This window comes from Gallinula chloropus (genome assembly GCF_964237585.1).
Source record: "Gallinula chloropus genome assembly, chromosome: 30".
In the NCBI taxonomy this organism is placed as follows: domain Eukaryota; kingdom Metazoa; phylum Chordata; class Aves; order Gruiformes; family Rallidae; genus Gallinula; species Gallinula chloropus.
In genome coordinates, this window is record NC_140115.1 from 838,576 (window position 1) to 909,510 (window position 70,935).

General features: G+C 51.4%; 3 protein-coding genes across 3 annotated transcripts; 1 reads left to right on the top strand and 2 right to left on the bottom strand.

The window, feature by feature from the left end:
- Positions 1-2,792: 2,792 nt before the first annotated feature.
- Positions 2,793-3,716, bottom strand: LOC311202423 (olfactory receptor 14C36-like; the record flags this gene model as incomplete). Its single annotated transcript, XM_084277012.1, has 1 exon — positions 2,793-3,716. The coding sequence occupies one exon, from the start codon at positions 3,714-3,716 to the stop codon at positions 2,793-2,795; it is 924 nt and encodes a 307-aa protein (XP_084133138.1).
- Positions 3,717-19,468: 15,752 nt separating this feature from the next.
- LOC311202424 (olfactory receptor 14J1-like) lies at positions 19,469-45,174 on the top strand (the record flags this gene model as incomplete). The annotated part of the gene is made up of 2 exons (XM_084277013.1): positions 19,469-20,203; positions 45,142-45,174. The coding sequence occupies 2 exons, from the start codon at positions 19,469-19,471 to the stop codon at positions 45,172-45,174; spliced, it is 768 nt and encodes a 255-aa protein (XP_084133139.1).
- A 175-nt stretch (positions 45,175-45,349) lies between these two features.
- LOC311202425 (scavenger receptor cysteine-rich type 1 protein M130-like) lies at positions 45,350-54,515 on the bottom strand (the record flags this gene model as incomplete). The annotated part of the gene is made up of 13 exons (XM_084277014.1): positions 45,350-45,427; positions 47,115-47,170; positions 47,381-47,464; positions 47,895-47,990; positions 49,780-50,090; positions 50,179-50,269; positions 50,709-51,023; positions 51,351-51,665; positions 51,749-52,075; positions 52,855-53,031; positions 53,260-53,316; positions 53,434-53,568; positions 54,404-54,515. 13 exons carry the CDS (start codon positions 54,513-54,515, stop codon positions 45,350-45,352), a joined length of 2,154 nt encoding a protein of 717 aa, XP_084133140.1.
- Between the last annotated feature and the right edge of the window lie 16,420 nt (positions 54,516-70,935).

A 70,935-nucleotide genomic window follows, 5' to 3' on the forward strand; every position in this document is an offset into this window, starting at 1 on the left:
GGACCTTGAACACACTCATGTCTCTTGGACCACCTCTGGCCCTTCAGCTGACAACAGGGGTTGGTGTCCGAGCAACTCTCTCCTGGCCTTCATACTCAGTAATTGCCATGGGCACTGGGACCAGCAGGTCCCAGGCAGCCATGCTCCTTAACCTTTGCAGGGGGTCAGAGACCCCTGCCTGTCCTTGCCTGGGGGTCCTGTCTCATGCAAAGACAATGAAAGGTGATTGTCCTGCCCAGCTCTGGTTTGATCAGGAGAAAGGACTCTGCTGGACACAAGGATTTCTCCCCAGCCAGGGGAGGGAAAGTCAATGAGAACTTCAGTTTCTTTCCAAGAAGGTTCCCTGGAGCTCTAGGGAGGAGTCCAGAGGGGATGGAGAATATGATGTCTTCACCTGCTCCTCTTCTGTGAGCTGGGCTCCTGGGATGAATAGAGGGAGCTCAGAAATATTGCAGTGCTGCAGAGAGACAGCTCTGCCCAGGAGAAAGACTGATTGCTTGGACACAACTAGCAACTAACACTGCTCCCTATTATCAGCAGTGTTCTCATCTTAACACCCACACATGACACCACACTGGCTGCTAGAAAGAAAGTCAAATGTATTGCTCCCAAAATTAGGCCGCCTTTGTAGACAACATGTGCAACACAATTCTGGGGTCACTCCTGTGCCCTTTCAGGCACTAGTGCACTCCTAGTTGACTCATTTCTGGAGCAGAACTAGAAAAAAGGCCTTCATGCTGTGCAAGCATTGCTCAGCAAGGAACAAACATGTTTATGCAGACTTTATGACTTACAAATCCAAACACCAGAACTATGGGGGCCACCAACATGAGAATTAATTCCAGCCGCAGAGAAAATACGGGCAGGAGGAGAAGATCTCTTCTGCTTGGAAATCTTCCTGATGTTCCTGGTCATCAAATCCCAGAATTTCTCAAGATCTCTCTGAAGGGAATCTCCATTTTACTAATGGTTCACATGTGCTTGCAGATGGGTCTCTAACTTACGGTGCTTTTAACAAAATGCCAGCAATAGGTGCTAAAGAACCTGGGACTCTACTGCTGGACATCCAGCATGTTCGAGAGTGGATGATGGTAGAGCCTGAAAATGACATTTTTAGGACTGTTCCTGTGGCTAGGAATGCCCTGAGCCCCAAGGTTAATGGGGCTGTTAGTGGGATACCTGGGGAGGTTTCAGGCCAGAAACCTTTTTCCACCCTTGCACCTTTTGCCATGGAGCTGGTGCTGGACATTGAGCAGTTTCAAAGGTGGACACTGTTAAAGCTGGAAAATTACATTGGGCAGAGTTACATCCACTCCCATGGCTAAAAAAGCCCTGACCCCCATGTTCCTGGAGCTGCTAGTGGGATACCAGGGGATATGTAAGGCCATGAACATCTTTCATGTATTGCTGTGCATTTAGCAGGTTCAAAGGTGGACTCTGGTATAGCCAGAAATTACATCAAGCAAAGTTATGACCCTTCTTTTGTCTCTGAACACTCTGAGCCCTAAGGTACTGGGGCTGCCAGTGATCTACCTAGGCAGGTTTCATGCCAGGAGAATCTTTCATCCCTCACACTTTTGTTAGGGATCTCTTGCTGTTCGTTTAGCAGTTTGAAGGTGTATGCTGGTAGAGCCCCAAAATGACATCAGACTGTTCCCTTTCTAAAGAAAACCTTGAGTCCCGGGGCTACGGGGGCTGCTAGTGGGATACCCAGGCAGGTTGAAGGTCAGAAACATCTTTCACACCTCAAACTTTGTCTTTGGGAATTATAGCTGGACTTTTTATGTTTTCAACGGTGGACACTGTTAGAGCTGGAAAAAGACAACAGGCAAATTTCATACCATTGCATTGTCTATGAAAACCCTGTGCCCCATGGTTACTGGGGCTGCTAGTGGGCTACAAGGAGAGTTTTCAGATTTTTATGCCCTTGCATGTTATGTTTGAGGCTACTGCCTTACATTTAGTGTGTCATGTTGGATGCTGGGAGAGCCTGTAAATGTCCACAGGCACAGTTAGGAAAGGTAAGCCCTGAGCCCTAAACCTGCTTGGGCTGCTAGTGAGCTACCTAGATAGGTTTCAGGCCAGGAACATCTTCCAGCACTCAAATCTGCTTTGCAGCCCTACTATACATTTAGCACTTCCTAAGGTGGACACTGGTTGAGCCTGAAAATGATAACAGGAGCTTTTAGGATCATTCCACTGTGTAGGAACCACAGAATCACAGAGCCACAGCATGATCAACGCTGGACTCTTTCAAGGAGTTTCCTGTCATTCGTGAACTGAGAAGCCCAGAACTAGACACAACATTCCAGGTGCGTTCTCACCTGGGCAAGGAGGAGAAAGGCTTCTCTTGACCTACTGAACACACCCCTTCTAATACACCCCAGGGTGCCATTGGCCTTCATAGCCAGGAGGGCACATTGCTGGCTCATGCTCATCCTGCAGCATATGAAGGGGGTCAGCTTTCAGAGGAGATTCTCTCCAAACCAACTTTTGTTCAGATAGATAGAAAGGTCACTTAACAACACACTGAACTTCCAAGAGAACTGTTTAGTAGACATCTGAAAGATGGGAAGTTTTCCAAGTCTCGGAAGACACTGGAGAGCTGAGCAGCATCGAAATGACCAAAGCGCAAGCAGAGGTGGAAATCTGCTGAGAAAGGTGAAGTGCCTACATGTATCTAGGCTACTGAGAAGACTAAACAACCAGCAAAATTCGTATTTTGGATTTTCGTATTACAGATTAGTCCTAATGTGAGTTCCATGGCCAGTGATATGCCAAAGATGAGCTGCTTAGAAACATCCAGTCATCAGTTTCCACATGGCATCCTTCAGCTCCTGGTTCCTCATGCTGTAGATGAGGGGGTTCACTGCTGGTGGAAACACTGAGTAAAGAAATGATGCTAACAGGTCCAGAAATAGGGAGGAGATGGAGGGGGGCTTCAGGTAGGCAAAGGCGGCAGTGCTAAGGAACAAGGAGACCACAGTGAGGTGAGGGAGGCAGGTGGAAAAGGCTTTGTGCTGTCCCTGCTCCGAGGGGATCCTCAGCACAGCCCTGAAGATCTGCACATAGGACACCACGATGAACACAAAACACCCAAAACCAAAACAGGCACCAACCACAATGAGTCCAGTTTCCCTGAGGTAGGCATCTGAGCAGGCGAGCTTGAGGATCTGGGGGATTTCACAGAAGAACTGGTCAAGGGCATTGCCCTTGCAGAGGGGAAGTGAAAATGTATTGGCTGTGTGCAGCACAGAATAGAGAAACCCACTGCCCCAGGCAGCTGCTGCCATGTGGACACAAGCTCTGCTGCCCAGGAGGGTCCCGTAGTGCAGGGGGTGGCAGATGGCAACGTAGCGGTCATAGGCCATGACAGTGAGAAGAAAGAGCTCTGTTGAGATCAAACATACAAAGAAAGAGAGTTGAGCCACACATCCTGTGTAGGAAATGGCCCTGGTGTCCCACAAGGAATTGGCCATGGCATTGGGAACAGTGGTGGAGATGTAGCCAAGGTCAACAATAGAGAGGTTGAGGAGGAAGAAGTACATGGGGGTGTGGAGGTGGTGGTCACAGGCTATGGTGATGATGATGAGACAATTTCCAAGAAAAGCAGCCAGGTAGATGCCCAGGAAGAGGCAGAAGTGCAGCACCTGCAGCTCTCGTGTGTCTGCAAAGGCCAGGAGGAGGAACTGGCTGATGGAGCTGCTGTTGGACATCTGCTGGGATCAAGTGTGGAGACCTGTCCAAGGAGGAAAAGCCGCAGTGTGAAAAATTAGGGAACACTTCTCGGATGAAAACATCTTCCAACTCTTAGGGAACACCCTCAGATTGACTCTCTGTATTCAGGAGGACTTTTGGCAGGGCCCTTTTGGGAGGTCTGCAATGTGCTGGCTTGAGCGTGCCACTGCTGAGAGGAGGGTTGGCTGTGGGCTCTGGAGAACTCAGTCCTGCCTCGCAGCAGTAAGGATACAGAAGTATGGCCTGAACTCAGACTAAATCCCCTGTGGATAGGAAGGAGCTGAGGAGGGTTTCTCCTGCCAGAACTCCCTGACATTGCTGCTGCAGTGCCAGTGAAACCTTCCCCTGAGTGCAGAGTGGGGAGAGCTGCTCTGTCCATCAGCCCTGCTCTCAGCTGCCCTGTGCTGGACGCTCTGTGATCACACCCTGGTGTTCCCTGCAGAAGAAACTGGACCCCACAGAGAGCTGAGGAATCCAGTCTCACAGGGCAGAGCTCCAAAACCCTCCTGCAGTCTCATCCCACCTAAGGAGAATCTCAGATCCCCTCTCCCAGCCAGGGACACACAGGGCTCAGTGCAGCTGCCCACACACAGGTGATGAGTGGCATTGCCACAGCCTCTGTGCTGAGATGTCTCCTGCATGGGGCTCCTCTCTGGGGCACAAAAGTCCCTGGGAGAGCGATGCCATTGTGGGAGGCAGCCTGCATCCCAGCAAGAGCTGCCTGGAAATCCTCAGTCCTAAAGATGGGGGTCCTGAAGTGAGGGTCAGCTCAGTGCCAGCCCCACCAATGGACGTGCTCAAAGCCCCAGGTAATGGTGGGACAAAGGCAGCAAGGACAGGAGGGGATACAGCAGGAAATGCTGCAGCAAAAGCTTTAGGGTCAGGAACAGACAGACAGGCACTCAGGGGTTTCTCCTCACTGCTGGTTTGGCTGCCAAGAAAAGACTCAGCTTGAAACCCAGTAACTCTGGCTGCAGAGTCTGTGCTGCGTGGCAGAAACCAGGGGGTGGGTGTCGGAAAGTGTCAGGGAGGTCCCAAATCCCCACTGCCAGGGCATTTCTGGGAGAAGCTCCTCCCTGCCTGACAGTGTCTCTGCTGCCTGGAGCTGTCCCTGCAGATCCTTCTCTTTGCCCATCTCACCTCCTGCTCTGTGCTCACAGACCTCATCCAACCTGCCCTGCGCTCAGCTCTGCTCTGGAGACCCCTCCTGGCATCAGGGCACTGCCCCAGGGAACCTCTGTGTGTGCAGGGCTCAGCCCAGGCTCCAACATCTTCATGAGAATCAAGTTTTCACTGTATATTCTCAAGGGGAGAAATAAGTTCTCATCTACCACACTCAGCACAGCCCACAGGAGAGGAAAAGTCAAAGCAAAGACTCTGCCTTTGGAGAAATATTCTCTTTGGCATTTCTCAAGGATCAGCTCTGGCTGGGAGCAAAGCTGACCCAGGCAGCACTTTCTTACAGCAGAGGGACCTTACGTTGCCCTTCCCTGGGTCACTGCTTCAACCCAGAGGTGCTGTCTATATCCCTGTGGAAAGCCCAGCAGGCAGGCTGAGTGCTGACCCTGGCAGCAGCAGAGTCCCTGCCCCAGCACACAGACCCTGGGTCACAAGGACCCTGCTCACAAGGACAGCCCTGGGCACCCCTCTGCAACCATGCCCAGGAGAAGACAGCTGTCCTGCCCTGTCCCTCTGATGGGGCAGAAGGGCATCCCTTCCAGGCAGCGCCTTCTTGTCCTATAGAGAACCTGTCCTCCTGACAGACCCCACACACTGTCCCATGTCCCAGCTTTAGGAGATCCCTCCAGGAACAGAACCTGCATTGCCCTGCACCCACAGACATACCATGGACATACTCACAGGTAGAGTGCTGAGGATATTTCTCCTACAATGAGCTCTCAGCATCTGGCAGCACTCTCACTCTCTCAGGTCTCCCCTTGATGCCTACAGGCAGTGTCCCCAGCCCTGTGTGCTTGGCAGAGGAGCTACTCTGTGGCAGAGCTGTCCCTCATCATTGCTGTAATGTTTCATCAGCTCCCACTGTCCCAGGAGTCCAGCCCAGCTACAGCAGAGGAGCAGGTGAAGGTGTCATGTACCCCTCGGCTCCTCTGAGGTATTCCTGAAGCTCCAGGGAACCAACTTGGAAAGACACTGAAGTCCTCCCTGCCATCTGCTCTCCAGTCTGGGGAGAAATCCTTCTGTCCAGCAAAGTCCTTTCTCCTCATCGAACACGAGCTGGGCAGAAGAATCACTTTTTCTTGTCTCCACATGAGGCAGGAACTCCAGACAGAGACAGGAAGGGAACTCTTTCCACTTGGAGAGTGTAAAAAGTATGACAAGTGACTAGAGGCACCTCATCCTTGCTTTGCAGCCCTGGGGCTGAAAGGGGATGCAGCATTTTTGAGCACATGGCTGCCTCAAACCAATGGAACCTGGGATTCCTCTTGCCATAGTTCCAGTGGGCACAAAAGAGGCACCTGCTTCCTGGGAGCTGCTGGTCCCAGCTCTCATGGGAATTAATGGGGGGGAAGGCCAAGAAGGAGGTGTTCAAACACCAATACCCAGTGAAACCTGAGGGGCCAGAGGTGCTCCAAGAGATGTGCAGGGAGATCCAAGGTCAAGGAATCACAGAACGTTAGGAGTTGGAAGGGACCTCAAAAGGTCATCTAGTCCAACCCCCCTGCCAGAGCAGGATCACCTGGACTAAACCACACAGGAACACATCCAGGTGGGTGTGAATGTCTCCAGAGGAGGAGACTCCACAACCTCTCTGGGCAGTCTGTCCCAGGGCTCTGGCACCCTCACAGTGAAAGAGTTTCTCCTGACATTCACATGGAACTTCCTCTGCTCCTGCTTTTACCCATTGACCTGAATAAGGCCACCCCTCAGTCTCCTCTTCTCCAAGGTAACGAGGCCCAGCTCCCTCAGCTCAGAGGAACTGGCCAGCATTGCCCCTCTGCAGAAAGAGGACCAGCTCAGAGGACATTGGGACAGGCTCCTGGAATGGCTGCATGTGAAACGTGGCCAGGCAGGATCCAAGGATTCCCACAGGGAGGCACATGCCAGGGGGTGGCCTGTCACTGGGAAGCTTGCCCCACCTGGCTCTGGGCCTGTGAACAATGCTGCCTGCGGTGAGAGCGGCACCCCATGGAAGAGACCCCCCTCCAGCTGAGAGAGAAAAAGACCCTTTGGGAGGCCTGGCAAATCAACTCTATTGGAGCCCTTGGGAAGGCGGAGGGGAAACAAGAGTATTAGTGGGAGTGGAAATCATTCCTGGCCTAGTCCCAGCCCAGGCATTTCCAGGAGCAGCAGGAGAACATCCAGGGCGGGCCCTGACCAATTGGTTTCGCTTTCTGCCAACCCCCAGTCTGCTCAGTCAGACCAGGGCAGTCATTTCACTGCTGCCAAGGGGCAGGACTGGGCCAAGGAAGGAGGAGTCAGGTGGGGATTTCACCCCCCGTGTTACCCCCAAGCTAATGGGATAGTGGGGGGAACTAATGGGCTTTTGAAAGGGTTTGTAAAAGCTCACAAGCCACACTGGGCAGAACGACTCTGGGATACAGTTCCCCAAGTCAATGATTGCTGGGGAATAATTGGATGTCCCGACTCAATGCCTTTTGTCCCAAACCCCAAACTTAATCCCCAAACCCCACACTCCCAGCACCCCAGAAAAGCCATTTTCTCTGCTGGTCTGCCAGTCTTGGTAGAAATGCCGACCATTGGGACCGTTCCCCTCGTACTGGTTGAGCCCCTCAACAAATACGCTTGGAAAGCAAGAGATGCCCATGGGAAGGAACACAAAGTCAATACAAGGTGGATTATTCCATCCTTCTAATAACAATCTACGACCAGTTCCTTAATACAAACTGAGTCTGGGTTTTCTCTCTTTTCTTTTCCAGATGGAATCTCTGACACCTGCTTGAAGGAATAGATGAAGCTGTTAATTGTCTGTATAGTTTAGTTAATAACTGCTTTGTTAATATTTATAGGACGTTTAGCAGACTATCACAAACACTGTTTTGGTCAACCATTCTCACCACCTTTAATATCTGGGGAAACTTTGTGCCCCCCTCTTCAGCCTGGGGTGGCAAAATGGATTTATAACTTTAGGCCAGCAGGTTCCCAATGCTTTTAAGATGACAAATGGTTGGGGATATGGGAGCCCTTCAGGATTTGAAGACTGGCCATGGGCGTTGAAACAATATCCCCAAAATGGCTCCTGAGTGATCTAAGTGACATAACCATTGGCAAAGATTCATTCTATTGGAATGAGGAAACAAATCCATGGAAAACCCCAGTTCCAGAAAAGGGGGAATATTGTCTGAATCGGAATGACAACAATGGAGGTTTTGTGGGTCGTAGTGTGTGTGATTGGACCTTCAGGTGTGGAAATCCTTGTATCTTCCCTGGGTGTCGACCCATTAATTGTACAACTTATAATCGCTCTTTTCCTGTCAAAGGTGACATGCTATGGTGCATGTTGAGCAACACCACTGATGAGCAAAACTCATCCCTCCATGGCTAAATTGGGCATGGGTCAATGAAATTGGTCATAAGACATGATTTTATAGCTTTAGGTCTAATAGGAATCTTATGGGAATTGGGATATTGAGGGAATCCAACCCTTTGGCTTGTGGCAGAACCTGGTTGGTGTAACCAACCAGGAAGTTGCCATTCAGTGTAACTATAGCAATCGGGTAGGAGCAAAAAGATGCAACCTTTGGATTAATAGCATAAAATCAAATAATTGAATTAATCATCCTTTGGCTTTAAAAAACAGCATTTATTTTGAATCTCCATGTAGTTCTGATTTAAGACTCAAAGGGAACGGAACATTTGGCTTTAAAAGGTCATTACTGGATTGGTGGCCACCATGCTTCTTGAAAATGACCAAATATTTGGAGCAGAACATGTTCTGTAGGTTATATACACCCCTTCTTTTTGTTGTTGTTCTGTCCAGACCAAAGTGGGAACAGTTTGGGAATTAAGGTCTATGACAACCTCAGTCGGTATCGAGGGTCCCTTGATGTTTCTATAGCAGGTCATTGCAAAGTGTCTGGGTCACACACGACCAAGAGATGCTGCATTAGGAAAGGATGACAAACCAGGAGGAAAAACCCAACAACTCACAAAGCTACTAAATACACACGGGTCCTCACGGGAGTTACATGGCCAGCTCTGTGCAGAAAAGGATGAGCAGTATATTGCTGCTTAGAAATATCCAGTCCTCAGTTTCCACATGGCATCCTTGAGCTCCTGGTTCCTCATGCTGTAGATGAAAGGGGTTGACAGCTGGTGGAAACTCTGGGTAAAGAAATGCCATTACCAGGTGCAGAAGGCAGGCAAACACATCATTTTGAGGATAGTGCTGTGATGCAAGAAGTCACTGGGAGGAAGAGTGGATGAGCTGGTGGCTTTGTGTTTGTGGGAACGGCTGGTGAGGTGTGTGAGACAGCAGTACAGGCAGGGCCATCGTGGGGTGGGAATGAGATTGGAAAGCGTGTTGCGTCCCTGCAGCCTAAAGGACACATGCAGAGGTGTGAGGCAGTGTGGGATGGGCTGTGGTGCAGATGGCCAAGGGTGCCATTCAGGCTACAAGTGCCTGATAGGTCTTTGCCCCCTTGGCTGTGGCTGATGTCCCTGCCACAGAGGCCTCAGGAAAGACACATTGTCCTCATGGCCATGGAGCATGGCTGACTCCTTGCACCCACCCCAGGGGAGGCCACCATGTGTCCTTCCCCTGTCCTTCTTTCGGTGTCACACTCCCCACATCCCAAGGAAGAGCCCTGAGACACAGGTGAGGGTCAGGATCTCCCTGCCCAGGGGCTGGGGGTCAGTGCTTGGCATTTCTGCTTCATCAGACCAAGCCAGGGTGTCCTCAGCATCAGAGCTGCCTGTGCTGTGCCTGTGTTTGTCCTCATGGCCTCCAGTTCTCTTCTCTAACGAGCCCCTGGGGAGGCTTTATCAGGAATGGCTCCCAGTGCGGCCTGTTAATGCTTCAAGGTACTTTGGGCATTACTCCTGACTTGAACTTCTTGAGAAGTTTCTTCAGTGTCCTCTTGGTATCTGAGTTCTGTTGACTCACCAGAGACACCATGGGGCTCATTAACATCCAGAAAGCCCTTACAAGCATGGCTCTTCATGTAATTTTCTTTCAAAAATTAAGACTTGTATAAGTAATTGGAGAGGTTTTAATTGGGTGATGAAACAATCACAGTAATTTCACAATGGAGGATTTTTTCATAGAAAATAAATTGTTTCAGTCATTTTTCAGTCCATGGAAGATGTTTTAGCAGCATTCTACAAGGGATGTTTGTCCAGAGATCTCGTAGAGGGTTCTGGACAGTATGGGAAAGCAGTCCCTTGAGATCCAACCCTGTCTGGAGAACCTTGTTCATCCCTAAGACCAGCAGTTCCCTCCCTGGCCTCCTGGGACTCCCAACACTTTTCCTCACATCATCTATGTTCACAGACACAGGCAGATATCTCTGACAACAAACAGCAGTTCAACATGATCCAGTATAATAACCATGAAATCTCTCTCCTCAGCTGCCTGCTACGGCCAAGCAGCATGTGAAGGGGGTCAGCTCTCAGAGGAGATTCTCTCCCAGAACAGTTTCAATCAGATACATAGAAAGGTCACTAATCAACACACAGAACCTCTGACAGAACAGTTCATTAGACTTCTGGAAGATGAGATGTTTTCCAGCTCTCTGAAGCTCAAAGTTCATCAGCATCTGAATGACCAAAGAGCAAGTGGAGGTGGAAACCTTTGAGCAAAGTGAAGTGCACACATCAGGGTAGTCTGGAGAAGGTGTCCTTGGGCATGGCCGTATCACCAGGAGAGGTGGAGACACCTTAGTGATGAGGGTGATGAAGAGAAAAACTGGGGGTAATGCAGGTTCAGGGGAAGGTGAGTATGACACTTCCTGGCAATTCCCAAGTTGTGAAGTGATTCAAGGAGTCAAGTGATTCAGCTGATGAAGATGCTTGTAAAGTGTTTATAAAAAGAAAATTTAAAAAAAAAAAGGAAAACTTTTGGCTGTTTGCAGACAGACATGATGCAAAGAGAGCACAGCTCGTCATTCTGTTGTGTCAGGGTCACACAAGGCCTGGAGATACTGCATGAGGAATGGGATGACTGTGGCCCATGTTATTACAGCTTAGACAAACCAGAAGGAACAAGGCCCACGCCTTTTGAAATACCAACAGGGATGGTGACTCCACCCCTTCCCTGGGCAGCCTGTTCCAATACTTGACTAACCCTTCCAGTAAAGAAATTCTTCCTGATATGAGAAATAAATCTCCCCTGGAGCAACTTGAAACCATTTCCTCTCATCTCAACTCTGTTCACCACAACCCTTTGGGCCTGGCCTTCAGCCAGTTTCTAACCCAGCACAGAGTATACCCATCCAACCCATGAGCGGCAAGTTTCTCCAGCAGGATGTCTTGGGAGACAGTGATGAAGGATTTACTGGAGTCCAGGTAGATCACATCCACCACCTTCCCCTCCTCCACTAAGCAGGTCACCTTGTCATAGAAGGAGATCAGCTTCCTCAAGTACATTCTAAACCCACACTGACTGGGCCTGATCACCTGAGTGTCCTGCATGTGCTGCATGATGGTACTCAGGATGATTAGTTCCATCCCCTTCCCCAGCACTGAGGTCAGGCTGACAGGCCTGTAGTTCCCTGGGTCCTCCTTCAGTCCCTCCTTGTAGATGGGTGTCACATGTGCCAGTTTCCAGTCAGGCAGAACCACCCTGGTCAGCCAGGACTGCTGGTAAATAAGGGAAAGTGGCTTGGGGAGCACTTCTGCCAGCTCCCTCAGTGCCCTCGGGTGTGTCCCATCCAGATCCATTGACCTTTGCAGACCTAAGCGGGGTCTTACTTCCTGGCCCCATCTTTCCACGCCGGGGTCTGGGGATCAGGAAACAACTGGTCTTATTACTAAAGACAGAGGCAAAAAAGGCACTAAGTTCCTCAGCCTTTTCTTCATCATCCATCACCGTTGTTCCAATAAAGGTGGGAGATTCTCTCTGTCCCATATAATAGTAATGTATTCTGTAAATACATTAATAACCAAAGGAGGGCCAGGGAGAATCTCCCACCTTTAATGTAGGTCGCAAACAAAACGTGCAAGGGTTGAAAAAGCTTCCTGGCCAGAATCCTCCCAAGGTAGCCCATTAGCAGCCCTAGTAACCATGGGGCTCAAGGCTTTCCTAGCCAAGGAAACTGTGCTGAGTGCCTGATGCCATTTTGTGTCTTTTCTACTGTCCTCCTTTGAAAATTCTAATCATATATCAATAGCTCCCAAATAAATCTGTGAAGGCTGAAAGATGTTCCTGGGCTGAAACCTCCCCAGGTAGCCCACACAGACCCCCAGGAACCTTGGGGGAAAGGACATTCTTAGCCAAGGGAATGGTCCTATAATAGCAGACCATTTTCTGGCTCTACCAGCATCCACATTCAAAACATTAACCATCCAGCAATAGCTCCCAAACAAAAGGTTTCAGAGCTGAAATAATTTGGGAGTCCTAAATGTCCCCTGGCAGGGGGAGCAGCCCCAGTAACTTCGGGGCTCAGAGCTTCCAAAGCTGAGGGAATGGTCTGCAGAGTGCCTGGCATCACTTTTGGGCTCTACAAGTACCCAACTTCAAAAATGCCAAACGTCCAGTTAGAGCCCCCAAACAAAAGGTGTGAGGGCTGAAAGATGTTTCTGGCCTGAAACCTCCCCAGGTAGTAGAATAGCAGTGCAACAAACCTTGAGGTTCAGGGCATTCCTTGCCAAGGCAACTGTCCTAAGAGTGCCTGACGTCATTTTTGATCTTTCAGTAACCAAGTTTGAAACTGCTAAACCTCCAGCAATAGGCGTCAAACAAAAGAAGTGAGGACTTGAAGATATTCCTGGCCTGAAACCTCTACAGGTATCCCATATGATGCTCCTGTATACCAATGGTCTAAGGGCATTTCTTCCAAGGAACTGGTCCAAACTGTACCAGAGATAATATTCCTGATTCAAAAGCATCCAAATTTGAAACTGTAATTTAGAATTAATTTATTATTAGTTAACTTATAATTTATAATTACTAGAAAATAAAATGTCCAGTAATAACTCTAAACCAAGCATGCAAAGGCTGAAAACATTCCTGTCTTGAAACCTACTCAGGTGGGACACTAGCAGCCCCATTAACGCTTGAGCTCAGGGCTTTCAGAGTCAAGGGTATCATCCTAACAGTGCCTGACATCATTTTCAGGCTCTACCTCTGTCCATCTTCAAAACCTCTAATCATCCAGCAACAGCTCCCAAACAACAGTGCGAGAGCTTAAAGATGTTACTGCCCTGAAACCTGCTCCAGGTGTCGACTAGCAGCCCCAGCAACCGTTAGGATCAGGGCGTTCCAAGCAGGGAGAATGGTCCTAACAGTTCCTGATGTTGTTTTCAGGCTCCACCAGCATCCAGATTTGAAACTTCTAAATGTCCAGCAATAGTTCCTAAAGAAAAGGGGTGAGGGCTGAAAGAGGTTCCTGGCTTGAAATCTCCCTTGTTAGACCTCTATCAGCCCCAGCAATCTTGGGGCTCAGCTTTCTCCTTACCAAGGTAATGTCCTAACAGTGCCTGACATCATTTTCAGGCTCTCCCAGCATCCAACTTTGAAACTTCTCAAAGTCCAGCAAGAGCTGCCAAACAAAAAGGGTTGATGGCCAAAGACGATCCTGACCTGAAATCTCCCCAGATAACCCACTGGCAGCATGAGTAGCTTCTAATCATCTCATCCCATTCCCAGCCAATGGAACAACCCTAATAGTGCCTGACGTCATTGCACGGCTCTGCAGTCCTCCACCTTTGAAACTGCTGAACTGCATGAATAGTTCCAAAACAAGAGGTGCGAGGGATGAAAAAAATTCCTGGCCTGCAACCTCCCCATGTAGAATACAAACAGGACCACTGACCTTGGGGCTCAGGGCTTTCATAGCCAAGGGAGAGGCCTTAAATGTGCCTGATGTAATTTTCAGGCTCTACCAGTTTCCACCTCAAAACTGTTAAATGTAGAGCAATAGGTGTCAAGCTCAATGTGCGTGGTCTGAAAAAGGTTTGTGGCATTAAACCTCCCCAGGTTGTGCCCTAGAAGAACCAGTAACCTTTGGGTGCAAGGCTTTCCTATCCAATGGGATGGTCCTAACACTGCCTGACATCATTTTCTGGCTCTTAGCAGCATCAAAAATGCTAAATACCCAGCATTCAAAAATGCTAAATACCCAGCAACAACACCAAAAGTGTTGAGGGATGAAGGATCTTACTGGCCTGAAACCTCCCCAGGTTGCACTCTCTGAGAACCAGTAACCATGGGCCTCAGGGCTTTCCTAGCCAAGGGAACAGTCGTAACAGTGCCTGATGTCATTTTCCAGCTCTACCAGCACCCAATGTCAAAACTGATAAACGCCCACCAACAGCTCCCAAACTAAATGTGTGAAGGCTGAAAAGCATTCCTGACCTCATACCTCCCATAGTGTCACACTAGCAGCCCAGTAACTATGGGACCCAGAGCATTTCTTTTAAGGGAACAGTCTTTACAGTGCCTGACATCACCTTCTGACTCTACCTGTGTTCTACTTCAACCCTGCTAAACATCCAGCAATAGCACCCAAAAAAAAGGTGTGAGAACTAAAAGATATTCCTGACCTAAAGACTCCCCAGGTAGTGCAGTACCAGCACCAGTAACCTTGAAGCTCAGGTTTTTCCATTCCAAGGGAACAGTCTTAACAATGTCTGACATCATCTACAGGTTATACCAGTGTCCAACTTGGAAACTGGTAAACACGCAGCAATAGCTCCCAAAGAAAAGGGGTGCCAGCCTAAAGAGGTTCCTGGATGAAACCTCCCTAGGTAACCCACTAGCAGCACCTTAAGACTCAGAACATTCCTAGCCAATGGAACAACCCAAATAGTGCCTGATGTCATTGCATGACTCTACAGTCCTCCACCTTGAAACTGATAAACTGCACTACTAGTTCCAAAACAAAATGTGCAAGGGAGGAAAGAAGTTCCTGGCCTGAAACCTCCCCATGTAGACTGAAAAAAGGATCATGAATTTTGGGGCTAAGATCTTCCAAGGCAGGCTGTACAAGCATCAAAATTCGACTATACTAAACATCCAGCAATAGCTCCCAAACAAAAGGGGCGAGGGTCAAAAGATATTCCTGGTCTTAAACCTCCTCAGGTATCTCACAAAACACCCCAAAACTAAACAGGTACTGAATACAAGAAGCCCAATCTCCCTGGGCTAGGCATCTGAGTATGTGAGGCTGAGGATCTAGGGGATTTCACAGAAAAACTGGTCACCAGCATTGCCCTTGCAGAGGGGGAGGGAAAATGTCTTGGTTGTGAGCAGCACAGCATGGGACTTGAAGTCAGAGATGAGATCACAGAATGATCCCTATGAGGAGAGGAGGGAGCCTAGAAGAACTGGTCTTCTCCTCCTGAGCTGGGCCAGGATCCTGGGACAGTAGGAGCTCATGGCAACCCAGCAGAGCTACAGAGAGACAGCTCTGCCCAGGAGCAGCTCCTCTGCCAAGCACACAGGGCTGGGGACACTAACTGTTGAAGGTTCAGCACATTCCAAGCCAAGGGAATGACCGTAATAGTGCCAGACAAGATTGCACAGCTCTGCAGTCCTCCACCTTTGAAACTGCTGAAATCCAGTAATAATTTAAAAACAAAAGGTGTAAGGGATGAAAGAAGTTCCTGGCCTGAAACCTCCCCATGTGGACTGCAAACAGGACCACTGATCTTGGGGCTCAGAGCTTTCACAGCCAAGGGAACAGTCCTTAAATGTGCCTCACTTCATTTGCAGCTCTATCAGCATCAAGATTCAAGAATGCTGAATACCCAGTGACAGCACCCAAACAAAAGTTGTGAGGGATGAAGGATCTTACTGAACTGAAACCTCCCCAGGTTGTGCACTAGAAGCCAGTAACCTTGGGGCTCAGGGCTTTCCTAGCTAAGGGAATGGTCATCACAGTGCCTGATGTCATTTTCAAACTCAACCAGCACCCACTTTCAAAACTGATAAACACCCAGCAATAGATCCCCCCCCAAAAAGGTGTGAGAGCTGGAATATGTTATTGGCCTGAAACCTCCCAGAGTAGCCCACTAGCAGACCAGGTTACAGCTGGGATCAGGGCATTCCTAGCCACAGGAATGGTCCTAAAATTGACTGACATCTTTTTCCAGCTCTACCAGCATCCACGTTTGACACTGCTAAATGTCCAGCAATAGCTCCCAAACAAAAGGAGCAAGGATCTTCCTGGCCTGAAACCTCCCCAGGTAACCCACTAGCAGCATGAGGAACCTTAAGGCTCAGCCCACACCTAGCCAAGGGAACAACCCTTATAGTGCTTGAACTCATTGCACAGCTCCACAGTCCTCCAACTTTGAAACCACCAAACTGCACCAATAGCTCAAATACAAAAGGTTCAAGGGCTGAAAGAAGTTCCTGGCCTGAAATGTCCCCATGTAGACTACCAACAGGACCACTAATTTTGGGGCTCAGGGCTTTCCCTACCAAGAAAGGTCCTGACATTGCCTGACTTCATTTTCATGCTCTACCAGCATCCGCCTTCAAATATGCTAAATATCCACCAATTGCACCTTTGAAAAAGGTATGAGGACTGAAAGATGTTCCTCACATGATCCCCCTCAGGGACTGGACAAGAAGCACCAGTAACCTTGGGGCTCAGGGTGTTCCTGGCCAAGGGAAGGGTCCTAACATTGCCTGAAGTCATTTTGGGCTCTACCAGTGTCCATCTAGGAAACTGCAAAATGTCCAACAAAAGCTCCCAAGCAAAACATGTGAGGGCCAAAAGATGTTCCTGACTGTAAATCTCCCCAGGTATCCCATAAAACACCCCAAAACTAAACAGGTGCTGGATATAAGAAGACCAGTCTCCCTGGGGTAGGCGTATGAGCATGTGAGGCTGAGGATCTGTGGGATTTCACAGAAGAACTGGTCAACAGCATTGCCCTTGCAGAGGGGGAGGGAAAATGTCTTGGTTGTGAGCAGCACAGCACTGAGAAACCCACTGCAGCTCCCCTGTGTCTGCCAAGGGCAGGAGGAGGAAGTGGGGAATGAAGCTGCCTGGGACATTCTCTGCCTCTTTGAATGAAGAACAAGGCAGTGAGAACTTGGGGCACTCTTCACTGAGCAAAACATTCTCATTGAGGACCCAAGGACTGTTTCTCCCTGTTCTGTTAGACACTGGAAAGGTCCTTTTTGGGAGGTGCATTTCCTGCTGGCTGAGGATACCATTGGCTGTCAGGGGCTCTGATGGGAGCTCTCCAGGGGTCAGTTTGTCCTTGCAGCAGCAGGTCTACCTTTTTTGATCTCTAGGATCTCATCTGGATGGTGGTTTCCACTTCCCCCAACTGCAGAGCAGAGCTTTGTAGATTTGTTTTTCCTGATTTTGTTCCTGGGAAACCCTGAGAAATGACCAAATGCTCAGCTAAACCCCTTCCTTTCACAGGGGGAAAGAGTCCCCTCCCTGTCCCAGGCCTGGGGGTCCTGTCTCATGGGGAGACAAGGAAAGTTAATTCTCCTGCCCAGCTCTGGTTTCATCAGGAGAAAAGACTCTGATGGACAGAAGGATTTCTCACCAGCTAAGGGAGGGAACATCAGAGATGAGATCACAGAAGGATCCCCATGAGGCCTGAAGCCCCAGGAGGGAGCCTAGAAGAACTGGTCTTCTACTGCTTACCTGGGACAAGGTCCTGGAACAAAAGGAAGATCATGGCAACCCAGCAGCGCTGCAGAGAGACAGCTCTGCCCAGGAGCAGCTCCTCTGCCAAGCACACAGGGCTGGGAACACTGCCTGTAGGCACCGAGGGGAGACCTGTGAGGCTGAGAGAGCTGATGGATGCTGAGAGCTCACTGGAGGAGAAATCTCCACAGCACTCTCCCTGGTATGTCTGTGGGTGCAGGGCAATGCAGGTTCTGTTCCTGGAGGGATCTCCTAAAGCTGGGACATGGGGCAGTGTGTGGGGTCTGTCAGGAGGACAGGTTCTCTCTAGGACCAGAAAGTGCTGCCTGGAAGGGATGCCCTTCTGCCCCATCAGAGGGACAGGGCAGGACAGCTGTCTTCTCCTGGGCATGGTTGAGGGGTGCCCAGGGCTGTCCTTGTGAGCAGGGTCCTTGTGACCCGGGGTCTGTGTGCTGGGGCAGGGACTCTGCTGCTGCCAGGGTCAGCACTCAGCCTGCCTGCTGGGCTTTCCACAGGGATATAGACAGCACCTCTGGGTTGAAGCAGTGACCCAGGGAAGGGCAACGTAAGGTCCTTCTGCTGTAAGAAAGTGCTGCCTGGGTCAGCTTTGCTCCCAGCCAGAGCTGATCCTTGAGAAATGCCAAAGAGAATATTTCTCCAGAGGCAGAGTCTTTGCTTTGACTCTTCCTCTCCTGTGGGCTGTGCTGAGTGTGGTAGATGAGAACTTATTTCTCCCCTTGAGAATATGCAGTGAAAACTTGATTCTCATGAAGATGTTGGAGCCTGGGCTGAGCCCTGCACACACAGAGGTTCCCTGGGGCAGTGCCCTGATGGCAGGAGGGGTCTGCAGAGCAGAGCTGAGCACAGGGCAGGTTGGATGAGGTCTGTGAGCACAGAGCAGGAAGTGACATGGGCAAAGAGAAGGATCTGCAGGCACAGCTCCAGGCAGCAGAGACATTGTCAGGGAGGGAGAAGGATCTGCTTCCAGAAATGCCCTGGCTGTGGAGTTTGGGACCTCCTTCACATCCTACACAGTGCTGACACATTCCCTTAGTGACCCCTGGTTTCTGCCACGCAGCACAGACTTTACACTCACAATTCCAGGTTTTCAGGCTGAGTCTTCTCCTTGGCAGCCCAATCCCCAGTGAGGAGAAACCCCTGAGTGCCTGTCTGTCTGTCCCTGTCCCTCCAGCCTTGGCTGGAGTGTTTCTCACTGTTTCATCTCCTATCCTTGCTGCCTTTGTCCAACCTTTTCCTGGGGCTCTAGGCACGTCCATTTGTGGGGCTGGCACTGAGCTGACCCTTAACTTCAGGACCGACATCTGTAGGACTGAGGTTTTCCAGGCAGCTCCTGCTGGGCTGCAGTTGCCTCCCACAATGGCACCGCTCTCCCAGGGACTCTTGTGCCCCAGAGAGGAGCCCCATGCAGGAGACATCTTGGCACAGAGGCCATGGCAATGCCACTCATCACCTATGTGTGGGCAGCTGCACTGAGCCCTATGTGTCCCTGGCTGGGAGCGGGGAGCTGAGATCCTCCTTGGGTAGGATGAGACTGCAGGAGGGCTTTGGAGCTCTGCCCTGTGAGACTGGATTCCTCGGCTCTCAGTCAGGAGAAAATCAAAGCTCCAAAGCTCTGCTCTGCCCTTGGGTGAACTTGGAGTGACAGTGCTGAAAAGCTCATTCCTATCAAAAAGGGCTTTATTCTGAGATCAGGCCATCCTTCTATTTACTGACTGCTGCCAGGCAGCACTGAATTCTCATGAGCCCACAGCCAACCCTCCTCCCAGCAGTGGCACACTCAAGCCAGCACAAAGCAGACCTCCCAAAAGGGACCTGACAAAAATCCCCTGAATACAGAGTCAATCTGAGGGTGTTCCCTAAGAGTTGGAAGATGTTTTCATCCGAGAAGTGTTCCCTAACTTCTCACTGTGCCTTTTCCTCCTTGGACAGGTCTCTACACTTGACAGCAGCAGATGTCCAACAGCAGCTCCATCAGCCAGTTCCTCCTCCTGCCCTTTGCAGACACACGGGAGCTGCAGGTGCTGCACTTCTGCCTCTTCCTGGGCATCTACCTGGCTGCTCTCCTGGGCAATGGCCTCATCATCATCACCATAGCCTGTGACCACCACCTCCACACCCCCATGTACTTCTTCCTCCTCAACCTCTCTATTGTTGACCTTGGCTGCATCTCCACCACTGTTCCAAAATCCATGGCCAATTCCTTGTGGGACACCAGGGCCATTTCCTACACAGAATGTCTGGCTCAAATATTTTTCTTTGTATGTTTGATCTCAACAGAGTTCTGTCTTCTCACTGTCATGGCCTATGACCGCTACGTTGCCATCTGCCACCCCCTGCACTACGGGACCCTCCTGGGCAGCAGAGCTTGTGTCCACATGGCAGCAGCTGCCTGGGCCAGTGGGTTTCTCTATTCTGTGCTGCACACAGCCAATACATTTTCACTTCCCCTCTGCAAGGGCAATGCCCTTGACCAGTTCTTCTGTGAAATCCCCCAGATCCTCAAGCTCTCCTGCTCAGATGCCTACCTCAGGGAAACTGGAGTCCTTGTGGTCAGTGCCTCTTTTGCTACTGGGTGTTTTGTGTTCATTGTGGTGTCCTATGTGCAGATCTTCAGGGCTGTGCTGAGGATCCCCTCGCAGCAGGGACGGCACAAAGCCTTTTCCACCTGCATCCCTCACCTGGCTGTGGTCTCCTTGTTCCTCAGCACTGCCTTCTTTGCCTACCTGAAGACCCCCTCCATCTCCTCCCTATTTCTGGACCTGGTATTGTCATTTCTTTACTCTGTTTTTCCACCAGCAGTGAACCCCCTCATCTACAGCATGAGGAACCAGGAGCTCAAGGATGCTGTGTGGAAACTGAGGACTGGATGTTTCTAAGCAGCTCATCTTTGGCATATCACTGGCCATGGAACTCACATTAGGACCAGTCTGTATTTAGCACGAATTTTGCTGGTTGTTTAGTCTTCTCAGTAGCCTAGGTACATGTATGCACTTCACCTTTCTCAGCAGATTTCCACCTCTGCTTGCTCTTTGGTCATTTCGATGCTGCTCAGCTCTCCAGTGTCTTCCGAGACTTGGAAAACTTCCCATCTGTCAGATGTCTAATAAATGATTCTCTCAGAATTTTAATGTGTTGTCAAGTGACCTTTCTATCTATCTGAACAAAAGTTGGTTTGGAGAGAATCTCCTCTGAAAGCTGACCCCCTTCATATGCTGCAGGATGAGCATGAGCCAGCAATGTGCCCTCCTGGCTATGAAGGCCAATGGCACCCTGGGGTGTATTAGAAGGGGTGTGTTCAGTAGGTCAAGAGAAGCCTTTCTCCTCCTTGCCCAGGTGAGAACGCACCTGGAATGTTGTGTCTAGTTCTGGGCTTCTCAGTTCAAGAATGACAGGGAACTCCTTGAAAGAGTCCAGCATTGGTCATGCTGTGGCTCTGTGATTCTGTGGTTCCTACACAGTGGAATGATCCTAAAAGCTCCTGTTTTCATTTTCAGGCTCAACTAGTGTCCACCTTAGGAAGTGCTAAATGTGTAGTAGGGCTGCAAAGCAGATTTGAGTGCTGGAAGATGTTCCTGGCCTGAAACCTATCTAGGTAGCTCACTAGCAGCCCAAGTAGGCTTAAGGCTCAGGGCTTACCTTTCCTAACTGTGCCTGTGGACATTTACAGGCTCTCCCAGCATCCAACATGACACACTAAATGTAAAGCAGTAGCCTCAAACATAACATGCAAGGGCATAAAAATCTTATTGGCCTGAAAACTCTCCTTGTAGCCCACTAGCAGCCCCAGTAACCATGGGGCACAGGGTTTTCATAGACAATGCAATGGTATGAAATTTGCCTGTTGTCTTTTTCCAGCTCTAACGGTGTCCACCGTTGAAAACATAAAAAGTCCAGCTATAATTCCCAAAGACAAAGTTTGAGGTGTGAAAGATGTTTCCGACCTTCAACCTGCCTGGGTATCCCACTAGCAGCCCCCGTAGCCCCGGGACTCAAGGTTTTCTTTAGAAAGGGAACAGTCTGATGTCATTTTGGGGCTCTACCAGCATACACCTTCAAACTGCTAAACGAACAGCAAGAGATCCCTAACAAAAGTGTGAGGGATGAAAGATTCTCCTGGCATGAAACCTGCCTAGGTAGATCACTGGCAGCCCCAGTACCTTAGGGCTCAGAGTGTTCAGAGACAAAAGAAGGGTCATAACATTGCTTGATGTTATTTCTGGCTATACCAGAGTCCACCTTTGAACCTGCAAAATGCACAGCAATACATCCCAAACTAAAGGTGTGAGGGATGAAAGATGTTCATGGCCTTACATATCCCCTGGTATCCCACTAGCAGCCCCAGGAACATGGGGGTCAGGGCTTTTGTAGCCATGGGAGTGGATGTAACTCTGCCCAACATAATTTTCCAGCTTCAACAGTGTCCACCTTTGAAACTGCTCAATGTCCAGCACCAGCTCCATGGCAAAAGGTGCAAGGGCTTAAAAACCTTGGGGCTCAGGTCATTCCTAGCCACAGGACCAGTCCTAAAAATGTCATTTTCAGGCTCTACCATCATCCACTCTCGAACATGCTGAACAATCAGCAATAGAGTCCCAGGTTCTTTAGCACCTATTGCTGGCATTTTGTTAAAAGCACCGTAAGTTAGAGAGCCATCTGCAAGCATATGTGAACCATTAGTAAAATGGAGATTCCCTTCAGAGAGATCTTGAGAAATTCTGGGATTTGATGAACAGGAACATCAGGAAGATTTCCAAGCAGAAGAGATCTTCTCCTCCTGCCCGTATTTTCTCTGCGGCTGGAATTAATTCTCATGTTGGTGGCCCCCATAGTTCTGGTGTTTGGATTTGTAAGTCATAAAGTCTAAATAAACATGTTTGTTCCTTGCTGAGCAGTGCTTGCACAGCATCACGGCCTTTTTTCTAGTTCTGCTCCAGAAATGAGTCAACTAGGAGTGCACAAGTGCCTGGAAGGGCACAGGAGTGACCCCACCATTGTGTTGCACTTGTTGTCTACAAAGGCGGCCTAATTTTGGGAGCAATACATTTGACTTTCTTTCTAGCAGCCAGTGTGGTGTCATGTGTGGGTGTTAGGATGAGAACACTGCTGATAACAGGGAGGCTTTAGTTGTGTCCAAGCAATCAGTCTTTCTCCTGGGCAGAGCTGTCTCTCTGCAGCACTGCAATATTTCTGAGCTCCCTCTATTCATCCCAGGAGCCCAGCCCAGCTCACAGAAGAGGAGCAGGTGAAGACATCATACTCTCCATCCCCTCTGGACTCCTCCCTAGAGCTCCAGGGAACCTTCTTGGAAAGAAACTGAAGTTCTCATTGACTTTCCCTCCCCTGGCTGGGGAGAAATCCTTGTGTCCAGCAGAGTCCTTTCTCCTGATCAAACCAGAGCTGGGCAGGACAATCACCTTTCATTGTCTCTGCATGAGACAGGACCCCCAGGCAGGGACAGGCAGGGGTCTCTGACCCCCTGCAAAGTTTAAGGAGCATGGCTGCCTGGGAGCTGCTGGTCCCAGTGCCCATGGGAATTACTGAGTATGAAGGCCAGGAGAGAGTTGCTCGGACACCAACCCCTGTTGTCAGCTGAAGGGCCAGAGGTGGTCCAAGAGACATGAGTGGGTTCAAGGTCCAATAGAGCAATGCTGCCTGGGATGAGGAGCATTTTTGAGCCTGGTGGGGAATTCCTTTGGCCAAATGAAAAGACACCAGATGGTCACAGTTAGAACCATCCATACCCAGAGGCACCACATGTCCAACAGAAACTCCAATAGCCAGTTCCTCCTCCTGGCCTTTGCAGAACCCATGGGAGCTGCAGCTCCTGCCGTTCTGCCTCTTCCTTGGCATCTTCCTGTCTGCTCCTCTGGGCAGCAGTTTAATGATCATTGTTACAGTCTCTCTAACATTTCCTCCTCCCTCAGCAGCCAGTCCCTGGCTGGTAGGGTTTGTGGAAGGATTTGAGCAGGTCATAGGGCAGTTATCACCTCCTACAGCCTGTGACTTTACAGCTGCACAGGCAAACAACCCTGGCAAACTGACACACCATCTGTGCAATGGTTGCCTTGGCTACATCATCCCAATACCATCCCCATCCCAATCCCATCCCCATCCCAATCCCATTCCATCTGTCCTGGATCTTGCCAGGGCAGAAATAACCTCCCCAGGCAGGCAGCACAGGTGAGCTGAGTTAGCCCAGGCTCTTTGCCACACCACTTGACATCACTCCCCCAGAAAAGGGGCTTGTTGGGGAGGGGCACTCCTGGTGCCTCCAGGGCAGTGCAAGTGCAGCTGAGTCATCGGGTTGGTCATCATGCTGTGCAGTTACTGGGTCATAACTGGGTATAAGTGAAATTCACTGTGGGCTACTTGCCTTTCATGGTGATTTGGTCAGTAAACTGTCCTTAGGCCAGCCCACGGAGGCTCTTTCTGTTTCTCCTGTGGGAGTGAGTGAGCGGCATGTGCTGCTCAGCCACTGGTTGGAGCTGAACCACCACAGCCCTTTTTGGAGCCCAAGGTGGGGCCTGAAGGGTTGTGATAACAGTAGAGGATGAGGTGAGGGGTGCTTTCTCCTCCCCTTTTCCCTTTAGGCTTTTTACAGCATCTGTTGAGAACGTTGACTATCCCTGGGATGTTCAGACCAGCATATGTGTCTTGCTCTCCTGAATGTCTGTCTGGACCTATGTGTTACCAACAACTGCTCCAAGAATATTGCCAAGAGGTCTTCCCTGGGCTGAAGGGTCAGGGGTGGCATGGGGTGTGGGAGGGCATGAAAAAATACCTAGACAAGAAAAACAGATCCAGAGGCACTGTGGCTGCCCAGGCCTCTGAAACCACCACCACAGCTGAGCCAGAAAGAGCCATTACAACAGGCACTGGAGCTACCCGTGCCTCAGAGAGTGCAGCTCCTCCAGTCTCCCCAACAAGCACCATGGGTACTCAAACCTCAGAGGCCAACCCCAGAGCTGATCCAGACAGCCAAGCAGTACACCTGTCAGTCACCTCTATCCAGAAGAAGAAATACATGGAGAAATCAGTCCTCATTGTGAAAGATGATGATGAACTGGGACCATTCCAAGGACCCGAAGAGGCAATACCAGAGGTTATAACCCGATCCTTGTCCTTGAGCTGAGAGACATGAGAAAAGACTTCAGCCGCCTTCCAGGGGAGCACATCATCACCTGGCTACACCCATGCTGGGACAATGGGGCACGCAGCAGGGAGAAGGCAGGGAGGCCAAGCAGCTGGGATCCCTGTCCAGAGAAGGAGGCAGTAACAAGGCAATTGGAAGGAAGTCTCAAGCTCTCAGCCACTGAAAGTGACTTTGATCAAGTGTAAGGGCACAGTACCAGTTCATTGAAGATGCTGTGTATTGGCCAGACCAGTGGATGACCATGGAGAGAGATATCCATTATCTGAGGGGATTAGCCATGTGAGAGATGATTTAGTGTGATCCTGACGATCTGCAGCTCTGTGCATGCTGGGCATAGACTTCCTCTGGAGAGGGCACTTCAAAGCCCCAAAAGGGTACCAGTGAGCTTTTGGAATAGCTGCCTCAGAGACAGAAGACATTGAACAAGTGTCTCTTCTGCCTGGACTGTCAGAAGACCCTGCTGTTGTGGGGCTGTGAAAGGTTGAAGAACAGCAAGTACCAGTTGCTGCCATGATGGTGGACAGGCAACAATACCACACCCAACAGAGACTCCCTGATTCCCATTCAGAAACTGATCATCAACTGGAGAGTCAGGGAGTGATTGGTAGAACCCACTCACCCTTCAGCAGTGCAATCTGGCTAGTGCAGAAGTACAGTGGGGAGTGGAGGCTGGCACTGGATTATTGTGCCCTGAATGAGGTCACACTGCCTATGAGTGCTGCAGTGCTGTTCATGCTGCAACTCCAGTATGAACTGGAGTCAAAAGCAGCCAGATGCTACGCAACAATTGAGATTGCAAATGCTTTTTTCTTGATTCCTTTGGTGACAGAGTGCAGGCCAGACTTTGCTTTCACTTGGAAGGGAATCCAGTATACCTGGGATTGACTGCCCCAGGGCTGGAAACGCAGCCCCATCATCTGCCATGGACTGATCCAGTCTGCATTAGAGCTGGATGAAGCCGCAGAGCACCTACAGTATACTGATGATGTCATGGCATGGGACAACACAGCAGAGGAATTGTTTGAGAAAGGAAAGAAAATTATCTGAATTCTGCTAAAGCTGGTTTTATCACCAAAGTAAGGGCAAGAGACCTGCTCCAGAAATCCACTTTTAAGGACTAAAATAGCTGGATGGGTGTCATCAGATCCCAGTGGATGTTATCAATACAACAGCAGTTATATCTCCACCAACACAAAGGAGACACAAGCTTTCCTAGGCACTGTGGGTTTCTGGAGAATGCATATCCCAAAACACAGCCAAATTGTCAGCCCTCTCTGCTGTGTAACCTGGTAAGAGACCAATTTCCAATGGGGCCCTGAGCAGCGAGAAGCCTTTGAAGAGATCAAACAGGACGTAGTCCATGCAGTAGCCCTTGGGCCCTTCCAGACTGGGCCAGATGTAAAAAATGTGTTCTACAGGTCAGCCTGGGAGAATGGCCCTATCTGGAGACTCTGGCAGAAAGCACCAGGGGAGGCTCAAGGTCAGTTTCTGGAGTTTTGCAGATGGGGTTACAGAGGATCCAGACACTCTAACAGAAAAGGAAATACTGGCTACATGTGAAGGGGTTCAAGCACCTTCAGAAGTGATTGGGACTGAAGCCCAGCTCCTGCTGGCACCCCGACTGCCCGTGCTGGGCTGGATGTTCAATGGGAAGGCCCCTTCTACACACCATGCCACTGATGCTACGTGGAGCAAGTGGGTCACATTTACCACACAGCAGGCTGGAATAAGAAACTCCACTCACCCAGGAACCCTGGAAGTGATCACAGACTGGCCAGAAGGCAAAGATTGTGGAATATCACCAGAGGAACAGGTGACACGTGCTGAAGAGGCCTCACTGTACAGTGAACTGCCAGAAAATGAGAGAAAATATGCCCTGTTCAATGATGTGTCCTGTGGCATTGCTGGTAAACATCAGAGGTGGAAGGCTGCTGTATGGAGTCCCACACGCCAATTTGCAGAAGCTGCCTATGGAGAAGGCAAACCCAGCCAGTTTGCAGAGGTGAAAGCCATCCAGCTGGCTTTAGACATTACCAAAGGAGAAAAAAGGCCAAATATTCCATATTTCTCTATACTATTTCCTGGATGGTGGTCCAGGGTAGATGGTCTAAATAATAAATGATGTTATGAACCTCCCCAGGACTCTGAAAATGTAAGATCTGGGCATGGTGTAGATGGTGTGGAAACAGGGGTGGATAATGTCCTGGCTCTGGCCAGGCCAGGCTCACCTCCCCAAGCAGAAAACACAGCTGAGCTGAGTTCACCTGGGCTGTTTCCCACACCACCTGACATCACTTCCCCATCCAAGGGGCTGGTTGGGAAGGGGTGATCGTACCATGGTGCAGCACTCTGTTATTGTTGGGTTTGTAAGGTACTCTGTACTGTCACTGGCTGTGAGTGCAATTGGGGCTGATATTGTTCCCCTTTTATGGTGCTTTTGTCAGTAAACTGTCCTTATCCCAACCCACAGAAGCTCTGTCTGTTTCTCCTCCGGGAGTGAGTAAGCAGCACGTGGTGCTCAGCCATTGTTTGGGGCTGAAGCACCACAGTTTCCAAGCCACAAGCAGTGAGCTTCTCAAAGAGAAAGTTCCAGAAAACTGTGTCCAAGGCCTTGCTAAATTCAAGGTAGACAACACCCAGAGCCCTTCCCTTGTCCAAGAAGCAGGTCACCCTGTCATAGACGGAGGTTCATTTGGTCAAACAGGTCGTGTCATTATGAACCCAAGCTGACTGGGCCTGATCACCTGGGGGTTCTTCGTGAACTGCATAATGGTGCTCAGGATGATCTGCTCCATCAGCTTCTCTGGGAATGAGGTCAAATTATCAGGCCTGTAATTTCCCTGATCATCCTTCTGTCCCTTCTTATATAGGGGGTTATGTTGACTGATCCAGTCAGCCAGGACTGATGGAAAGTGGCTTGGTGAACCCCCCTTGCCAGCTCTTTCAGCACCCTTGGCTGCATCCCATTCAGCCCCACAGATCTGTGCACATCTCTGTGGTGCAGCAGGACCTTCTCCTCCTGGATTGAGGTGGGGTCATTCTGCTCCCTGTCCCTGTCTCCTAGCTCAGGGAACTGGATTCTCTCTCTACAACTGCTCCTATTACTAAAGACAGTGGCAAAGATTTCATTAAGCACCTCAGCCTTGGCCTCATCTTTCCACAATGTTTCCTCCTGAATCTGATAGGGGATGGAGGGTCTCCCTGCTCTTTCTTTTATTTAAATGGAGGACAGATGAATTTCTAGCTGGACTTTGGACCAACAATGAAGAGAAACTCTCATCCTGTTGTTCTTCCCTCAGCATTACACACCCCATGCTGCCCCAGGAAGAGCCTGAGCAATGCCTGAGGGACAGGACCTGTCTTCCCTGGGCTGGGGGGTGAGGGCTTGGCCTTCCTGCTTCATCAAACCAACCCAGGGCTTGCTCAGCATCTCAGCTGTTTGTACATTGCCTTTGCCTACCAGCCAACATGGCCTCCAATTACCTGTCCTAACGAGTCCCTGGGGAGGCTCAGCCAGCAATGGCTCTCAGTGGGACTCATTAATACTTCAGGTACGTTGGCTTCTGCTTTTGACATGGAGTTTTTTGTGTAATTTCCTCTCAGTACCTGAGCTTCAAGGACTCAGCACCAAATGCACCCCAGGGCTCATTAAAAATACAAAGCAAGCCCTAACGAGCTATGTCTCTTCATGTATTATCTTCAAGTCTTCAAGAGATGTACAGATCATTGAAGCTGTTTCAAAGGGAGCTCAGAGTAAAATTGATTTATTTTTAAGGGTGTAGGTTATTATTTTCACTGTAGAGGAGAGATGACAACCTCTGACTGAGATTGAGGTTCTCCTGATGTCTGGCACAGTGGGAACAACCTTGCTGCACATCTCCACAAGCCCACCATGACTCTCACCAGCCAACTGGGACTTGCATCCCTTGTCCTTACATCAGGTCTCTCTGCTGCACTCCACAGTGGGGCATTACAGCCCCTCTGTACCAGCTCCCCTGCTTTCCTTAGAGAACTGGCTGCACACAGGCAGCACACAGGGAGTTATTTTCCCAACAACAGAAGAAACCTGACAAGATCCACCATTAAATCAAACACTCCTCACTCTATGCCAAGTGCAATCTGACACCAGTGAGGTTCACCTGCCACAAAGCTTAACCAGGTGAGAAATGTTCTAGTGAGGAAGGAGACTGTGAAATCACAGCAACTCAAGATCTGGCTAAAGACAGAATGAGTCAGACAGCTGCCAGAAAGGCAAGGGTTTAACTCCCTGAAACTCAGAGCAGCAGCTGGATTGTTGAGAGGTGTCTGAATGGTCAAAGGGGAAGGGAAATCTAGAGACCAACCACAAATGCTGGTGTGCAGATCCATTGATGGAATGATGATTTCAGACATGGTCAATTGACTTTGGACAGGTAGAAATATGTGACAGACAGGGGAGATTAAATGCACAGCGGTCCTGTTTCAGGCCAGGCAAGAGTTCACCTCCCCAAGCTTCCAGCAGAGGTGAGCTAAATTAGCAGGGGTGACCTGAGTTAGCACAGCTGAGCTGAGTTAGTCCAGGCTGTTTTCCACACCACCTGACATCTCTCCCCCATAAAAGGGGCTGGTTGGGGAGGGACACTCATGGTTTCTTTAATGTGGCTGGGGCATTTGGTTGGTCCTTGCATTGTGCATTACCATGTGATCCTTTGGTCAGTAAAGTACTCTCTGTTATCACTGGATGTGAGTGTAGTTTGTGATGTGCTGTTATCATTTTTTCACAGTGATTTTGTCAGTAAACTGTCCTCATCCCAGCCCACAGAGCGTCTGTCTGTTTCTCCTCCGGGAGTGAGCATTATAACCTGACCCTTGTACATGAGTACCAAGGGAACGGTCCTAAAATTACCTGATGCCATTTTAGGACTCTACCAGTGTCCACCTTCAAACACACTGAACATCCAGAAATATCTCCCAAACAAAATGTGCGAGGGATGAAAGATGGGTCTGGACTACAGCCTCCCCAGGTAGCACACTAGCACCACCAGGAACCTTGGGGCTCAGGGCTTTCCTTAGAAAGGGAACAATCCTGACAGTGCCTGATGTCACTTTTGGGCTCTACCAGTATACACTTTCCAACTGCGAAACGAACAGCAATAGATCCTTAAAAAAAGCTGTGAGGGATGAAAGATGTTCCTGGATTGAAAGCTCCTGAGATAATCCACAAGCAGCTCCAGTACCCTTAGGGCTCAGGGCTTTCATAGGCAACAGAATCTTCCTGGCAGTGCTTGACATCATTTTTCGGGCTCTAACAACGTCCAGGTTTGAAACTGCAAAATGTCCAGCAATAAATCCCCCAAAAGAAAATCAAAGGTTGAGAGATTGTCCTGCCTTGAAACCTCACTAGGTAGCCCACTATCAGCACCAGTTATACTTGGACTCAGGTCAGTCCTTACGAAGGGAATGGTGGTGACAGTGCCTGATGTCATTTTCTGGCTCTACCAGTGTCCAAATTGTAAACTGCTAAATGTCCACCAATACATCCCAAAGAAAAAGTGAGAGGGTTGAAAAAAGTTGCTTGGAATGGAACATGCCCAGGTAGCCAACTAGCAGCCCTAGTAACCTTGGGGCTCAGAGATTTGCTTGATAGGAGAAGAGTCCTAAGAGTTCTTGATGTCATTTCCAGGCTCTGCTACCATCCAGCTTCAAAACAGCTAAAGCTCCAGCAATAACTCCATCCTAAATAAAATTTGAGGGATGAAAGATGTTCGCTGGCTGAAACCTCCACTGTGAGAGGCAAGTTGCCCCAGTAACCCTTGAGATCAGGGCATTCCTTGCCATGGGAACGATCCTAACAGAGTCTGATGTCATTTAAAAGCTCTACCAGCGTCACCCTTAAAATATTCTAAATGTAGAGCAATAGTTCCCCAACCAAAGGTGTGAGGAATTAAAGAGGTTCCTGGCCTGAACCTCCCCAAGGTATCCCATGAGCAACCCCATTAACCTTGAGGCTCAGGGCATTCCCAGACAGGGAACAGTACTAACAGGGCCTGATGTCAATTTACAGATCTACCTGCATCCACATTCAAAACTTCTACATGTAACACAATAGCACCAAAGCAAAAGGTGTGGGGACTGAATCCTCCCCAGGCACTGCACTAGGAGCACTGGTAAGCTTGGAGCTCAGGGCATTCCTAGCCACGAGAATGGTCCTAAAAAGTCCTGATTTCATTTTTGGCATCTACCTTCATCGACCTTCAAACATGCTGAACGTCCAGCCATAGATTCCCAGGTTCTTTAACACCAGTTGCTGTCATTTTGTTAGAGGGAACACAATTTGGAGAGATACCTGCATGCACACATGTGCACTGTTAACAAAATGGAGCTGCACCTCAAACTGACCTTGACAAACGCTGGGATTTCCAGACCAGAAAGATCAAGAAGGTTTCCAACCAGAAGAGATCTTCTCCTCCTGACCATATTTTGTCTGGGCTGGAATTAATTCTCATGTTTGCAGACCCCAAAGTTCTGTGGGTTGGATTTGTAAGCAAAAAAGTCTAACTAAATGTGTTTGTTCCTTGCTGAGCAGGGCTTGCACAGCATCAAGGGCTTTGGACTAATTCTGCTGCAGAAATGAGTCAACTGGGAGTGCCCAAGTGCTGGGAAGGGGACAGAACAGGCCCAGCTGATCATAACTGACCAAAGGAATTATCCATACTGTATGACTACAAGAGTGAGCCCACTGTTGTGTTGCACTTGTTGTCTGCAAAGGTGGGCTGGTTTCAGCCAGGATAGAGTTGAATTTCTTTCTGGCAATGGGTGTAATGCCGTGTTTGGGAGTTCAGATGAGAGCAGTGCTGATAACACAGGGATGGTCGAGTTGTGTCCAAGCAGTCAGGGACTTTTCAGGTTTTTATGCTGCCCTGTTTCCGAGAACACGAGTTGCACCCAGGGAGCTGGGCGGGGACACAGCCAGGACACAGCCAGGTGACCCAAACTGGCCAAAAAGCGTATTCCATTCAATTGTGTCATGCTCAGATGATGGCTGGAGGGGAGAGGATCGTGCAGATCCAGGATATGGAGTTTTGGGGAGTGTCCAGGTTCAGGACAGCTCTGAGCTGTTCCCCCTGAGCTGTGAGGTTCAGTGAGAAACTGCACTGTGCAGCCCCAGTTTGTATATTGTGCTACAAAGTCCTGTTGTTGTTGTCAGTCTCTCTCTGCTGGCCCAGTAGACTGTTCTCATCCCAACCCACGATGTTTTGGGTGTTTTGGTTTCCTTTTTTCTCCCTTCATCCCAGCCATAATCCACCCCCACACCATGTTGAAGAGAGAGAGTAGCTGTGTGGTACCCGGCCCTCAGCTGGGATGAAACCATGACCAAAGGTTCCAGCACAACACCCGCACATCAAGGCAGCTCAGACATGATGGGTGGAGAACTGGGCACAAGAAGAATTTGGTCATTCTGGGGGAAGCCATAGCAGTCAGAGGTGCTGAACAGGGATCTGGCCATGAGCACATTGGGCTGCACTGGGAGGAGCGTGGCCACACAGACAAGGGCCCTTCTTGTCCATCTGGATGCAGCACTGGTGAGGCCACTTCTGGAGCAGTCAGACCCAGTCAGTCTCCAGACTGGGGCTCCCCAGTCTGGAGAAATGGGGAGGAACACTCGTGTGGGCAGTAAAAGTATGCCAAGTTACAGTGAGGGGTCTTGTGTGGAGAGGTTGAGTGACCATTGCTTCTTTAAGTCGGAGAGAGGGGAGGGTAAGGGAAGCCCTGTCTGTGGTATGTGGAAAGCACATAGGGTATCAAATCCACTGAAACTGCAGCTTTGAAGGTCAGAGTTGCCATGAGGATAAAGAAATGTCACTGTGAGGGCAGTACTGTGATGCAAAAAGTCACTCAGAGGAAGTGTGGATGAGCTGGTGGGTTTGTGCTTGTGGGAACAGCTGGTGAGGATGGAGAGACATCGGAACAGGCAGGGACATCATGGGGTGAGATCAAGGTTGGGAAGGTTGGTGTGTGCTTGCAGCGTACAGGGAAACAGGCACAGGTGTGGGGCAGTGTGGGATGGGCTGTGGTGCAGATGGCCAAGGGTGCAGCCAAGATGAAAGGGTCTGATAGTAAAGAGGTCTTTGCCTCCTTAGCTGTGGCTGATGTCCCTGCCACAGAGACTTCAGAGGAGACACATTGTCCTCATGGCCACAGAGCATTGTTTTCCCCTTGCACCCACCCCAGGGTAGACCTCCATGTGTCACATCCCTGTCCTTCCCTTGGTGTCACACTCCCCACATCCCAAGGAAGAGCCCTGAGACACAGGTGAGGGTCAGGATCTCTCTGCCCAGGGGCTGGGGGTCAGCACTATGCATTTCTGCTTCATCAGACCCAGCCAGGGTGTCCTCAGCATCAAAGCTGCCTGTGCTTTGCCTGGGTTTGTCCTCATGGCCTCCAGTTGTCTGCTCTAACGAGCCCATGGGGAGGCTTTGTCAGTAGTGACTGTCGGAGGGGCCTGTAAATGCTTCAAGGTACTTTGGGCATTAGTCTTGACTAAATATCTGGAGAGGTTTCATCATTCTTCTCTTGGTACCTTGAGGTCTGTGGACTTCAGAATAAAACACACCGTGGGGCTCATTAACATCCAGAAAGCCCTCACAACCATGGCTCTTCAAGTCATTTATTTAAAAAAAAAATAAGCCCTGTACAACTAATTGGAGAGGTTTTATTTGAGTGATGAAAATTTCAAAGGAGTGTCACAATGGAGGTTTTTTTCTTAGGAAAAAATTTTACTGTCATATCTCTGATCATGGAAGAAAGTTCAGCAGCATGCTGCAATGGGGACTGGTCCAGAGGTCTCCTAAAGAGATCTGGACAGGCATTAAAAGCAGTCTCTTGAGATCCAAGCCTGTGTTGAGAAACTTGCTCTTCCCCAAGCCCAGCAGTGCCCTTGTTGGCCTCCTGGGACTCCCAACACTTTTCCTGGCATCATCTGTGCTCACAGGCACAGACAGAGTTCTCTGACAACAAACAGCAGTTCAACATGATCCAGTTTAATACCCATGAAATCTCTCTCCTCAGCTGCCTGCTACGGCCAAGCAGCGTGTGGAGGGGGTCAGCTTTCAGAGGAGATTCTCTCCCAGAACAATTTTAATCAGGTACATACAAAGGTCACTTATCAACACACTGACCTGCTGACAGAATAGTTCATTAGACTTTTGAAATATGGGATGTTTTCCAACTCTCTGAAGCTCAAAGCAGGAACCAGAGACTGAGCAGCATCGGAATGACAAATGAGCAAGCAGAGGTGTAATGTAGAGAGGATACGTCCATCTAGTCTGCTGAAAAGTTGTCCTTAGCCATGGCCACATCATCAGGAGAGGTGGAAACACCCGAATGATCAGGGTAATGAAAGAGACAGACTAGTGGTAAGACAGGTACAGGGGAAGGTGAGTATTTCTTCTGCTGCCCTGAGTACCAATCCTGGCAATGCCCGTTCTGTCCTGGTGGGAAAGCATTGCCATTCCAGACAAGCAGACGAGTGATTCAGGAGATGAAGAGGTGCTTGTGAAATTGTTTAAATAAACCCAAAAAACAAGGAAGGGAAAATTGTGGCTCTTTGGAGGTAGACATGCTGCAAAGTGTGCATGCTTTGTCATTTCGTAGTGTCTGGAGAAGAGAAGACCTAGAGATACAGTGTCAGGAATAGGATGGATGTGCACCATGCTGTTATACCTTAGATAATATAAGAGAAAAAAATATTGAAATAATTAAAACCTGCTAAACAGAGACTGGTCCTAACGTGAGTTTCATGGTCAGTGATATGCAGAAGACCATGAGCAGTGCGTTGCTGCTTAGAAACTACTGGTCATCAGTTTCCACATGGCATCATTTAGCTCCTGGTTCCTCATGCTGTAGATGAGGGGGTTCACTGCTGGAGGAAACTCTGAGTAAAGGAATGACACTGCCAGGTCCAGAAATAGGGAGGAGATGGAGGGGGACTTCAGGTGTGCAAAGATGACAGTGCTGATAAACAGGAAGACCACAGCCAGGTGAGGGAGGCAGGTGGAAAAGGTTTTGTACCGTCCCTGCTGAGAGGGGATCCTCAGCACAGCCCTGAAGATCTGCACATAGGACACCGCAATGAACACAAAACACCCAAAAATTAAACAGACACTGAAAACAATGAGTCCAGTTTCCCTGAGGTAGGCATCTGAGCAGGAGAGCTTGAGGATCTGGGGGATTTCACAGAAGAACTGGTCAAGGGCATTGCCATGGCACAGGGGAAGTGAAAATGTATTGGCTGTGTGCAGCACAGCACAGAGAAACCCACTGCCCCAGGCAGCTGCTGCCATGTGGACACAAGCTCTGCTGCCCAGGAGGGTCCCGTAGTGCAGGGGGTGGCAGATGGCAACGTAGCGGTCATAGGCCATGGCAGTGAGGAGAAAGTACTCTGTGGAGAGCAAAAATACAAAGAAAAAGAGTTGAGTCACACATCCTGTGTAGGAAATGGCCCTGGTGTCCCACAAGGAATTGGACATGGATTGGGGAACAGCAATGGAGATGCAGCCAAGGTCAGTAACAGAGAGGTTGAGGAGGAAGAAGTACATGGGGGTGTGGAGGTGGTGGTCACAGGCTATGGTGATGATGAGGAGGCCACTGCCCAGGAAAGCAGCCAGATAGATGCCCAAGAAGAGCCAGAAGTGCAGGAGCTGCAGCTCCCGTGTGTCTGCAAAGGGCAGGAGGAGGAACTGGCTGATGGAGCTGCTGCTGTTGGACATCTGCTGCCATCAAGTGGGGAGAGCTGTGAGAGTCGGAAAATGCAATGAAACGTTAGGGAACACTTCTATGAGGACAACCTCTTCCAATTCACATTGACTCTCTGTATTAAGGAGGACTTTTTTCAGGTCCCTTGTGGAAGCTCTGTTTTGTGCTGCCTTAAACGTGCCACTGCTGGGACGAGCATCAGCTGTGGCCTCTCTAGAACTCATTCCTGCCTGAGTTCTGTAGAATATCAGTGTCTGCGCTGCAGGGGATATGAAGCAACAATACCACACCCAACAGAGACTCCCTGATTCCCATTCAGAAACTGATCATCAACTGGGGCAACACAGAAGGGGAATTTTTTGAGAAAGGGAAGAAAATTATCCTAATTCTGCTAAAGCTGGGTTTTCTATTAAATAAAGTAAGGTCAAGGGACCCACTCCAGAAATCCAGTTTTTAGGAGTAAAATAGCAGGATGGACATTGTAAGATCCCAGTGGATGTTATCAATACAATAGCAGCTATGTCTCCATCAACCAACACACAGGAGACACAAGCTTTCCTAGGCACTGTGGGTTTCTGGAGAATGCATATCCCAAACCACAGTCTCATTGTCAACCCTCTCTGCTGTGTAACCTGGTAAGAGAATGTTTTGCAATGGGTCCCTGAGCAGTGAGAAGCTTTTGAAGAGATCAAACAGGAGATGGTCTGTGTAGTAGCCCTTGGGCCTGTCCAGACTGGGCTATATGTAAAAAATGTGTTCTACACTGCAGCCAGGGAGAATGACCCTTCCTGAACTCTGGCAGAAAGCACCAGGGGAGGCTCAAAATCAGTCTCTGGTTTTGGAGTCGGGGCTACAGAGGATCCAGACACTTTAACAGAAAACGAAATACTGGCAGCACATGAAGGGGTTTGAGCCACTTAAGAAGTGATTGGGACCAAATCCCAGCTCCTGCTGGCACCCCGACTGCCAGTGCTGGGCTGGATGTTCAAAGGGAAGCCCCCTCCTACACAACATGCCTCTTATGCTACGTGGAGCAAGCGGGTCACATTTATCCCACATCAGGCTTGAATAAGAAACCCCAATCACCCAGGAACCCTGGAAGTGATCACAGACTGGCCAGAAGGCAAAGATTGAGGAATATCACCACAGGAACAGGTGACACGTGCTGAAGTGGCCTCACTGTACAGTGAACTGCCAGAAAATGAGAGAAAATATGCCCTGTTCACCAATGGGTCCTGTGGCATTGTTGGTAAACATCAGAGGTGGAAGGCTGCTGTATGGAGTCCCACACGCCAAGTTGCAGAAGCTGCCTATGGAGAAGGCAAATCCAGCAAGTTTGCAGAGGTGAAAGCCATCCAGCTGGCTTTAGACATTACCAAAGGAGAAAAAAGGCCAAATATTACATATTTCTCTATACTATTTCCTAGATGGTGGTCCATGGCAGAAGGTCTAAATAATAAATGATGTTATGAACCTCCCCAGGACTCTGAAAATGTAAGATCTGGGCATGATATAGATGGTGTGGAAACAGGGGTGGATAATGTCCTCGTTCTGGCCAGGCCAGAGCTCACCTCCCCAAGCAGCCAGCACAGCTGAGCTGAGTTCACCTGGGCTGTTTGCCACACAAACTGACACCACTTTCCCATCAAAGGTGCTGGCTGGGGAGGGGTGGTCATGGCATGGTGCAGCACTGTTATTGTTGGGTTTGTAATGTACTCTCTGTGCTATCACTGGGTGTGAGTGCAATTGGGGCTGATATTGTTCCCCTTTTATGGTGCTTTTGTCAGTAAACTGTCCTTATCCCAACCTACAGAGGCTCTGTCTGTTTCTCCTCTGGGAGTGAGCGAGCAGCATGTGGTGCTCAGCCATTGTTTGGGGCTAAACCACCACGGTTTCATAGACACAAGCAGTGAACCTTTCTAGGAGAAGGTGGTGGGAAACTGTGTCCAAGGCCTTGCTAAAGTAAAGGTAGACAACATCCAGAGCCCTTCCCTTGTCCAAGAAGCAGGTCACCCTGTCATACAGGGAGATCCGGTTGCTCAAACAGGACCTGCCCTTATGAACCCAAGCTGACTGGGCCTGATGAACTGGGGGTTCTTCATGAACTGGATAATGCTACTCAGGATGATCTGCTCCACCAGCTTCTCTGGGACTGAAGTCAGACTCTCAGGCCTGTAATTTCCCTGATCATCCTTCTCTCCCTTCTTATATAGGGGGTTATGTTGACTGATTTCCAATCTGCTGGTACCTCTCCAGTCAGCCAGGAATGATGGAGAGTGGCTTGGTGAACCCCCCTTGCCAGCTCTTTCAGCACCCTTGGGTGCATCCCATTCAGCCCCACAGATCTCTGCATATCTCTGTGGTCCAGCAGAACCTCTGCTCTCTACAACTGCTCCTAAAGACAGTGGCAAAGATTTCATTAAGCACCTCAGCCTTGTCCTCATCTTTCCACAATGTTTCCTCCTGAATCTGATAGGGGATGGAGAGTCTCCCTGCTCTTTCTTTTTTTTAAATGGAGGGCAGATGAATTTCTAGCTGGGCTTTGGACCAACAATGAGGAGAAACTCTCATCCTGTTGTTCTTCCCTCAGCATTACACAGCCCACACTGCCTCTGGAAGAGCCTGAGGAATGCTTGTGGGACAGGACCTGTCTTTCCTGGGGCTGGGGGTCAGGGCTTGGCCTTTCTGCTTCATCAAACCAACCCAGGGCTTGCTCAGCATCTCAGCTGCTTGTACATTGCCTTTGCCTACCAGCCAACATGGCCTCCAATTACCTGTTCTAACGAGTCCCTGGGGAGGCTCAGCCAGCAATGGCTCTCAGTGGGACTCATTAATACTTCAGGGGACTTTGGCTTCTACTTTTGATATGGAGTTTTTTGTGTAATCTCCTCTCAGTACCTGAGCTTCAAGGACTCACCACCAAATGCACCCCAGGGCTCATTAATAAGAAAAAGCAAGCCTAACGAGCTATGTCTCTTCATGTATTATCTTCAAGTCTTCAAGAGATGTACAGATCATTGAAACTGTTTCAAAGGGAGCTCATAGGAAAACTGATTTCTTTTTAAGGTTGTAGGTTATTATTTTCACTGTAGAGGAGAGGTGACAACCTCTGACTGAGATTGATCCAGGGTGCCTCCTAAGGAGGTCTGGACTGCTCTGAAAAAATGTTTGCTTGAGGCAGTGGGGACAACCTTGCTGCACATCTCCACAAGCCTACCGTGACTCTCACCAGCCAACTGGGACTTGCATCCCTTGTCCTTACATCAGGTCTCTCTCTGCACTCCACAGTGGGGCATTACAGCCCCTCTGTACCAGCTCCCCTGCTTTCCTTAGAGAACTGGCTGCACACAGGCAGCACACAGGGAGTTATTTTCCCAACAACAAAAGAAACCTGACAAGATTCACCATTAAATTCAACACTCCTCACTCTATGCCAAGTGCAATCTGCCACCATGGAGGTTCACCTGCCACAAAGCTTAATCCTGTGAGAGATGTTCTAGTGAGGAAGGAGACTGTGAAATCACTAGAACTCAAGAGCTGGCTGAAGACAGAATGAGTCAGACGACTGCCAGAAGGGCAAGGGTTTAACTCCCTGAAACTCAGAGCAGCAGCTGGATGGTTGGGAGGTGTCTGAATGGTCCAAGTGGAAGGGGAAGGGAAATATACACGTCTGTCAAGTGTAGGGGAAAGATACCAGTTCAGTGAAGATGTCATGTGTTGGCCAGGCAAGTGCATGACCACAGAGCAGAGTATGCAGTATTTGAGAGAATTAGCTGTGTGAGAGATGAATTACTATGATCCTGATGATCTGCAGTTACCCACCAATCCTGACGAAGTCCAATGTTCCTCACCCATGTGGTATAAGTCTGTGTGGAGTGCACCAGCATCATATGCCAACTGACTGGCAGTAATAGATTGGGGAAAGGAAGAAGCACCGATACAGGCCGAGGTGTCTGGCCAACTCCATCTATTTGAAGAAAGTCTTTGTTCCTCCCTTGTCTCAGCCATCTGAAGTAAGCCTTCCCCTGTTCCAGTAAAAAGTACAGACCAAGAGGTATCCATTCTCTCTGCATGACCATGGGAAACCCACCTCCAATCCTGAGTGAACAAGCTGCAAGGAAAAAGTTACAAAAAGAGATTTCTCCAGGAGAAATTCTGCACCAGTTTCCAGTAGTCAGCCCACCAGACTGTCATTGTGCTTGTGATCCTCTTGAAGGGACTGCTCAGCCTTTTTTTGGAAGGCAAGTATGATGAACAAGATTAGAGGGCAAGTTTTCAGAGGTACAAGCCATCCAGCTGGCTTTAAACATTGCCAGATGAGAAAAGTGGCCAAAATTCTACCGCTATACTCACTCCTGGATAGTGGCCAATGCCCTGTGGGGGTGGTTGCAGCAATGGAAACAAAGCAACTGGGAGTGCAGTGACAAACCCATCTGGCCATGATGTAGACGGTGTGCAAAAAGGGGTGGATATTGTCCTGGTTCTGGTCAGGCCACAGTTATCTCACCTGTGCTGGCTGATTGGGGAGGTTGAGTTAGCCCTGCCTGTTTTGCACACCACCTGACATCACTTCTCCATAAAGGAGCTGGTTTGGGTACCACTCCTGGGTGCCTCCAGGGCGGTCTGAGTGCAGCTGGGCTGTTGGGTTGGTCCTCCTGTCCTGCAGCACTCTGTAATCCTCAGGTGGGTAAGGTACTCTGTGTTCTCACCGGGTATGAGTGTCATGGGCTGTTTATTGTTCTAGTTTCATGGTGTTTTTTTCAGTGAACTCTCCTTATCCCAATCGACAGAGGCTCTGTCTCTTTCTCCTCTGGGAGTGAGCCAGTGGTGTGTGGTGCTCAGCCACTGTTTGGGGCTGAACTACCAGAAGGATTTAAATTACTCTCTCCTCTTTTCATTTATTTTCTATCATGTCCTTTAATGCCTCTTGCTGAGGCACCACAAGTCAGCTGAGGCTTCTACACACACGCATCAACCACTGACACATCGGAGCTTCACTTCCAGCAGACCCTGGCAAAACCCTCCGTGGTTTTACAAAGAGAAACCTCAAGAACTTTTCCAACAAGAGCTGATCTGCTCCTTCTGATCTTGTGATGTTCTGCATCAGGGGATAACCAGAACAGGGGGTAGAACCAACACATTGTCCTGTTTTGTGACCAATCCAGCATTGGTGACACATGATAATCTATTCATTGCTGCCCAGTGCTTGCTCAGCATCAAGGCCCTTCCTGATTTGCGTGCTGCTCCACTAGAAAGTAAGCTGAGGGAGCACTGGTTGTTGTGGGGGAGGACTGCCAGGGCAGCTGGTGCCAACTGCCCAAAAGAATCTCCCATGCATGATGACATCATCAGTGAGCAGGGTTAAACCTCAACACCCGCACATCAAGGGAATTCAGACATGACTGGTGGAGCAGCAGTGTCAAGGAGGAGGCTTTGGGCGTTCTGAGGGATGCCACAGCAGCCAGGGATGCTACACAGGAATCTGGCCATGAGCACACTGGGCAGCACTGGGAGCAGTATGGCCACCCAGGCAAAGGCACTCACTGTCAGTTTGACTCAACACTGGTGTGGACACCAGCAGAGAGTCCAGGAGTAGGGAGTGGGGGGTCGGTCAGGATGAGTGTGGAGGAACAGTCATGAGGTTGAAAGAAATTCTGCTAAGTTAGGGTTAGGGGTCTTGTGTGGAGAGTCTGAGAGATCTGGGCTTCTTTAGCCTGGGGAAGGGGAGTCTGAGCAGAGTATAGGGGTAGCTCCAGAAAGCTTGAGATTTCCTTTACAAATGAAAGGCAATTAAAACTAGAGGTGCAGATGGGTTATAAGCATGGAGAAACACCATTCTGAGGGTAGTGCTGTGGTGTTTGGAGTTACTTGGAGGAAGTGTGGATGAGCTGGTTGCTTGGTTTATCTGGGAACAGCTGGCGAGGAGGGGGAGACAACAGTACAGGCAGGGACATCCTGGGGTGAGAAGAAAGTGGGAAAGCGGTTGGGAACCTGCAGGGAAACAGGCACAGGTGTGGGGCAGTGTCACATGGGCTGTGGTGCAGAAGGTCAAGGGTGTTGGCCATGCTGAAAGCACCTCATAGAAATGAGGTCTTTTCCCCCTTGGCTGTGGCTGATGTCCTTGCAGAGGCATCAGAGGAGATACATTGTCCTCACGGCCATGGGACATCATTGCCTTCTTGCACCCACCCCAGGGAGGCCTCCATGTGTCATACCCCTGTCCTTCCCTTGGCATCACACTCCCCACATCCCACGTAAGAGCCCTGAGACACAGATGAGGGTCAGGATCTTCCTGCCCAGGGGCTGGGGCTCAGCACTTGACATTTCTGCTTCATCAGACCAAGCCAGGGTGTCCTCAGCATCAGAGCTGCCTGTGCTTTGCCTGGGTTTGTCCTCATGGCTTCCACTTGAAAGGTGTAAGATGTTCATGGGGCGGCTTTGTCAGGAATGGCTCCCAGTAGGGCCCATGAATGCTTCAAGGTACTTTGGGCATTTGGTCTGACTTTGACATTTTGAGAGGTTTCTTCAGTGTCCTCTTAGTATCTGAGGTCTGTGGACTCAGAAGCAAATATACAATAGGGGTCATGGAAATACAGAAAGCCTTAAAAAGCATACCTCTTCAAGTGCTTTTCATTAAAAAAAATCCAGACTTCTACAAATAATTGGATTACAGTTAGGTGTTTAATGATGAACAGTTCAAAGGAATATTACAATGGAGGATATTTTCCCTTCATGGGTATTTTCTGTCATGTCTCAGGTGATAGAGCACAGCTCATTGTTACACAGTGTCTGTGTCTCACCAGACCAGGAGATAGTCAATTTGGAATGGGATGAATGAGGACCATGTTATTATAGCTTAGAGAGAACATAATGAAAAAGAAACCAACAACTAAAATCCCTACTAAATCAGAATGGTCCTAACGTGTTACATGGCCAGTGACAGGCAGAAGATGAGGAGTTTATTGCTGCTTAGAAACATCCAGTAATAAGTTTCCACAGGGCATCCTTGAGCTCCTGGTTCCTCATGCTGTAGATGAGGGGGTTCACTGCTGGTGGAAACACAGAGTAAAGAAATGACACTACCAGGTCGACAAAATGGGAGGAAATGGATGGGGGCTTCATGTAGGCAAACGTGGTAGTGCTGAGGAACAGGGAGACCACAGCCAAGTGAGGGAGGCAGGTGGAAAAGGCTTTGTGCCGTCCCTGCTCAGAGGGGATCCTCAGCACAGCCCTGAATATCTGCACATAGGACACCACAATGAACACAAAACACACAAAAAATAAGCAGACACTGACCACAATGAGTCCGGTTTCCCTGAGGTAGGCATCTGAGCAGGAGAGCTTGAGGATCTGGGGGATTTCACAGAAGAACTGGTCAACAGCATTGCCATGGCAGAGGGGCAGTGAAAATGTGTTAGCTGTGTGCAGCAGAGAATAGAGAAACCCACTGGCTTGGGACTTGCATCCCTTGTCCTTACATCAGGTCTCTCTCTGCGCTCCACAGTGGGGCATTACAGCCCCTCTGTACCAGCTCCCCTGCTTTCCTTAGAGAACTGGCTGCACACAGGCAGCACACAGGGAGTTATTTTCCCAACAACACAAGAAACCTGACAAGATTCACCATTAAATCAAACACTCCTCACTCTATGCCAAGTGCAATCTGCCACCAGTGAGCTTCATCTTCCACAAAGCTTAACCCTGTGAGAAATGCTCTAATGAGGAAGGAGACTGTGAAATCACTGCAACTCAAAAGCTGGCTAAAGGCAGAATGAGCCAGACAACTGCCAGAAAGGCAAGGGTTTAACTCCCTGAAACTCAGAGCAGCAGCTGGATGGTTGAGAGGAGTCTGAATGGTCAAAGGGGAAGGGAAATCTAGAGAGCAACCACAAGTGCTGGTGTGCAGATCCACTGCTAAGTGGTGCTTTCAGTCATGGTCATAGAATCATAGAATCTCCTGAGTTGGAAGGGATCCATAAGGATCATCCAGTCCAACTCCTGGCTCCACACAGGGCCAGCCAAGTCAGATCATGGGACTGAGCGCATCATCCAGATGCTTCTTGAACTTGGTCAAGCTCAGAGCTCTGACCCCTTCCCTGGGCAGCCTGTTCCAGGGCCTGACCACCCTCTCAGTAAAGAACCTCTTACTAACATCTAGCTTAAACCTCCCATCACAGCTTCATGCTGTTCCCTAAGGTTCTATCACTGGCCACCAAAGAGAGATCAGCACCTGCCCCTTCTCTCCCTCTCCTCAGGATGCCACAGACTGCAATGAGGTCTCCCTTCAGTCTCCAGGCTGAACAAACCAAGAGACTTCAGCCTCTCCCCATGAGACTTCCCCTGCAGGCTCTTCACCATCCTCATTGTCTCCTCTGGATTCTTTCCAATATTTTAATGTCCCACTTGTACTGTGGAGCCCAAAACTGCACCCAGCACTTGAGGTGAGGCTGCACCAGCACAGTGTAGAGGGGGACAATCCCCTCCCAGGACCAGCTGGCAATGCCATGCTTGATGCACCCCAGGACATGCTTGGCCCTCCTGGCTGCCTGGGCAAACTGCTGGCTCGTGTTCAACTTGCTGTCGACCAAGACCCCCAAATCCCACCAGTGTCTGACCCCCCAGTCTGTATGTGCAGCCAGCGCTGCCCCTTCCCAGGTGCAGGATCTGGTGCTTCCCCTTGTTAATCTCCATGGTGTTGGTGACTGCCCAGCTCTCTGACCTGTCCAGGTCTCTGCAAGGCTTCTCCACCCTCAACAGAGTCAACAGCTCCTCCCAATTTGGTGTCACATGCAAATGTACTTAAGACACCCTCTAGTCCAGTTGTCTGGTCATTTATGGAAACATTAAAAAGAATCAGAGAATCACAAGTTTGGAAGAGACCTTTAAGATCATCAAGTCCAACTGTCCCTGTTCTGAGCTAAACCAGATCCCTAAGGACCTCACCTACCCCTTTTTTTGAACACATCCAGGGATGGTGACTCAAGCCCCTCCCTGGGCAGCCTGTTCCAGGCCCTGACAACTCTTTCAGTAAGAAATATCTTCCTAACATCTCATTTGACCCTGCCCTGGCAGAACATGAGGCTGTTTCCCTTTATCCTATTACCTTTCACCTCACTGAAGAGACCATCTCCCACCTCTCTACACCCTCCTGTCAGGTAGTTGTAGGCAGTCATAAGGTCTCTCCTCAGCCTCCTCACATCTGATCTGACCCTGCCCTTGTGCAGCTTGAGGCCATTTCCTCCTGTCCCCTGGCTGATGAGACCATCGCCCACCTCTCTGCACCCTCCTGGCAGGGCAGTGATAAGGTCTCCCCTCAGCCTCCTCTTCTCCTGGCTGAACACCCCCAGCTCCCTCAGCCACGCCTCAGAGGATTTGCCCTCCAGCCCCTTCCCCAGCCTGGTTGCTCTTCTCTGGACTCACTCCAGGACCCCAATGTCCTTCTTATGGTGAGGAGCCCAGAACTGGACCCAGCACTAAAGGTGCAGCCTCACCAATGCCGAGTACAGGGGCACAATCCCCTCCCCAGACCTACTGGCCACACTGTTTTTGATACAAGCCAAGATGCCGTTGTCCTTCCTGGCCTCCTGGGTGTGGCAGAATGGCTTGAGAAGCCAGTCCATGAGCCTGTGGAGCAGCTGCCCAAGCAGTTGCCTGTGTAGCTCAGTCAGACCAGGCCCCACGCCGTGTTGGTGAGAACAGAAGGGTCAACAATCGGTCAGTGTGTTCTTGTGTCTCGTGCAGCAAGGACACGAGATGTGGGAGCAGGAGGTGTGATAAGGATTCAGTGCTCCTGGGACTGAGAAAGAGACATGATTCCCAAGGTGCAAGATGGGTGGAGTATGTAAATGTAACCTTTAGCTAAGAGCCAATTAGAATATGACAAGTACAACACGTGGTAGGAACAGTATCAAAGGAAGGGTGTGCTTGCCATGAAGTTGAAGTTGCTTTATCAATCACACTGATTGGCAGCATCTTCCCTCTCGTCGTGGCACCCATCCTTGGTAACAGTCTGATAATAGTCTCTTCCCTTGAGGGAATTTTGGGGAAAATGTGGGAATTAGGGAATTTGGGGGGGAAATAGAGGATTTTGGAGGAAACATGAGGATTTTGGGGAGATATGAGGATTTGGGGGAATTCCTGGCTCCTTGGGCATAGACAACATTCTGGAGTGACTAAAGGTGAAGCTGGATGAGTCGTGGCCGGGATTCTGGGAAGAATTTGGGTGACATTCCAATGGTTTTGGAGTTTCTGCTTGAACAAGACCTGGATCTTTGTGCCAGGATGCCAGGGAGATGCCAGGAGGTGGGGACATGTCAATGGGGTGGTGACCACCATCAGCACCACCACCACCATCTCTGGCACAGTAGTCGGTGGCCGTGTCATTGTCATTGCCTGATGATGCGTATCGGGTGTCCCAACCATCTCCAGCCCCTTCCCAGGGAATCCTTATTCCCTGGGATCTTTGATGGTTGGATCAAGTGTTGACCCAGTTGACCCAGCCCTTGGCCATTGGCCTCTGGCTTTGACTGTTTCCCTCCAAGATCAACCCCTTTCACCCCAACCCTCAATGATCACCCCAACCCTCAACTGGTCACCCCAACCCTTTACTCCCTCAGTGTCAGGGCATTCTCTCTTTCCCTCCCCCTCCAGAGGATCCTTTGGGTTTCTTGACAGTGGCAGAGATTTTGCTCTGTGTGGGACTCCACATCAGTGCCTTTGGCAGCAGAGAGGCAGCAGGAGCCCCAGGGAGAAGGGAAATTGGGTTCCCCATTCTGGTTCCCCCATGTCCAGGCAGCCCTGCAGCAGCCCTACTGCTGCCGTCAGCTGAGCACATCAGCAGAGGGGGTGCTGCTCTGTGAGGGTGGGTTTAGAAAGGGCACAAATGCCAGACTGGGACAGGGGTAAGGGAGGAGGGGGGAACATGAGGAAAGATCCCAGACACACCAGGGTCAGTGAGGAAGGAGGGGGAGGAGGAGTTAAGGAGAAAAATACCCCTTCCTACCCCAAAGGCTTTAATAGGAACAAGTGGGGAGGCACAGAGTAACCACAGGAGAATAAACAGAGAGCAAACTCCGGGCTGTTTCTGCTGCCCTTGGGAGAAGGGAGACGGGTCTCTGGTGCTCAGGGCTCTCCCAGCTGCACGGACCTCTCCTCCCTCCTGGCTGCACCCAGCTGCATGGCCGGGCCGGGCTGTGCTGGCCCAGGGCTCAGGGGCTGCTGTGCACTGAGCTCTGGTGTCACAGCCTTGGTGTCCTCAGGGGGATGTGCCAGAGACACCTCTTCAGCATCGTCATAGCCTGTGCTGTCCTGGGGAGGGGACCAGGCATCTGCCTCAGCTCCAGGGGCCTCAGCACATCTCTGGGGGTGCAGGTGTGTCCCTGCAAGCAGCAAGACAGTGCACTGAGTGATCGTCCCACGAGGTGCCCATCCTGACCTGTACATCACCTTCCTCCCTTCTCCTCACCAGTGGAGAAATATTTACCTCCCTCTTCCACCAAGGGTCCCCCCCAAGGAAAACTCCCAGGGCAGGTTGGTCTCTTGCCAGACTGTGGGCTCTCAATATGGCAGCAATTCATCTGGCACCCCAGGAACCCACAGCACTGTCTGTCCCTCTCACCTCCACGTGCATCCCTGGGACCAGCTCCATCCTCTGGTGCCCTGGGCATTTCCCAGTCTCCTTGCCCAGACACTGGATCCTCCCCAGGCTCAGAAACCTCCCTGGCATCGTCATAGCCATCTGCTGGGTCATCTCTGGGCAGGACAGGCACGTCTGAAAGGGGAGGAGAGATGCTGACAGTGAGGAGACACATCGTGCAGAGCAGAGGAAGGGAGGATGGGCAGGGACATGGGCCTCAGACACTGGATTTGGCAGCACCAGAGGATTCCCCTGCCCATTTCCTCCCCTGCTGCTCACGGTGACACTGGTGTCCATCACAAGTGTGCAGGGAGGAGAGATCCACCCCTTCCTGCCTCCCATTACCTGGTGCTGATCCTGGACCATCCTCCTCCTCAATGTCCTCATAGTGGGTCTGCATCTTGCTCAGGGACCCCTCTGAGTAGGAGCCTGGAGAGAGTGATGGAAGTTTTATGGGGTGAGTTCTGCTGACCCAGCTTGTGCTCAGTGCTGCTGGGGACAGGGGACCCACCGAGCCAGGGCTGCACTGGATGAGGGGTCAGGAGTTTCCTTGCTCTCCTGGGAAAACCCCAACTCACACGGGCTCCCAGAGCTGCCTTGGGACAGCCCCCTCCCTCACCCCTCAGCTGACAATGGGATGTAGGGACATGCAGTGAGGGGCTGTCCACTGGCTGGGACAGGATGAGCTGGTGAGGATGAAGCTCTTCTCCAACAACAAGACCTGGCTGCTCTCCCCACAGAACCCACAGCCCCAGTGCTGCAGGGACCTTGGGCCAGGGGACTGCAGGGGGTCAGTCTTAGGTGGGGGCCAGGGGAAAGAGCCTTAGAGATATGGCCCCCATGAGGGACCCACACCCACCTGAGAAGCTGAACCTTGGCTGCTTCTCCAGTGCTGGGCTGTACCCGATCTCCTCATACAGGGCCTCAGGGAAGGGCTCCCAGGCTCGCTCAGAGGCTACAGACAAGAGGCAGGGCTGGCTCAGGGATGGGCAGAGTAGGGATGGATCCTGATCTGCTCCCCCAGCCCTGTTCCCCTGGCTCAGCTCAGGGCTGTCCCCACAGCACAGCCCCACTGTGCTGTCCTCTCACTCCTGCCACTTCCTCAGGAAGTGCAATGTCCCCTTGGAGATGGTCAGGGGCAATGATACCCTCACACTGTCCCTCAGAGACAGCCCTTGTGCCCCTCTGGACCCTGGATCCTGTTCCTGGTGCTGAGCTTGGAGCAGCTCCTGCCTTTCCTCTCCCCTGGAGCTGAGCACTCCCAGTGTCACATCCTCATCTATCCCCCCTTTATTCCATCTCCCCAGCCAAGCTGTGCCATTTCTCTCCTGGCCCCATCCCTGACTCCCTCCATGTCTGGACTCTCTCTCCCCCTTCCAGCTGGTTGCCTGTGGTCAGGCAGTCAATGGGGTGACACATGGGACTGTGGGCAGCACACACTCCTGTCCCCCCCCAGCTCTGCCTGTACCACTCACTGACACCCCACAGCCCCCCTGGCCTTGCCAACACCCATCTTCACCTGGGACCATGGAGAACAAACCCACCTCTGCGCCCAGCCCTGGCGCTCCACGCTTGCCCAGCCAGGAGGGCCAGGAGCAAGCAGAGAAGGGCTCCCAGGATGATGCAGATGATGACAAGCAAGGACTCTCTCCTGCTGCTGGTCAGACGGTCCCGGGTGGCATCTGCACGGGCAGGAAGCCAGATAGCAGCCCCAGGGCTGGGAGAGGTGGGGGCTGTGACACCACAGTCCTGACCCCGTGACACCGGGGTAAGGGACCCCAGGGGGAGTGATGGGGAAGGTCCCACCCTTCTGGGGGCTGACATCCCACCTTGGTAAGTCCCACCCTGGCAAGGAGCCCCTTCCCCCTGGCTGTGGGTCACAGCCTGGCCCTGGGAAGAGCCGGCGCTGACACACAGGGCAGGTTACCTGCTCGGGGGGTTGGTGCTGCGGTCCTGGGTGCAGCTGCAGAGGAGGAGAAGGAGAGCTGTGGGTTAACTGGGATACTGTGGGTAATGGGAATACTGAGGGGCTGGTTACTGGGGACACTGGTGGGGTGGTTTCTGGCAATACTGGTGGGGCTGCCATGGGGCTCTCCCAACCAGTATGCACCCACCCCCAAACCAGTACGAACCCCCCAAAAACCCATTATATACCCCCTGAAACTAGTATGAAACCTCCAAACCAGTACAGAACTACTCAAACCCAGTATAGATGCCCTAAAACCAGTAAAACCCCCAAAACATGTATGAAACCCAAGAAACCAGTATAGAACTCCCCAGACCAGTATAAAACCTCACAAACCAGTATGAATTTCCTTAAACCAGTATGGACCACCAAAACCAGTATAGAATCTCCCAAACTAGTATAGAACAACAAACCAGTAAAGAACCCCCTCAAACCAGTATGAACACCCAATAAAACCAGTACAGAATCCCCTCAAACCAGTATAGACACCCCTGAAATCCAGAATGTACCCCCCAGGCCAGTATGAACACCCCAAAACCAGTATAGCACCCCTCAAACCAGTATAGAACCCTGAAAAACAGCTGCAGAGGAGGAGGAGGAGAGCTGTGCTGAGAGGCTGGGTGTGCAGGTCCCAGGGAGCCTCCTCTCTGACATCCCTGGCACATCCCACCCACACTGGCCCTCCTGTGGGGCTGCTCCTTCAGGGGTGGCCAGGCAGGAGCCCAGGGCCCTGCTCGGGGCCACGGGCAGGACAGTGCAGCCCCCGGGAGATGCTCACCCGAGCAGTTCACGGCAGCGTCCTCCTTATGCCGGCAGGCGCCGCTGTCCCCGGGCCGGGCCCAGCAGTGCTGCAGAGACGGCTCTGTGCCCCGGCACTCCACCTGCTCCAGCCAGATGGGGCCCGTCCCCTTCCCAAACGCCGCCTCGCCCAGGGCAGACACTGCGGGGCCACAGCCCAGCTGCCGGCACGCCACCGCCGCGTCCAGCATGTCCCAGGAGTCGTCGCACACCGTCCCCCAGGAGCCGCGGTGCCAGACCTCCACTCTGCCCGAGCACCCGCTCTCGCCTCCCACCACACGGATCTTCTCCCTGTCTGGAGAAGGCAGAGACCTCTCAGGGCTCCAGGGCAGCAGGCAGAGTCCTGCCAGGGGAGAGAGGCCTGCAGAGGAGCAGCTACCTGTGCAGCTCCTGGAGTTTGGGCACGTGGGATCCAGGGCCGGGGTCGTTCTTGTCTCTCTGGCTGTAGAAGGAAATGCCGTGGTGAGGGGCTGCAGCAGGGGGGTCGTGTGGCAGAGAGCGGGGCTGAGTTCTGCCTGTGCATCCCTGAGTCACCTTGCTCAAGGGAGCAGCTGAACCCCGGTCACTCAGGGGACACACCCGGCAGTGTGTGGTACCCTGACTGCCCAGCCCCCAAGGGAGCCTGGTTCACAGAGGGCAGGATGGGGGACACTGTTTGGAGCCCTGATGGGTCTCTGTTGAGACCTCTCCTGCAGACACCTCTGCCTCCCCCAGGCTCTGCTGGCAGCCTGGCTGCCCACTGCTGCAGAATGTGTGGGGTCTGAGAGCTGAAGGCTCCTTTGTGCCACCACCAGCAGCAGAAGGCTCTGGCATGGAAAGGAAAAACCCCTGTGGGCTCTGTCTGTGTCTGACAGTGCCCAGAAGGGAGCAGAATCTGGGGATGCTGGTGCCCGGGTGGCTCAGAGTTACCCTGGCAGGTGATGTGGGTCTCGTCGCGCAGGTCAGTGCAGGACTGTGGGTGCCAGGGAGCGGAGGGACACTGCCAGAAGGAGCTGTGACTCTTCCCACACTCCACACGATCCAGCCAGGCACGGCCAGGCAGCGTTCCAGAAGTGAGGAATGGATCCAAGGATACTGCATCCCCACAGCCCAGCTCCTTGCACGCCAGAGACACCGTTTGGAGAGTCATTGAGTTGGAGCAAACGCTGCCCCAGGTCCCGTTATAGAAAACCTGCAGGCGCCCGGAGCAACTGTCATTCTTCTCCAACCTCAGGGCCACAAACTCTGTGAGGAGAGACACCAAAGGGAACAGGATGGTGCAAGGAAGTAGGATCAGGGGTGCCCCTGAAGCCCCCAGACAAGGAAAATGCATGGCCAGACAGTCGCCCTGGCTGCCCTAAACAGACAGACAACCCTCTCCTCCCCTCTAACCCTCGGGGAAAACTCCCCAGAGACACCATGTGGGACAGAGAGGACCTGTGTGTGGGTGTCCCCAGCATGGGCTTGGGCAGGGGCTCAGCAGCAGCCAGGGACAGACTCGGCCATTGCCGGCTCTCCCCTTGTCCCGAGCTCCCCTGTTCCTGGGCTCCCAGCACAGCTCCCAGCACAGACCTGAGCAGACGACTCCGGCGTCCTCTTTGTGCCCACAGTCGGGCTGCCCCCAGGGCCGTGCCGGGCAGTCCCAGAGAGCAGCTTCGGCCCCCGAGCAGCTCACGTTGCCCAGCCAGACCTGCCCGGCGCCTTCCCCGAAGGCAGCAGAGCCAACGGCCTCCACCGCCCCTCCGCAGCCCAGCTGCTGGCAGACGACGGCGGCGTCGGGCAGGTCCCAGCCGTCATCGCAGACGCTCCCCCAGCTGCCCCGGTAGTAGATCTCCACTCTGCCTGCACAGCGCCCGGGCCCGTTCACCAGCCGCACCTGACGGCTCCCTGCAGCAGGAAGAAGCCCAGCTGCTGTCAGGGGATGGTGCCCACCCAGCCCACAGCCCGGGGGTCCCTGCAGTGCCACTCACCCCGGCAAACAACCCCCACGTCCTCGGCAATCCCAGCTGCCAACGCGCTCTCGGGCAGGGAGGTGTTGCAGAGGGTCAGGTTGGGCTCATGCCCTGCGCACCGCACCCCTCGCAGCCCCACAGGACCCGTCCCTCTCTCAGGCTTTGGGGGGTTGTAGGCTCTCTCTGCCTCTCCACACCGCAGCTGCCGGCACACCACGCTGGCCTCCTGCACGTCCCACTGGTCATCCAGGACTCGGCCCCAGGTCCCGCGCTGGAAGATCTCCACTCGCCCGTCACACCGGCTGCCTCCACCCACCAGCCGCAGGGCCCCAGAGCTGTCTGAGCCTGGGGAGAGCAGCCATGGCCCAGCCTCAGCAGCACCAGAGAGCCCAGAGACCTGCAGTGTCTCTCCAGGCTCTAGAAACCTGATGGAGCCCTTGAGATCCATTGCCTGCCCCAGCACTCTGCATTGAGCTTCAGGAGCAGCTTTTCTCATGGTTGGTTTCCAGGGACTGAGCCCTGCTGGGCAAGACACTCTCTTTGCTCTTGGTGGGGCACAGACACCCAACATGTCCCTGCTGAGGCAGATGGGGCAGCTCCTGCAGGAGGGAGCAGCAGATGGTGGGATGGCCTGGGGATGGGCAGCGCCAGGAGAAGCCTTGCTCATCCTCAGCCCTGGCACTGCTGATACATGGGAAAACCCACACATCTCTGCCCCTCTGCACCCCTGGGGATCAGGGACTGGGAGCTGGTTTGACCCCAAACTGCTGGTGGCTCAAGGTGCCCCAGGAGGGCAGAGATGTCTGACCCTGTTCAGTGTCAGCTCTCCCACCTCAGAGCGTTCAGTGGGAGCAGATCAAACTCTCCAGATCACTCCAGGGAGGTTTCTCCAGGGAGAAGCTCACCCTGTGGCTGCCTTGGGATCCCTTGCTTTGGGTGGCCATGTCACACCCCAGGGGACAATGGGGGTGAGAGGCTGTTTTCCCAGCACTCACCTGAGCAAATGACAGCAGCGTCCCTGTCGTGGGAGCATGGGGAGGCTCCCAGGGCAGTCACTGGGCACTGTCCCAGCTGGGCTTCTGTCCCATCACAGTGGAATGACTCTCTCCAGGTGGGGCCGGTGCCTCTCCCAAAACGCCCTCCTCCAGGAAGGGACTCAGCAAACCCGCAGCCGAGGTGGCGACAGAGAACGTGGGCATCCAAGAGGTCCCAGTGGGAGTCACAGAGGGTGCCCCAGGTCCCCAGCACCTGGACCTCCACCCGCCCATCACAAGCCGTGCTGCCATTCACCAGCCTGAAACCTGGGGAAAGAGGAAGAGGAGAAAAGGGGCATTGGTGCTCTTCACATGTGGCAGCTGTAGGACTGTCCAGATGGACAGCCTTCCCTTCTCCTCCTTCTGCAATCTCTTAGGGCTGCAGAAAACAACATCACCCCTCCTGCCTTCAAACCCAGTTGTGTGTCCTGTCCCCATCCTGCTCCCTCCCACCAGCTCATCCTCAGCATTCAACACCCCACCCTGAGTCCTTACTTGTGCAGATGACACTGGCATCGTTGGTGTGGGTGCAGGGTGGGTCCCTGGGGGACCCTGTGGGGCAGAAGGCCAGAGAGGATTCATTCCCCAAACACTGCAGCTCTCTGTCCCAGATGGAACCAACACCTTCTCCAAAATGAGCTGCCCCAGGGATGGACAGGGCTACCCCACACTGCAGCTCTTCACAGACCACGTCAGCGGCTTTGGGACCAAAGTCTGAGTCACAGACAGTTTTCCACTGTTTCTTATCATGGATCTCCACTCGTCCTGAGCAGGGGCTGTCCCCTCCAACCAGCCGCACAAACCCTGGAGCAAGTAAAGACCCCTGTGAGTCCCCAGAGCCCTCTGGCAATGTCCTGAGCATGTCTCACCCCATCTCTCATCTGGCTACAGGCAAAGAGTCTCACAATAATCCCAGCAGCTCCCAGTGGGTGCTGATGGCACAAACACACCAGAGCCCCTCCCTGCTCTCCAGAAATCAGCACAGCACGGGGGTCTGGTTGTTCTCCCACAGCCACAGCCACAGGCACTGCTCAGATAAACTGCTGCTCTTCTGGAGACCTTGGGCTGCTGGGCATCAGCCCCAGGCCCTGAAGCACCCAGAGCTCTCTGGCCCGAGGTGATGGGCCCAGGTGCTATTGGATGCTGCAGCCTTCTCTGCCTACCTCTCATGGAGTGACCCTGTAAGAGGCAGGAGGTAGCCAAGGGCCACCCTGCTCTTCGTCCTAATCCCTTTGCTCCTCCCCTCTGAGTAGCTCCTCTGCTTTGGGCCACTCCTATCTACCAGGGAACACAACTCAAAAGGCACTGGCCACCTTTGTTCCTTCCCTGGAGCTCTGCGTGTCATGTGAGCTGCAACAAGGTCCTCATGGCTTCCAGACAGGTTTTCCTGAACACATCTATCTCCCTACACCAGGCAGCCGTGGAGCATGGGCTGAGCCACATGAGGGGTCAGGCAGTGGCAGGTTCCCACTGGGCTTTCCTCAGAGACCAGGGAAACCATCAATGACAGTCTCAACTCAGCAGTGACCAGCCACACCAGGCCCTTTTCCAGTTGGAAAAGGTTCCTTGCTGCCCTGAGGGTACACTCAGCTCCCTTCCCCATTGTGGCCACATAGGTGGCGACCAGCTGGCCCCTTACCTGAACATGTCACTCCAGCATCCAAGCTGTGAACACAGTACTCTTCGCCTGAGCGATCGTTTGTGCAGTCAGACAGGGCAGACTCGGTGCCATCACACTCAACACCAGACATCCAAAAGGGGCCAGATCCTTGCCCAAAGAGTGCATAGTAATAAGCTTCAACAGCATCCCCACAACGCAGCTGATTGCAAACCACTGCAGCATCAGTCTTGTCCCATAAGAGACCACACACTGTCCCCCACTTTCCCTGTTGTTTCACCTCCACTCTTCCAGCACAGCGTCCACCACCATTTTCCAGCCTCACCTCTGCAGCCCCTGCAAGCACAAACATGGGAACCTTCAGGAGAGCACTGAACACTAGACCACAGGTCTGGAGGTTCCTCCTTCCCAGGAACCAGTGTGCATGATGTACCCTTCCATGCTGTCCTCAGGGCAGTGTCAGGCTCACATTTGTCCCCAAGGCTTTCACCATGCTGGAGGTGCTCAGCTCTAACCCCACTGGGTTATTTACAACCCCACAACCAGCAGCACCTCCTCCAAAAGCAGCCACCACCTTCCCCTACCCACCCATACACTGTGCCCAGATCTTCACAGGGCACAATCTCCCCATAAGCCCAGACCCCCCTGCAACAGCCCTGTGCCCCCAGACCCACAGGGAAAGGCACAAGTTCAGTTGACTTGAGCACTGTCTGCCCCTCATCTCAGTGGCACCTCCAAAGACACCCCATTCTCAGAGATCCCTCGATGTTCCCACTAGTGCCCACTGACCCTCTCTGTGGGACCAGGATGCTGCACTTACCCCTGCACAGATGAACCCAGAGCAGCAGCCACAGCACCCGAGGGGACAGGAGTCCCTCCATCCCCAGCCTCAGCCTCCTGTCCTGCTCGAACAGTCCTGCAGCACCACACTCCCTGTCACAGCTTCTGGGGACCCCCAGAGACAACAGTGATGAAAGGGTAATATATCTCTTAGATGCAGACCCAGCTGCATGAGGAGCCAATCAAAGCAGCAGCACCTTTTTAGTCGTTATCGGGAGGTATCTCCCCTCTGACACAGCCCAGCCCTCCAATGAACTCCTCCAGCTCCGTTCATGACCATATATGAGGGACACAGAGGTCCCGCTGCGCATGTCATGGTCACTGTGGCAGGGGATGGTCATGGGACAAGCTGGGTGTGGAGGAGAAATGGGTCTGTCCCTGGTCAGTCCCTGCTGGGGGCACTGGGAGCAACGAGCATCTCCTCTGCTGGGCTCATCCAAGAACCCAAGGCCAAGAACGTCCAGGCACCGCCAAGCCGTGGGAGCCACGGAGCTGGGACTGCTGCGGGTCTGTGTCAGGCTGGAAAGGAAACAGCCCCTGCTCCTGCTCCAGCCCCGCTGTGCTGGGAGCAGCAGCTGGGAAAAGCCCTTGGCCAGGGACAGAGCTCCAGCCCAGGAGTGCTGGCTGGCCCCTTCCTCCCCGCAGAGCCCCACGGCGGGTCCCTCGCAGGAGGAGCCCGGGCTGGGCCATGTCCCTGCCCTGGCAGCAGACACGCAGCCCAGGGGCTCAGCCGTGTCCCTGGCTCTCAGCGTGTCACCCAGGGGCCGTTATTCCCCCCGGGCAGAGCGGGAGCTGGAGCCTGCAGGTGCACAAACCACAGCCCACGTGGCCTCGCAGCGCTCGCCCTGCTCCCCCCGGGCAGCAGCCTGTGGTTTCCTGCTGGCACCGTGCCCAGGCACATCCCTGCAGTGCCCTGAGACAGCCCCAGCCCCACTGCTCCAGCCAGGGCTGCAGCTCCTGAGCCCTGGGATGCCCCTCTGATGCACAGGGCTGCTCTGCACCGAGCCCATGGCCACGGGCTGCCCTCGGCCATGTGACCTCACACCCTCCTGCTGCCACCGCTCTCTGCGCCTCAGTTCAAGGGATGGTGACCTCACTCACGAGTCACTGTGTCCCACGGGGGTGGGTGCTGTGTGCAGGCTTCTGGTGATGATGGTTCTTCCTAAAAGCCATATTTGGGTGAGGCCCAACTCTGCTTTTGATGACATCAGAAGGGCCCCCACAAGCCATGTGCCTTCTCTTGGCATCGCAGCTACTGCAGCACCAATGAAATCACAAAGTCACACACAAGCAATGTGCACACTCCTGGCCTATCCACCCCTCAGGCAAAGGTGACGTCACAGCATCTACCACTGACATGTCCCCCTTGATTCAATGAAATACAATAATGCTGAGTCAATTGATATAGATTTAGCTTAAGAGACAAATAATATAACTTTAATATAAGAAGAATTTGCATGTTTTAAGAATAGAAAGAATTTGCGTGTTTTGAGAGTAGCTTTGTTTTGGATTTCAGTAGGATATGGCTGTACCTGTGATTGAGAAACTATGGAGAAAACTGCAAAGAGCACATGCTGAGAGAGAAGACATCCAGCCTTCATCCCTGAGGACCACCAGAAGACCCCCTGAGTGTCACTGAGCATGCTCTGTCTGGGAGGAGTTAATGTAAATGGCTTCCTGGAAGTAATTTGCATACCCCTGCCTTGCCTTAGAAATGTACTGACTGTGTATATGGACACAAGTGCCATAGCAGCTGAAATAGATTTAACTGCTTTCCACATGCTGATCCTTCTTTTATAAGGAATTAGAGCCAGTCCTAAGCAAAGTGCAGGATACAGAGCAGAGGGGATTTGTCAGCACTGCTCAGGTACGACCTCCAGAGCTCTGTGTGGCTCCCAGCTGTGGTCAGGGTGTCCCACGTGATCCCTGAGGGGCAGGATGGACCGAGACGAACGCTGTTTCCATGGACTTTCTTGCTCCTGGGAATGGACCAGAACCTCAATCACAATGGATCCCCCCCCAACCAATAAAGTTGGGAAGATTCTCCCTGGCCCTCCTTTTGTATTAATACATGAACATTATTCATAATATTTAAATAATATTATAATAAAATTATTAAAACATTAATGAAAAGGAGAATCTCCCACCTTTATTTGTTGGGGGGGGACCCATTGTGATTGAGGATGTAGGAAGGTCTGAGGTACTTAATGCCTTTCTGGCCTGTCTTTAGTGATCAGAGCAGTTTCTCTCCTGATACCCAGACCCCTGAGTGGAAAGATGGGGATGGGAAGTGGATGAAAGTCCCAAACATCCTAGGAGATCTTCCCAACTTGTTTATCAAAGCCTGTCTGGTTTCAAACACGGTCTGTTGGAACTTTGATGGACAGAACTGAAGTGGGAGGGGCTTCCCTGGGTGGAGCTGCAGTGGGTGGGGTTCACACCAGACATCACTGCCACCTCACAGTGCTGTCACCATGTCCCCAGGCAGCATGAAAGGCAGCAGCCTGCCCTGTCCCACAGACAGAGCTGCCACAGGGACAGCTAGAAGACCTCCTAAGAGGGAGCCCTTAAGGAGCAGCTGGAATTCCCTGGCAGAGGTGGAGGGAGGCAGAACAAAAGCAGGAAGAGTCTAATGGATCTACTTTGCTGCTGGCAAAGCCACCTTTAGAGCCCATCTGCTGGATGGAAAACCTGCTCCAGGAGATTACAACCACCACTGATCCCTGCAGGTGCCAGAGGCGCTCAGGCCTTTTCCTCTGGAGAGCCATGGCCAGGGCAAGAGAATGCCTTCTGGAGAAGCCCTGCAGAGCTCACCATCCTCCCCTGCCATGGAGCCAGGGGCAGCAGTGCAGCTGTAAGCAATGGGATGGAGAGAAGTGGACAGGGTCCCACTGCTCTGCAGCACCTGCTGGTGTCCCCAGTAGGCACAAGGGAAGGACACTGGCCCACAGGGTCCATCAGGCTGGGGGCACCTGGGGCAGCCCCTGAGATGGCTCCAGGCTGAGGGAGAACAGGGCTGGGGCATCTCCTGGGAGGCATGAGCAGCCGGTGCGAGGAGGGAGCCGGTCTTGCTGAAGAGCTCAGGGAACAGCCGATCGCCAGCTCTGCTGCTGGGGTCAGGAAGGAATTTTCCCCTGGGGCAGATTGGCACTGGTCCCCGGGGGTTTTTTGCCTTCCTCTGCAGCCCTGAGCAGGACCCCTTGTCAGGGCTCCTCCGGCCTGTCTGGGCTGGCTCACTGCCTGCTGCTGCTCATGCTCCTCGAAGGTGGCACCTCGTGCCCTGCAGCTGGGGGGAGGAAGGCTTTTTTTTCCCCACGGTGGGCTAGGAAGTATCTCTGGGGATTTTTTTGCCTCCTCTGCAGCTTTGAGCACAGCCCCTTGCCAGGGCTTCTTCAGGCCCTTGTTGCTCAGGGCCTGCTACTCATGCTCCACGAAGGTGGCCCTCATGCCCCACATCCGGGGGGAGGAAGCTCTCTGGACTGCCAGATCCAGCTCCAAGGGAGGCTGTCTTCTCTGTAGCACTGAGCAGAGCCTCTAGTCAGGGCTCCTCTGGGCCCTGTTGGCTTGGTTCTTGCCTGCTGCTCTGGCACCTCCAAGGTGCCACTCAGGCCCTGCCTCTCTCAGGCTCTCTTGCCCACGGCAGGTTCATAGAGGGAGTGAGCTCTTCTCTTCCCTTGGCTCCATTTCCCCAGGAGTTCTTGCTTGTGTGAAACAGCCTGGAAGTGCTTGGAAGGGCTCTGGACTTGCTGCATCATCAGGAAGGAGCTGCTGCTTTTCCCCTCTGCCCGTGGGCAACACAGGCCCTTGGCAGCACTTTCAAGGAAGCGTTTTTCATGTGTCCCTGGACAAGAAGCACAGAGGAGCAGGTTTGGGGATGCCAGAAGGAAGCTTTTGTCATCACTGGGTGCCATACTTCAGCAAATAGCCCATAGTACCACCCACCACCTCTTTCTTTGTGTGTGGTCTGTCCAGATCTTCATCCTTCATGTTCTTGCTCTTGAAGAAAACGGGATGTCTCAGCCTCTGTTCCGGCTGCTGCTCTCTGCAGCGCTGGGACTTGCCTTTGCCAGGCTGCAAGGGGTGTTTTTACACAACTGAAGAGTGCATCAGCCTGGTCCTGTCTTCATGACGGTGAGCACTGGCTCCAAAAAAAAAAAAGAAAATCCAGTTTCCATGTGTGTCCTTTGTGTTCTGTGTCCTTGGAAGTTGTTTTGCAGCTGACTTGAACTTCTTGAAAGGTTTCTTCACCTTTCTTTCTCTTGGTATCTGAGGTCTGGGGATTCAGAAGAAAATACACCATGAGGCTCATTAACATACTGAAAGCGCTTACGAGGATTTCTCTTCAAGTCATTTTCATTAAAAAACTCAAAACTCCTACAACTAATTGTATTTCAGTTAGGTCTTTAGAGATGAAGATTTCAAAGGGATTTCCCATGGAGGACCTTTTTCCAGTCTCAGGTATTTTCTGTCATGGCTCAGTTGATAGAAGAATTGACAGCAGCATTCTGTGATGGATATGGGTCTGCTAAGGAGATCTGGAGAGGCAGGAAAAGCAGTCTCTTGAGATCCAGCCCTGCATGGAGAACCTTGCTCTTCCCCAAGCCCAGCAGTTCCCTCACTGGCCTCCTGGGAGTCCCAACACTTTTCCTGGCATCATCTGTGTTCACAGGCAGGGACAGATTTCTCTGACAACAAACAGCAGTTAAACATGACACAGTTTAAAAACCATGAAATCTCTCTCCTCAGCTGCTGCTACGGCCAAGCAGCGTGTGAAGGGGGTCAGCTCTCAGAGGAGATTCTCTCCCAGAACATTGTTATTCAGATACATAGAAAGGTCAGTTATTGTTGCAGTCTGGCGTAGCTGGGTGCTGGGAGAGGATGGGGGCTGCAGAGATGGCTCCTGCAAGAAGCAGCTAGAAGTTCTCTGCAGGCCCTGCAGAGCAAACATTGGTTGATTCAAGGGCAGAGTCACTGCTGACCAAGGCCAAGCCCATCAGTGATGGTCACAGCGCCTCTGGGAATCACATTGAGGAAAACATAAACACAAGCAGATGTCTTTTTCCAGCAGAGAAGGGAGTGAGAAGATGTAACGAGCTGTGCAGACACCAAGGCCAGGAAGAGGGAGGAGGATGCCCAATGTGCTAGAGTGAAAGATGCCCCTGCAGCCTGGGGAGAAACCCATCGTGGAGCGGGTGTCCCACTGCAGCCCAGGGAAAAAGCCCAGACCCCACCTGCAGCCCATGGAGAGGCCCCACGCTGGATGGAGCAGGGGGAGACAGACAGGAGATGCTGTGACCCACGTTGGAGCCAGCCCCTGCCAGCACTGGCAGCCCGTGGGGAGAGACAGAGACACAGAGATGAGCAAGAGAGAGATTTGCACCGGAACAGGTTTGCTGGGGGGAGGCTGGTGACCCCGTGGAGGACTGGGACTGAGAGACACTGTGACTGATGACTGCACCCATAGCAGTGACCCACGGTGGGGCAGCTGGGGAAGAGCTGAAGCCCTGTGGGAAAGGACTCATGTTGGAGAAGGTCGTGGAGGACTGTCTGCCCTGGGTGGGACCCCACGGTGCAGCAGGGGGAGGGTGTGAGGAATGAATGACCCCCCCCCCCAGCCAAGATGGAAACCAACTTGCAAGGGACTGACCGAAGCCCCATCTCCCAGTCCCTGCCCCTCCCGTGCCACAATGTGGGGGAAAGAAGGGAGCAAAATCCTGACTAAACTGAAGTCTGCAAGAAGGGAGGGGTGGGGGGAAGGTGCTTTAAGTTCTGGTCCCGTTGTTTTAAGATCTGGTCACGCTTCTCATTATCCAACTCTGGTGTCACTGGGTGTGCAGTGTAATAAACTAGAGAGTTTTCTGTCCTTCCCTCTGTTGAGTCTGTTTTGCCCAGGTCGTTCATTACAGGATGATCTCTCCCTGTCCTTATCTTGACTCCTAAGCCTCTTGATATCTATTTTCTCTCCTGTCCAACTAAAAAGGGGAGGGATAGACCGACTTTGGTGGGTGTCTGGCCTCCAGCCAGGCCTAAACCACCACACCCACACAAGCCATATGCCTCTCTCAGCATCAAAGCTGATCCAGCACCAATGAAACCACAACCTCATGCACAAGTAAGCTGCACACTCCTGGCCTGTCCACCACTCAGGCAAAGGTGATCTCACAGCATCTACCACTGACATGTCCCCATTCCTGGCTTGTCAGGTATTTTGGCACCACTGACATCACAAGGACATTCCTAAGGTATCTGTCAGTTCCTGGCCAATCATACATCCAGCTACCAGTAGCCTCAGAAGGACCTATACTGTCCATAAGCCTGGTCCTAGACTCAGGCTAGAGAGATTTCCTCAGAACCCACACAGCCTATTGGTCTTTTCCCAGCCTATCAACTATTCAGGAAGTAATGATACGCTCTACACAAGTTTTGGGCTTTGTCTGACCTATCAGCTACTTGGGAACCACTGACATCACAACACAGACCATCTGCCTTCTCTTGTCCTGTCAACTGTTCTGGAATCAGTGACCTCACAACAACCTCCACTGTCCACAGCCTGCTCCAGATCTGTCAGTATGACCTCACAAGCACGTATTCCCCTATTGGCCAAGGACACATTGTTGAGATATTCAGTTCCCAGTGACCTCACAAGCATCTACTCTCCACATGCTTGAAGTACTCCATCCTCAGACCTCTCAGGGCTCCTTCTGCAGCCTGTTTAAGTGGGGGACCCAGATGGCTTTGTGTTTCTTTTCACCTTTAAACATTTATTCTTCATTAAATTAAACCTTATTAGCGCAGGTTTGATCCATTGCATACCTAAGTGTCCTGGTTTCAGCTAGGATGGAGTTAATTTCTTTTCTTACAGTGGATAGAATGCTGTGTTTAGGAATTAGGATGAGAGCAGTGCTGAGAGCACCCTGATGTTTCCAGTTGTTGCCAAGCAATCAAGGACTTTTCAGTTCTTCATATTTCCCTACTAATGAGAAAGGAGGGGACGCAGCCAGGACAGGTGACCCGAACTGGCCAAAGAGGGTATTCCATACCCATTCTGTCATGCTCAGCATAAAAGCAGGGGCTGGTTGGAGGAGGCAGCTCCAGGACGTGCAGTTTTATGGACGGTCCAGTTTTTGGGACGGCTCTGGGCTGCACGGCTGTCGCAGATGGGATAGATCAGAGGGATGCACTTCACTCTTAAGGGAGAGGCAATAATATGTTTATGGATATAAAACAAAAGGCTGTAACAGTGTTTGGTAATAAATGTGAGAGTAATTAAGATTTGATGGGAAGGTAATCTTGATTAGATAGTGCATAGAGAACAGGGTCAGATGAATCTATCAGGGAGACCCTCCCGTTGAGTCACGAGGTTCAGAAAGAATCCCCTTGTGTTCTGAACTCCTGCTCCGAGAGGAGCCCAGGTGCGGCTGGATTCAGTCTCAGTCCCAGACTTGGTCAAGGGTTTATGTCTAAAGAATTTTATGTACAATCAATCCTTTCTATTTCTTAGCCAAGATCACAAATGTTAGTGCACTTATTCCCAACTCACTTTCTGAGGATCTGTTGCAGATCTGTCACGGCAAGGATTGTCTCGGCCTCGAGGAGTAACCTTGAGAGGCGTCCCTTTCAAGGGGAGATCCTGACGTGCAGCCCACTGTCATCTCGGGAGAGCTCAAAGGGCTCTTGGACTGCTCACTATTTATGGAGTAAGATGATTGGCTCATAGTCATATTTACATACCACCCGTGGACAGTGGACACTGACCAGTGCCCGGGTGGGCACATTAGCATAGATAACCCTTGGTTATTGTGTTGTTATCTGTCTTCCTAAACTCACTGTGAGACAGATACAGAAATCACAATCAACACCAATGGTTATCAATCAATCCATATAAACAAGGAAAAGTCAGGAAAAGATGGGGGCAATGGGGGAAGCATACCATCACAGGGTATCAGGAGCATAGTTTTCACAGTCCCTCTGTTGCTTCCCATTTCCCAGCCTGGGTTGGCTGCCAGTGTTGGGACTCCCTCCCTCCCTGTGGATCTAAAATCATTCTGACTCTTGTCAGCTCGCGCTTTAAGACCTCTGACTTTAATCTGGGTGATTATAAAGCTTAGGGATCTTTCTTCCATGAGGTCATTTGGATTGTTTTTGAAACTATGGGCTTTCACCAAAGATGCAAGCATCATATTTCAGTGGCTTGTCTTTAACAGGAAATCCTGGGGCCCGAGGCCTGCCAGTTTGGTCAGTGGGAGCCAGAGGGTGTGACATCCAGTGACAGCAGTTATCCCACCTTGGAGAACTGGAACGACCTCGGATATGAGCCACTGCAGCTTCTCTCAGATTGATGATTCTGTGGTAAGAAATGTTTCTTTCCTTGGTAATGTTATTGGTCACAGTCGCGAAGAACTTACCTACACAGAGCAGATAAGCAGGCACTTCTTTTCTTCCAGTGCTGGGGAACACAGGGGATCGCTGCGCCAAAGACCTGTTCACCCACAGGGACAACACAACACATTTACACCATTTGTTAGCACTGGTCAAAGTTGCACAGAATGCTGCTTCCTAATTCGACCTTTGCAATGACTGGCTTCCAGTTATCTCACTTGATCTATATTCCTACTCTACGGAAATCGTTGGTTCACTTCACTGACTTCTTGGACTACAAAGAGGGGAGGGTTACTGTTAGCATAGGGATGCTATTTCCTGGAAGTCATTATCATGTCCCCAGCGCATGCGGAGTGATGCTGAGCGGGTTCCTCTGGTGGCCGTCGATACTCTTCCTCACTGTGTCCCAGGACTGAACCCCATTCCTGCGCGTGCTCATCTCATCTTCGGCTGATCTTTCCTAACCCTTTCCTCACTGCCCTGTTCTCCTGTTTCTGAACAATTGCTGCCAACCAGATAGTCTCCACACTGTGCATCTCTTCAAGGCTGTAAATAGCGATGGAGTGTTTTTGTGCTGATTCTGTCTAAGTGCCATTATCTCCAGCAGTCTCTAGACATTTTTTAATCCTCATGGGGGATTTTCTGTAGAAGTGAAGGAGCAATAACTTTGGACATCCAGTGCACATTTATTCTCTGTGTTATAAAACAGGACTCCTATGAATGGCACGTATTAACTGGGTAGTGTAAATACAGATTTGCTGCAATTTGATCATTCTCTGGCTTTCTGTATTTTCTGTCATACCCAACAAAGTAAGATAGAAATTGCAGCCAAGTGTTGGATGGCTTTACATTAGCCAAGGCTATTCATAGTGATCCTGCTTCCTGCTTCTCTCCCTGTCAGAAAAGTGATGCTTGAACCTTGCCACCACAGTCTCTGTTTCCAGTGACTTGGAGTGTGATCTAAACCAGGACATGGGGGGATCTGTGCACCTCTTCAAGGCTGGAAATAGTAATCACTGGCAACTGGCAGCCTTGAAGAGATGCAGAGCTTGTAGCAGTGCCTGCATGGCTGAAACCGTGCTGCCAGACAGCACCCACACTAACACGGCTGCCAGACAGCACCCACACTAACATGGCTGCCAGACAGCACCCACACTAACATGGCTGCCAGGCAGCACCCACACTAACATGGCTGCCAGACAGCACCCCCACTAACATGGCTGCCAGGCAGCACCCCCACTAACATGGCTGCCAGGCAGCACCCATACTAACATGGCTGCCAGGCAGCACCCACACTAACATGGCTGCCAGACAGCACCCACACTGACATGGCTGCCAGGCAGCACCCACACTAACATGGCTGCCAGACAGCACCCCCACTAACATGGCTGCCAGGCAGCACCCACACTGACATGGCTGCCAGACAGCACCCACACTAACATGGCTGCCAGACAGCACCCACACTGACATGGCTGCCAGACAGCACCCACACTAACATGGCTGCCAGACAGCACCCACACTGACATGGCTGCCAGACAGCACCCCCACTAACATGGCTGCCAGGCAGCACCCACACTGACATGGCTGCCAGACAGCACCCACACTGACATGGCTGCCAGACAGCACCCACACTGACATGGCTGCCAGACCCCCTGTCTTGGGCTGTGCTGCTGCTCCTTGGGCTCTCACAGCTCCGCTCCCACCAGCACAAGGTGTCTCCTTTCCCGGGCGGCTGTTCCATTCCCCACAGGAGGGGGGCGTTTCTCCCCCACCAGCCTCTCCCCACCCCCGGCACCCCCTCTCCCTGCAACTCCGCTACCCCGCCCAGCCAGGGCTTTTGGTATCTGCCACAGCCTGGGCAGCAAGTCCCTGCCGGAGCCATCTTGGCCTCGTGTGGAGTTGGCAGCCCCAGAGCTTCAGGCCCTCAGTCCCCGGTAAGTTCACCCCTCTTTTCCACCCCCTTTTCTTTGTGATGGCAAATTTTCGTGCAAATTTCATGCTGCAACGGAGAGAGATGACACACAGCTTGATGCAAGAAAGAGTTCATGGCCTAAAGGCTCCATCCCATTATCTGTGAACCTGGCACTGCTTGAGGCTTTGATTCTCAAGGTGCATGCCACACCTCACAATCCTCTTACCTCACAATCCCTTTACCTCACAATCCCTTTAGCTCACAAACTCCTTACCTCACAATACACTTAACTCACAATCCCCTTATTCTCGATCCATTTAACTCACAATCTCCTTACCTCACAATCCCTTAAACTCACAATCCCCTTACCTCAAAGTCCCTTTAACTCACAATCCCCTTACCACACAGTTTACCTCACAATACCGTTACCTCTCAATCCCTTTACCTCACAATTCCTTAACTCACAATCCCCTTACCTCACAATACTATTACCTCACAATCCTCCTATCTCAAAATCCCCTTGCCTCACAATCCCTTTACCTCACAATCCCTTTACCTCAAAATCCCCTACCTCACAATCCCCTTAACTTACAATCCCCTTTACCTCACAATCCCCTACCTCACAATCCCCTTACCTCACAATCCCCTTTCCTCACAATCTATCTGTCAGTCAATTCTGTGACTTCATAATCCCCTTAACTCACAATCATCATACATCACAATCCCTTTACCTCACAGTCCTCTTGCCTCACAATTTCCTTACCTCACAATTGTGGCCTGCAGATTGAGAAACAAAGCCTCAAGCACTGCTAGGTGAACAGATAACGGGATGGAGCCTTTAGGCCGTGAACCTCGGGGAAACTAAACAAGTTGGCAGCATCGTTGCCGGCCCCCTGCTGGGACAGACTCCAGGAAAAAGTGTCCTCTATTCTTAAGGTCTATCTGCTGTCTGAGGAGGTTTTAGAAGTTCTATTAGCATGGTAAGATAGAGATGCTGCTGTGACAGCAAAACGTTGACCAATCAGACGTAGCCCAGGAACAGGGTATGTTGGAAAGAAAGCAGCCGTCTGCAGAGCATATAAACAGGAATGGTTCTTTGCAATAAACCGACTCTTGCTGGCATCAAGGTGTCCCGTCTCTCTCCGTCGCGGCATCCCCTTACCTCACAATCCCCTTACCTCACAATCCATTTAGCTCACAATCCCCTTACCTCACAATCCCATTGCCTCACAATCTCCTTACCCAAAAATCCCTTTACCTCACAATCCCTTTACCTCACAATCCCCTTACCTCACAATCCCCTTACCTCACAATCCCTTTACCTCACAGTCCCCTTTACCTCAAAATCCTTTTACCTCACAATCCCTTTACCTGACAATTCCTTTACCTCACTATCCCCTTACCTCACAATCTCCTTTCCTCACAATCCCCTTACCTCACAATCCCTTTACCTCACAATCCCCTTGTCTCTCAATCCCCTTACTTCACAATCCCCTTACCTCACAATCTATCTCTGAATCAATTCTCTGACTTCATAATCCCCTTAACTCGCAAACATCATACCTCACAATCCCCTTTCCTCGCAATCCCTTTACTTCATAATCCCCTTACCTCACCATCCCTTTATCTCACAATCCCCTTACTTCACAATCCCCTTACCTCACAATCCATCTGTCAATCTATTCTCTGACTTCATAATCCCCGTAAATCACAATCATCATACCTCACAATCCCCTTAACTCTGTTCTGGTTTTGGTCAGGATGGAGTTAAATTCATTTGTAGCAGCGGATGGGATGCTGTGTTTGGGAGTTAAAATGGGAGTAGTGCTGATAACACCCTGATGTTTCTAGTTGCTGTCAGACAGTCAAGGACTTTCTCAGCTCTTCATGAGACAGGAGGGGCAAAGCCTGGACAGGTGACCGAGCTGACCAAAGAGAGTATTCCACGCCAGTTACGTCCTGCCCAGGATATTGGGGGCTGATGGGAGGAAGAGCAGGGGCAGCTCCGGGACGCGCGGTTCTTGGGGGACGGTCGGGTTCCGGGACGGCTCTGGGTGGCACGGCCTGAGTTGTGGGTTTGGTGAGAAACTGCATTGTGTATCAACAGCTTCATATATTTTTACTCTAAAGTCCTGTCAGCATTGTTACATTGTGTCTTTCTGTTATCTTAGTAAACTATCCTTATCCCAACCCACGGGCCTCTTATTTCTTGGTTTGGGGTTATTTGCCCCTTCCTCTTCCTTTTCCCTTCCCTTCCCTCTTCCCCCCCCTTCCCTTTTCCCTGCTCTTTTCCTTTAAGGAGCAGGCAGCTGCGTGGATCTCGGCTCTCAGCCAGGGTGAAACCACGACATCCTGTCTTCATGCCAGTGAGCACTGCTCTTAAACAATCCCAAAAAATAAAAGAAAATCCAGTTTCCATGTGTGTCCTTTGTGTTCCGTGTCCTTGGATGTTGTTTTGCAGCTGAAATCCCACTGGTACTCCAGGCTGATAAGCTTGTTAGTCATGGTGAGTGCGTGGGATGGGATGGGATGGAAGAGGAGAATATGCTGTTCTCTGCCTGATGAGCTCTGACCTGGGTCTGAGGGCTCCATACAGGAGAGCAGCTCTCTGCAGTGCAGGTCCCAGGCCCAGCCAGGAGACAGCAGCAGAGATGGACACAACTGTATCAGGGCTCAGGCAGGGACAGAAGGCCCCAGGCTGAGCTGAGCCATGTTCCTGGAGCCCTGGGCAGGAGACAGTGTGGGTGCAGGTCCCAGGGGAGGCCGGTTCCAGCCAGCGAGGCCCACGAGCCCCCCAGGATCCTGGTAGAATTAGATTTTGAAGTTTCCAAGCCACAGAAAGAAAAATGTGGTCCCTCAGTGATTGTAAATAATACTTCTGCATACATCAGTGCCCCTATTTGATTCCTTGACATGTAAAGTGCAGGCTCCTTGAGGGGTTATTCCATGCTCTTTGCACCAAGGAAAAGGAGTCATTCCCAAGGGAAGCAGTGGTGCCTGTAGGTCCCTGTGACACCATCAACATCTAACTGAAATTGGCAGCTTGGCTTCCTCTCTGCTTCCAGTGGAGCAGATGTTCAAACAGATTCAAACCGAGCTGGTGAGGTCAAAGAATACAGGCAGCCACAGTGGTGAGCACATTGCCTGTCCCTCAGAAATCAGTACCAGTGGTCCTCCCAGAGAGCAAAGGAGTGGCTTAAACCTGGAATTTCAGGCAAAAGGGAATGCACAATGCCTACCACTGTTGTATTGAACATCTCTGAAGTTTACATGCTGCTTAGAGAGATGGGGCTGAAGGGCAGTCAGAAAAATGCATCCTTCAGGTCCAATTCATTAAACCAAACCAAATTAGGTGCTAATTTAGTTACCAGTGGATATGGATCTGCTACTACTGGATATAAATCTTCAGTTATTTTATTTATATCTCTGAGATCCAGTACATTTCAAATTGACACTTGTTAAGGTACCGCTCCTGTCTCCCCAAAAGGGAGGTGATGTATCTATGGCACTTTGTGCACTTGGCTCGAGTACACAAACAGCATTCATGGCAGATCGGGCAGGCACTAATTCCTGCTCCACACCCAGGCCACCTGATATTATTTGACCCTGTACTTCCTCCCATCTGCTACTGTTTTTTCACACTCTTTAAATTTCCACAAATTCCTAGTTTAAACTGACCCGAATTAAAAACCTTATCCCAGTCAGACCAGGTCTCCCTGCATTCACCACACCAAAAATTGTTTCCAAATTGTACAACCACCTCCTGCTTCCATGTGAAACATTCAAATACAAAGAGTGGTTGACATGAAAAATCTTCAGGCCCGTGTATAGAACACCAAGGAGCAACAGTTGGCTCCAAACTTGCCATGTGTTTAACTCAGTCACTCGCCACTCACACCAGAGTTTACTCATTTCACTCACACAAACAGTTCACCAAATCTAAATACTCAGCTCCTTATGACAGTATCCAAAGGCAATACCAATCAATCAATGCCCAGAGCAGTGACTCCCTGTGGGTAATCAAACCCTGGTCTCCCTCGTGACAGGCAGGAGTTCTCCCACTGAGCCACAGGGTACGCTGGTACAGAAGGGCGCAGCAAGTCTCCACGCTCACTTTGTGCTCACTGAAACGTTCCCCATTCTAAGGGTGCCCCTCGTAACCAAACAATGGATGGTGCCATGGGGCGTTTTTAGAGCAGATGACAAAACTGGACACAACACACTCCAGCCACTATAGCAAGGAGGACCCAGACCAACCTCTGATTCCCACATGCAACGTTACTACCACCTCTGGTGGGGACTCAAACCCCACCTTCCTGGGGCAAGCACCAATGCAGTTTACCTCACGCAGAATCATAGAATCATAGAATCATAGAATGGTCTGGGTTGGAAGGGACCCCAAGGATCACAGAGCTCCAACCCCCCTGCCACAGGCAGGGACACCAACCTCCAGGCCTGGATCTACACAAGGCTGCCCAGGGCCCCATCCAACCTGGCCTTGAACACCTCCAGGGACGGGGAATCCACTACCTCTCTGGGCAGCCTGTTCCAGCACCTCACCACTCTTTCAACGTAGGATGTCTCCTCACACCTTACAGGTATCCCCTTCCCAAGTGTAACATGCCTGGTCCACTGATGATGGTCCTTGTGTATCCCTGCAGTGACCTGGGTGAGCAGGGCAGTCCTACTGAGACATTTCAGGGACAGACAGACATTGTGATTTATGACTGCCCACCATAGCAGTGACCCACGCTTGGGGCAGCTGGTGAAGAGCTGAAGCCCCGTGGGAAAGGACTCATGTTGGAGAAACCAATTTGCAAGGAACTGTCTGAAGTTTTTCCAGTCCCTGCCCCTCCCTGTGCCACAATAGGGGGGAAGATGGGAGTCGAATCATGACTACAGTGAAGTCTGCTAAGAAGGCAGGGGTGGGGGAAGTGCTTTAAGATCTGGTTGCTCTTCTCATTATCCAACTCTGGTGTCACTGTGTGTGTAGTGCAGTGTAATAAATTAGAGAGTTTTCTTTCTTTCACTCTGTGTTGAGTCTATTTTGCTGTGTTGTTGACAACAGGATGACCTCTCCCTGTCCTCATCTCAACCCCTGAGCCTCTCAATATCTACTTTCTCCCCTGTCCAACTGACAAGGGGAGTGATGGAGCAGCTTTGGTGAGCATCTGGCCTCCAGCCAGGCCTAAACCACCACACCAACATCCTCAACATTCCCCAAGGTGTCAGGTGGAGGGCCCATACCTGTCCCCCTTGCCTCCACTCGTAATGAGCCCCTTCACCCTTTGTCATGGGCATCAGACATGTCACCACAGCATCAGACACGTCACCACGGCATCAGACACATTACTACGGCATCAGACACGTGACCACGGCATCAGGCACGACACTGTGGCATCAGATACGCCACTGTGGCATC